The sequence below is a fragment of the Camelus bactrianus genome, chromosome 36 (genome assembly GCF_048773025.1).
Source record: "Camelus bactrianus isolate YW-2024 breed Bactrian camel chromosome 36, ASM4877302v1, whole genome shotgun sequence".
Taxonomy (NCBI): Eukaryota; Metazoa; Chordata; class Mammalia; order Artiodactyla; family Camelidae; genus Camelus; species Camelus bactrianus.
The window spans coordinates 5,401,029-5,473,117 of record NC_133574.1 but is presented as its reverse complement, the minus strand read 5'-3'; positions in this window follow the sequence as shown (position 1 = coordinate 5,473,117).

Sequence of the window (72,089 nt, the reverse complement as noted above, 5' to 3'; positions counted from 1 at the left end):
CCCGTTCCCTTGGTGCTAGATGAACGAACGACTCTCCACATGCTCAGTTCTGAGAGAAAAGTGTGTGTGAAAGCCGTCCTTCACCTAGCTTGTTGGGAACACAAAGTTTCTTTTCAGTTGCAAACTCCACTCCATACGTATATATGTGGAGGTCCTAGCTCCAACTCGGTTTTACAGTGAAAACTGCAGGAACTTCAAACCGGCAGTAGGAAACAGACTGAGAAACCAGAGTAAAAGTTTCCCCTGCAACCCGTTCCCTTGGTGCTAGATGACGAACGTCTCTCCACATGCTAAGTTCTGAGAGATAAGTGTGTGTGAAAGCCATCCTTCACCAAGCTTCTTGGGACACAAAGTTTCTTTTAGTTGTAAACTCCACTCCATACATATATATGGGGAGGTACTAGCTCCAACTCTGTTTTACAGTGAAAACTGCTGGTACTTCAAACCGGCACTAGGAAACAGACTGAGAATCCAGAGTAAAATTCTCTCCTGCAACCCGTTCCCTTGGTGCTAGATGAACGAACGTCTCTCCAATTGCTCAGTTCTGAGTGATAAGTGTGTGTGAAAGCCGTCCTTCACCTAGCTTGTTGGGAACACAAAGTTTTTTTCCAGTTGCAAACTCCACTCCATACATATATATGGGGAGGTACTAGCTCCAACTCGGTTTTACAGTGAAAACTGCAGGAACTTAAAACAGGCATTAGGAAACAGACTGAGAAACCAGCGTAAAAGTTTCTCCTGCAACCCGTTTTCTTGGTGCTAGATGAACGAACGTCTCTCCACATGCTAGGTTCTGAGAGTTATGTGTGTGTTAAAGCCGTCCTTCACCTAGCTTATTGGGAACACAAAGTTTTTTCTCAGTTGCAAACTCCACTCCATAAATATATATGGGGAGGTACTAGCTCCAACTCGGTTTTAACTTAGCTTCTTGGGGACACAAAGTTTCTTTTCAGTTGCAAACTCCACTCCATACATATATATGGGGTGGTACTAGCTCCAACTCTGTTTTACAGTGAAAACTGCAGGAACTTAAAACCGGAACTAGGAAACAGACTGAGAAACCAGAGTAAAATTTCCCCTGCAACCCGTTCCCTTGTTGCTAGATGAACGAACGTCTCTCCACATGCTCACATCTGAGAGATAAGTGTGTTTTAAAGCCGTCCTTCACCTAGCTTGTTGAGAACACAAGGTTTTTTTCAGTTGCATACTCCACTCCATAGATATATATGGGGAGGTACTAGCTCCAACTCGTTTTTACAGTGAAAATTGCAGGAATTTAAAACCGGCACTAGGAAACAAACTGAGAGACCAGAGTAAAAGTTTCTCCTGCAACCCGTTCCCTTGGTTCTAGATGAACGAACGTCTCTCCACATGCTCAGTTCTGAGAGAAAAGTGTGTGTGAAAACCGTCCTTCACCTAGCTTGTTGGGAACACAAAGTTTCTTTTCAGTTGCAAACTCAACTCCATACATATATATGGGGAGGTACTAGCTCCAACTCGGTTTTACAGACAAAACTGCAGGAACTTCAAACCGGCACTAGGAAACCGACTGAGAATCCAGAGTAAAAGTTTCTCCTGCAACCCGTTCCCTTGTTGCTAGATGAACGAACGTCTCTCCACATGCTCAGTTCTGAGAGAAAAGTGTGTGTGAAAGCCGTCCTTCACCAAGCTTCTTGGGACACAAAGTTTCTTTTAGTTGTAAACTCCACTCCATACATATATATGGGGAGGTACTAGCTCCAACTCGGTTTTACAGTGAAAACTGCAGGAACTTCAAACCGGCACTAGGAAACAGACTGAGAATCCAGAGTAAAAGTTTCTCCTGCAACCCGTTCCCTTGGTGCTAGATGAACGAACGTCTCCCCACATGCTCAGTTCTGAGAGATATGTGTGTGTGAAAGCCGTCATTCAACTAGCTTGTTGGGAACACAAAGTTTCTTTTCTGTTGCAAACTCCACTCCATACATATATATGGGGAGGTACTAGCTCCAACTCGGTTTTACAGAGAAAACTGCAGGAACTTCAAACCGGCACTAGGAAACCGACTGACAATCCAGAGTAAAAGTTTCTCCTGCAACCCGTTCCCTTGTTGCTAGATGAACGAACGTCTCTCCACATGCTCAGTTCTGAGAGAAAAGTGTGTGTGAAAGCCGTCCTTCACCTAGCTTGTTGGGAACACAAAGTTTCTTTTCAGTTGCAAACTCCACTCCATACGTATATATGGGGAGGTCCTAGCTCCAACTCGGTTTTACAGTGAAAACTGCAGGAACTTCAAACCGGCACTAGGAAACAGACTGAGAAACCAGAGTAAAAGTTTCCCCTGCAACCCGTTCCCTTGGTGCTAGATGACGAACGTCTCTCCACATGCTAAGTTCTGAGAGATAAGTGTGTGTGAAAGCCGTCCTTCACCAAGCTTCTTGGGACACAAAGTTTCTTTTAGTTGTAAACTCCACTCCATACATATATATGGGGAGGTACTAGCTCCAACCCGGTTTTACAGTGAAAACTGCAGGAACTTCAAATCGGCACTAGGAAACAGACTGAGAAACCAGAGTAAAAGTTTCTCCTGCAACCTGTTCCCTTGGTGCTACAGAACGAACGTCTCTCCACATGCTCAGTTCTAAGAGATAAGTTTGTGGGAAAGCCGTCCTTCAACTAGCTTGTTGGGAACACAAAGATTGTTTTCAGTTGCAAACTACACTCCATACATATATATGGGGAGGTACTAGCTCCAACTCTGTTTTACAGTGAAAACTGCTGGTACTTCAAACCGGCACTAGGAAACAGACTGAGAATCCAGAGTAAAAGTTTCTCCTGCAACCCGTTCCCTTGTTGCTAGATGAACGAACGTCTCTCCACATGCTCAGTTCTGAGAGAAAAGTGTGTGTGAAAACCGTCCTTCACCTAGCTTGTTGGGAACACAAAGTTTCTTTTCAGTTGCAAACTCAACTCCATACATATATATGGGGAGGTACTAGCTCCAACTCGGTTTTACAGACAAAACTGCAGGAACTTCAAACCGGCACTAGGAATCCGACTGAGAATCCAGAGTAAAAGTTTCTCCTGCAACCCGTTCCCTTGTTGCTAGATGAACGAACGTCTCTCCACATGCTCAGTTCTGAGAGAAAAGTGTGTGTGAAAGCCGTCCTTCACCAAGCTTCTTGGGACACAAAGTTTCTTTTAGTTGTAAACTCCACTCCATACATATATATGGGGAGGTACTAGCTCCAACTCGGTTTTACAGTGAAAACTGCAGGAACTTCAAACCGGCACTAGGAAACAGACTGAGAATCCAGAGTAAAAGTTTCTCCTGCAACCCGTTCCCTTGGTGCTAGATGAACGAACGTCTCCCGACATGCTCAGTTCTGAGAGATATGTGTGTGTGAAAGCCGTCATTCAACTAGCTTGTTGGGAACACAAAGTTTCTTTTCTGTTGCAAACTCCACTCCATACATATATATGGGGAGGTACTAGCTCCAACTCGGTTTTACAGAGAAAACTGCAGGAACTTCAAACCGGCACTAGGAAACCGACTGAGAATCCAGAGTAAAATTCTCTCCTGCAACCCGTTCCCTTGGTGCTAGATGAACGAACGTCTCTCCACTTGCTCAGTTCTGAGTGAAAAGTGTGTGTGAAAGCCGTCCTTCACCTAGCTTGTTGGGAACACAAAGTTTTTTTCCAGTTGCAAACTCCACTCCATACATATATATGGGGAGGTACTAGCTCCAACTCGGTTTTACAGTGAAAACTGCAGGAACTTAAAACAGGCATTAGGAAACAGACTGAGAAACCAGCGTAAAAGTTTCTCCTGCAACCCGTTTTCTTGGTGCTAGATGAACGAACGTCTCTCCACATGCTAGGTTCTGAGAGTTATGTGTGTGTTAAAGCCGTCCTTCACCTAGCTTATTGGGAACACAAAGTTTTTTCTCAGTTGCAAACTCCACTCCATAAATATATATGGGGAGGTACTAGCTCCAACTCGGTTTTAACTTAGCTTCTTGGGGACACAAAGTTTCTTTTCAGTTGCAAACTCCACTCCATACATATATATGGGGTGGTACTAGCTCCAACTCTGTTTTACAGTGAAAACTGCAGGAACTTAAAACCGGAACTAGGAAACAGACTGAGAAACCAGAGTAAAATTTCCCCTGCAACCCGTTCCCTTGTTGCTAGATGAACGAACGTCTCTCCACATGCTCACATCTGAGAGATAAGTGTGTTTTAAAGCCGTCCTTCACCTAGCTTGTTGAGAACACAAGGTTTTTTTCAGTTGCATACTCCACTCCATAGATATATATGGGGAGGTACTAGCTCCAACTCGTTTTTACAGTGAAAATTGCAGGAATTTAAAACCGGCACTAGGAAACAAACTGAGAGACCAGAGTAAAAGTTTCTCCTGCAACCCGTTCCCTTGGTTCTAGATGAACGAACGTCTCTCCACATGCTCAGTTCTGAGAGAAAAGTGTGTGTGAAAACCGTCCTTCACCTAGCTTGTTGGGAACACAAAGTTTCTTTTCAGTTGCAAACTCAACTCCATACATATATATGGGGAGGTACTAGCTCCAACTCGGTTTTACAGACAAAACTGCAGGAACTTCAAACCGGCACTAGGAAACCGACTGAGAATCCAGAGTAAAAGTTTCTCCTGCAACCCGTTCCCTTGTTGCTAGATGAACGAACGTCTCTCCACATGCTCAGTTCTGAGAGAAAAGTGTGTGTGAAAGCCGTCCTTCACCAAGCTTCTTGGGACACAAAGTTTCTTTTAGTTGTAAACTCCACTCCATACATATATATGGGGAGGTACTAGCTCCAACTCGGTTTTACAGTGAAAACTGCAGGAACTTCAAACCGGCACTAGGAAACAGACTGAGAATCCAGAGTAAAAGTTTCTCCTGCAACCCGTTCCCTTGGTGCTAGATGAACGAACGTCTCCCCACATGCTCAGTTCTGAGAGATATGTGTGTGTGAAAGCCGTCATTCAACTAGCTTGTTGGGAACACAAAGTTTCTTTTCTGTTGCAAACTCCACTCCATACATATATATGGGGAGGTACTAGCTCCAACTCGGTTTTACAGAGAAAACTGCAGGAACTTCAAACCGGCACTAGGAAACCGACTGAGAATCCAGAGTAAAAGTTTCTCCTGCAACCCGTTCCCTTGTTGCTAGATGAACGAACGTCTCTCCACATGCTCAGTTCTGAGAGAAAAGTGTGTGTGAAAGCCGTCCTTCACCTAGCTTGTTGGGAACACAAAGTTTCTTTTCAGTTGCAAACTCCACTCCATACGTATATATGGGGAGGTCCTAGCTCCAACTCGGTTTTACAGTGAAAACTGCAGGAACTTCAAACCGGCACTAGGAAACAGACTGAGAAACCAGAGTAAAAGTTTCCCCTGCAACCCGTTCCCTTGGTGCTAGATGACGAACGTCTCTCCACATGCTAAGTTCTGAGAGATAAGTGTGTGTGAAAGCCGTCCTTCACCAAGCTTCTTGGGACACAAAGTTTCTTTTAGTTGTAAACTCCACTCCATACATATATATGGGGAGGTACTAGCTCCAACCCGGTTTTACAGTGAAAACTGCAGGAACTTCAAATCGGCACTAGGAAACAGACTGAGAAACCAGAGTAAAAGTTTCTCCTGCAACCTGTTCCCTTGGTGCTACAGAACGAACGTCTCTCCACATGCTCAGTTCTAAGAGATAAGTTTGTGGGAAAGCCGTCCTTCAACTAGCTTGTTGGGAACACAAAGATTGTTTTCAGTTGCAAACTACACTCCATACATATATATGGGGAGGTACTAGCTCCAACTCTGTTTTACAGTGAAAACTGCTGGTACTTCAAACCGGCACTAGGAAACAGACTGAGAATCCAGAGTAAAAGTTTCTCCTGCAACCCGTTCCCTTGTTGCTAGATGAACGAACGTCTCTCCACATGCTCAGTTCTGAGAGAAAAGTGTGTGTGAAAACCGTCCTTCACCTAGCTTGTTGGGAACACAAAGTTTCTTTTCAGTTGCAAACTCAACTCCATACATATATATGGGGAGGTACTAGCTCCAACTCGGTTTTACAGACAAAACTGCAGGAACTTCAAACCGGCACTAGGAATCCGACTGAGAATCCAGAGTAAAAGTTTCTCCTGCAACCCGTTCCCTTGTTGCTAGATGAACGAACGTCTCTCCACATGCTCAGTTCTGAGAGAAAAGTGTGTGTGAAAGCCGTCCTTCACCAAGCTTCTTGGGACACAAAGTTTCTTTTAGTTGTAAACTCCACTCCATACATATATATGGGGAGGTACTAGCTCCAACTCGGTTTTACAGTGAAAACTGCAGGAACTTCAAACCGGCACTAGGAAACAGACTGAGAATCCAGAGTAAAAGTTTCTCCTGCAACCCGTTCCCTTGGTGCTAGATGAACGAACGTCTCCCGACATGCTCAGTTCTGAGAGATATGTGTGTGTGAAAGCCGTCATTCAACTAGCTTGTTGGGAACACAAAGTTTCTTTTCTGTTGCAAACTCCACTCCATACATATATATGGGGAGGTACTAGCTCCAACTCGGTTTTACAGAGAAAACTGCAGGAACTTCAAACCGGCACTAGGAAACCGACTGAGAATCCAGAGTAAAATTCTCTCCTGCAACCCGTTCCCTTGGTGCTAGATGAACGAACGTCTCTCCACTTGCTCAGTTCTGAGTGAAAAGTGTGTGTGAAAGCCGTCCTTCACCTAGCTTGTTGGGAACACAAAGTTTTTTTCCAGTTGCAAACTCCACTCCATACATATATATGGGGAGGTACTAGCTCCAACTCGGTTTTACAGTGAAAACTGCAGGAACTTAAAACAGGCATTAGGAAACAGACTGAGAAACCAGCGTAAAAGTTTCTCCTGCAACCCGTTTTCTTGGTGCTAGATGAACGAACGTCTCTCCACATGCTAGGTTCTGAGAGTTATGTGTGTGTTAAAGCCGTCCTTCACCTAGCTTATTGGGAACACAAAGTTTTTTTTCAGTTGCAAACTCCACTCCATATATATATATGGGGAGGTACTAGCTCCAACTCGGTTTTAACTTAGCTTCTTGGGGACACAAAGTTTCTTTTCAGTTGCAAACTCCACTCCATACATATATATGGGGTGGTACTAGCTCCAACTCTGTTTTACAGTGAAAACTGCAGGAACTTAAAACCGGAACTAGGAAACAGACTGAGAAACCAGAGTAAAATTTCCCCTGCAACCCGTTCCCTTGGTGCTAGATGAACGAACGTCTCTCCACATGCTCACTTCTGAGAGATAAGTGGGTTTTAAAGCCGTCCTTCACCTAGCTTGTTGAGAACACAAGGTTTTTTTCAGTTGCATACTCCACTCCATACATATATATGGGGAGGTACTAGCTCCAACTCGTTTTTACAGTGAAAATGGCAGGAATTTCAAACCGGCACTAGGAAACAAACTGAGAGACCAGAGTAAAAGTTTCTCCTGCAACCCGTTCCCTTGTTTCTAGATGAACGAACGTCTCTCCACATGCTTAGTTCTGAGAGATAAGTGTGTGTTAAAGCCGTCCTTTACCTAGCTTGTTGGGAACACAAAGTTTCTTTTCAGTTGCAAACTCCTCTCCATACATATATATGGGGAGGTACTAGCTCCAACTCGGTTTACAGTGAAAACTGCAGGAATTTCAAAGCGGCACTAGGAAACAAACTGAGAAACCAGAGTAAAATTTCACCTGCAATCCGTTCCCTTGGTGCTAGATGAACGAACGTCTCTCCACATGCTCAGTTCTGAGGGATAAGTGTGTGTGAAAGCCGTCCTTCACATAGCTTGTTGGGAACACAAAGTTTCTTTTCAGTTGCAAACTCCACTCCATACATATATATGGGGAGGTACTAGCTCCAACTCGGTTTTACAGTGAAAACTGCAGGAACTTCAAACCATCACTAGGAAAGAGACTGAGAATCCAGAGTAAAAGTTTCTCCTACAACCCGTTCCCTTGGTGCTAGATGAACGAACGTCTCTCCACATGATCAGTTCTGAGAGATATGTGTGTGTGAAAGCCGTCCTTCAACTAGCTTGTTGGGAACACAAAGTTTCTTTTCAGTAGCAAACTCCACTCCATACATATATATGGGGAGGTACTAGCTCCAACTCGGTTTTGCAGACAAAACTGCAGGAACTTCAAACCGGCACTAGGAAACCGACTGAGAATCCAGAGTAAAAGTTTCTCCTGCAACCCGTTCCCTTGTTGCTAGATGAACGAACGTCTCTCCACATGCTCAGTTCTGAGAGAAAAGTGTGTGTGAAAACCGTCCTTCACCTAGCTTGTTGGGAACACAAAGTTTCTTTTCAGTTGCAAACTCAACTCCATACATATATATGGGGAGGTACTAGCTCCAACTCGGTTTTACAGACAAAACTGCAGGAACTTCAAACCGGCACTAGGAAACCGACTGAGAATCCAGAGTAAAAGTTTCTCCTGCAACCCGTTCCCTTGTTGCTAGATGAACGAACGTCTCTCCACATGCTCAGTTCTGAGAGAAAAGTGTGTGTGAAAGCCGTCCTTCACCTAGCTTGTTGGGAACACAAAGTTTCTTTTCAGTTGCAAACTCCACTCCATACGTATATATGGGGAGGTACTAGCTCCAACTCGGTTTTACAGTGAAAACTGCAGGAACTTCAAACCGGCACTAGGAAACAGAGAAACCAGAGTAAAAGTTTCCCCTGCAACCCGTTCCCTTGGTGCTAGATGACGAACGTCTCTCCACATGCTAAGTTCTGAGAGATAAGTGTGTGTGAAAGCCATCCTTCACCAAGCTTCTTGGGACACAAAGTTTCTTTTAGTTGTAAACTCCACTCCATACATATATATGGGGAGGTACTAGCTCCAACTCGGTTTTACAGTGAAAACTGCAGGAACTTCAAACAGGCACTAGGAAACAGAATGAGAATCCAGAGTAAAAGTTTCTCCTGCAACCCGTTCCCTTGGTGCTAGATGAACGAACGTCTCCCCACATGCTCAGTTCTGAGAGATATGTGTGTGTGAAAGCCGTCATTCAACTAGCTTGTTGGGAACACAAAGATTGTTTTCAGTTGCAAACTACACTCCATACATATATATGGGGAGGTACTAGCTCCAACTCTGTTTTACAGTGAAAACTGCTGGTACTTCAAACCGGCACTAGGAAACAGACTGAGAATCCAGAGTAAAAGTCTCTCCTGCAACCCGTTCCCTTGGTGCTAGATGAACGAACGTCTCTCCACATGCTCGGTTCTGAGAGATATGTGTGTGTGAAAGCAGTCCTTCACCTAGCTTGTTGGGAACACAAAGATTTTTTCAGTTGCAAATTCCACTCCATACATATATATGGGGAGGTACTAGCTCCAACTCTGTTTTACAGTGAAAACTGCAGGAACTTCAAACAGGCACTAGGAAACAAACTGAGAAACCAGAGTAAAATTTCTCCTGCAACCCGTTCCCTTGGTGCTAGATGAACAAACGTCTCTCCACTTGCTCAGTTCTGAGTGATAAGTGTGTGTGAAAGCCGTTCTTCACCTAGCTTGTTGGGAACACAAAGTTTCTTTTCAGTTGCAAACTCCACTCCATATATATATATGGGGAGGTACTAGCTCCAACTCGGTTTTACAGTGAAAACTGCAGGAACTTAAAACAGGCACTAGGAAACAGACTGAGAAACCAGAGTAAAAGTTTCTCCTGCAACCCGTTTTCTTGGTGCTAGATGAACGAACGTCTCTCCACATGCTAGGTTCTGAGAGTTATGTGTGTGTTAAAGCCGTCCTTCACCTAGCTTATTGGGAACACAAAGTTTTTTTTCAGTTCCAAACTCCACTCCATAAATATATATGGGGAGGTACTAGCTCCAACTCGGTTTTAACTTAGCTTGTTGGGGACACAAAGTTTCTTTTCAGTTGCAAACTCCACTCCATACATATATATGGGGTGGTACTAGCTCCAACTCTGTTTTACAGTGAAAACTGCAGGAACTTCAAACCGGAACTAGGAAACAGACTGAGAAACCAGAGTAAAATTTACCCTGCAACCCGTTCCCTTGGTGCTAGATGAACGAACGTCTCTCCACATGCTCACTTCTGAGAGATAAGTGTGTGTGAAAGCAGTCCTTCACCTAGCTTTTTGGGAACACAAAGTTTTTTCAGTTGCAAACTCCACTCCATACATATATGTGGGGAGGTAATAGCTCCAACTCGGTTTTTCAGTGAAAATTGCAGGAATTTCAAACCGGCACTAGGAAACAAACTGAGAGACCAGACTAAAAGTTTCTCCTGCAAACCGTTCCCTTGGTTCTCGATGAACGAACGTCTCTCCACATGCTCAGTTCTGATAGATAAGTTTGTGTTAAAGCCGTACTTCACCTAGCTTGTTGGGAACACAAAGTTTCTTTTCAGTTGCAAACTCCTCTCCATACATATATATGGGGAGGTACTAGCTCCAACTCGGTTTTACAGTTAAAACTGCAGGAACTTCAAACCGGCACTAGGAAACAGACTGAGAAACCAGAGTAAAAGTTTCTCCTGCAACCCGTTCCGTTGGTGCTAGATGAACGAACGTCTCTCCACATGCTCAGTTCTGAGAGATAAGTGTGTGTGAAAGCCGTCCTTCACCTAGCTTGTAGGGAACACAAAGTTTCTTTTCAGTTGCAAACTCCACTCCATACGTATATATGGGGAAGTCCTAGCTGCAACTAGGTTTTACAGTGAAAACTGCAGGAACTTCAAACCGGCACTAGGAAACAGACTGAGAAACCAGAGTAAAAATTTCCCCTGCAACCCGTTCCTTTGGTGCTAGATGACGAACGTCTCTCCACATGCTCAGGTCTGAGAGATAAGTGTGTGTGAAAGCCATACTTCACCTAGCTTATTGGGAACACAAAGTTTTTTTTCAGTTGCAAACTCCACTCCATAAATATATATGGGGAGGTACTAGCTCCAAATCGGTTTTAATTTAGCTTGTTGGGAACACAAATTTTCTTTTCAGTTGCAAACTCAACTCCATATATATATATGGGGTGGTACTAGCTCCAACTCTGTTTTACACTGAAAACTGCAGGAACTTCAAACCGGCACTAGGAAACAGACTGAGAAACCAGAGTAAAATTTCTCCTGCAACCCATTCCCAGAGTGCTAGATGAACGAACGTCTCTCCACATGCTAAGTTCTGAGAGATAAGTGTGTGTGAAAGCCATCCTTCACCAAGCTTCTTGGGACACAAAGTTTCTTTTAGTTGTAAACTCCACTCCATACATATATATGGGGAGGTACTAGCTCCAACTCGGTTTTACAGTGAAAACTGCAGGAACTTCAAACCGGCACTAGGAAACAGACTGAGAATCCAGAGTAAAAGTTTCTCCTGCAAACCGTTCCCTTGGTGCTAGATGAACGAACGTCTCCCCACATGCTCAGTTCTGAGAGATATGTGTGTGTGAAAGCCGTCCTTCAACTAGCTTGTTGGGAACACAAAGTTTCTTTTCAGTTGCAAACTCCACTCCATACATATATATGGGGAGGTACTAGCTCCAACTCGGTTTTACAGAGAAAACTGCAGGAACTTCAAACCGGCACTAGGAAACCGACTGAGAATCCAGAGTAAAAGTTTCTCCTGCAACCCGTTCCCTTGTTGCTAGATGAACGAACGTCTCTCCACATGCTCAGTTCTGAGAGAAAAGTGTGTGTGAAAGCCGTCCTTCACCTAGCTTGTTGGGAACACAAAGTTTCTTTTCAGTTGCAAACTCCACTCCATACGTATATATGGGGAGGTCCTAGCTCCAACTCGGTTTTACAGTGAAAACTGCAGGAACTTCAAACCGGCACTAGGAAACAGACTGAGAAACCAGAGTAAAAGTTTCCCCTGCAACCCGTTCCCTTGGTGCTAGATGACGAACGTCTCTCCACATGCTAAGTTCTGAGAGATAAGTGTGTGTGAAAGCCATACTTCACCTAGCTTATTGGGAACACAAAGTTTCTTTTAGTTGTAAACTCCACTCCATACATATATATGGGGAGGTACTAGCTCCAACGCGGTTTTACAGTGAAAACTGCAGGAACTTCAAACCGGCACTAGGAAACAGACTGAGAAACCAGAGTAAAAGTTTCTCCTGCAACCTGTTCCCTTGGTGCTACATGAACGAACGTCTCTCCACATGCTCAGTTCTAAGAGATAAGTGTGTGGGAAAGCCGTACTTCAACTAGCTTGTTGGGAACACAAAGATTTTTTCAGTTGCAAATTCCACTCCATACATATATATGGGGAGGTACTAGCTCCAACTCTGTTTTACAGTGAAAACTGCAGGAACTTAAAACAGGCACTAGGAAACAGACTGTGAAACCAGAGTAAAAGTTTCTCCTGGAACCCGTTTTCTTGGTGCCAGATGAACGAACGTCTCTCCACATGCTAGGTTCTGAGAGTTATGTGTGTGTTAAAGCCGTCCTTCACCTAGCTTATTGGGAACACAAAGTTTTTTTTCAGTTGCAAACTCCACTCCATAAATATATATGGGGAGGTACTAGCTCCAACTCGGTTTTAACTTAGCTTGTTGGGGACACAAATTTCTTTTCTGTTGCAAACTCCACTCCATACATATATATGGGGTGGTACTTGCTCCAACTCTGTTTTACAGTGAAAACTGCAGGAACTTAAAACCGGAACTAGGAAACAGACTGAGAAACCAGAGTAAAATTTCCCCTGCAACCCGTTCCCTTGGTGCTAGATGAACGAACGTCTCTCCACATGCTCACTTCTGAGAGATAAGTGTGTGTGAAAGCAGTCCTTCACCTAGCTTTTTGGGAACACAAAGTTTTTTCAGTTGCAAACTCCACTCCTTACATATATGTGGGGAGGTAATAGCTCCAACTCGGTTTTTTCAGTGAAAATTGCAGGAATTTCAAACCGGCACCAGGAAACAAACTGAGAGACCAGACTAAAAGTTTCTCCTGCAACCCGTTCCCTTGGTTCTCGATGAACGAACGTCTCTCCACATGCTCAGTTCTGATAGATAAGTGTGTGTGAAAGCCGTCCTTCACCTAGCTTGTTGGGAACACAAAGTTTCTTTTCAGTTGCAAACTCCACTCCATACGTATATATGGGGAGGTCCTAGCTGCAACTCGGTTTTACAGTGAAAACTGCAGGAACTTAAAACAGGCACTAGGAAACAGACTGAGAAACCAGAGTAAAAGTTTCTCATGCAACCCGTTCCTTTGGTGCTAGATGACGAACGTCTCTCCACATGCTCAGTTCTGAGAGATAAGTGTGTGTGAAAGCCATACTTCACCTAGCTTATTGGGAACACAAAGATTTTTTTTCAGTTGCAAACTCCACTCCATAAATATATATGGGGAGGTACTAGCTCCAAATCGGTTTTAATTTAGCTTGTTCGGAACACAAATTTTCTTTTCAGTTGCAAACTCAACTCCATATATATATATGGGGTGGTACTAGCTCCAACTCTGTTTTACACTGAAAACTGCAGGAACTTCAAACCGGCACTAGGAAACAGACTGAGAAACCAGAGTAAAATTTCTCCTGCAACCCATTCCCTTGGTGCTAGATGAACGAACGTCTCTCCACCTGCTCACTTCTGAGAGATAAGTGTGTGTTAAAGCCGTCCTTCACCTAGCTTGTTGGGAACACAAGGTTTTTTTCAGTTGCATACTCCACTCCATACATATATATGGGGAGGTACTAGCTCCAACTCGGTTTTACAGTGAAAACTGCAGGAACTTCAAACCGGCACTAGGGAACAGACTGAGAAACCAGAGTAAAATTTCTCCTGCAACCCGTTCCCTTGGTGCTAGATGAACGAACGTCTCTCCACTTGCTCAGTTCTGAGAGATAAGTGTGTGTGAAAGCCGTCCTTCAGCTAGCTTGTTGGGAACACAAAGTTTTTTTCAGTTGCAAACTCCACTCCTTACATATATATGGGGAGGTACTAGCTCCAACTCGGTTTTACAGTGAAAACTGCAGGAACTTCAAACCGGCACTAGGAAACAGACTGAGAATCCAGAGTAAAATTTCTCCTGCAACCCGTTCCCTTGGTGCTAGATGAACGAACATCTCTCCACATGCTCAGTTCTGAGAGAAAAGTGTGTGTGAAATCCGTCCTTCATCTAGCTTATTGGGAACACAAAGTTTTTTTTCAGTTGCAAACTCCACTCCGTAAATATATATAGGGAGGTACTAGCTCCAACTCGGTTTTAACTTAGCTTGTTGGGACAACAAAGTTTCTTTTCAGTTGCAAACTCCACTCCATACATATGTATGGGGTGGTACTAGCTCCAACTCTGTTTTACAGTGAAAACTGTAGGAACTTCAAACCGGCACTAGGAAACAGACTGAGAAACCAGAGTAAAAGTTTCTCCTTCAACCCGTTCCCTTGGTGCTAGATGAATGAACGTCTCTCCACATGCTCAGTTCTGAGAGATAAGTGTGTGTGAAAGCCGTCCTTCACCTAGCTTGTTGGGAACACAAAGTTTCTTTTCAGGTGCAAACTCCACTCCATACTTATATATGGGGAGGTACTAGCCCGAAATCTGTTTTACAGTGAAAACTGCAGGAACATCAACCCGGCACTAGGAGACACACTGAGAAACCAGACAAAAAGTTTCTCCTGCAACCCGTTCCATTGGTGCTTGATGAACGAACGTCTCTCCACATGCTCAGTTCTGAGAGATATGTGTGTTTGAAAGCCGTACTTCTCCTAGCTTGTTGGTAACACAAAGTTTTTTCAGTTGCAAACTCCACTACATACATATATATGGGTAGGTACTAGCTACAACTCGGTTTTACAGTGAAAACTGCAGGAATTTCAAACCGGCACTAGGAAACAAACTGAGAAACCTGAGTAAAAGTTTCACCTGCAACCCGTTCCCTTGGTGCTAGATGAACGAACGTCGCTCCACATGCTCAGGTCTGAGAGATAAGTGTGAGTGGAAGCCGTCCTTCACCTAGCTTGTTGAGAACACAAAGTTTCTTTTCAGTTGCAAACTCCACTCCATACATATATATGGGGAGGTACCAGCACCAACTCGGTTTTACAGTGAAAACTGCAGGAACTTCCAACCGGCACTAGGAAACAGACTGAGAAACCAGAGTAGAAGTTTCCAATGCAACCCGTTCCCTTGGTGCTAGATGAACGAACGTCTCTCCACATGCTCAGTTCTGAGAGATAAGTGTGTGTGAAAGCCATTCTTCACCTAGCTTATTGGGAACACAAAGTATTTTTTTAGTTGCAAACTCCACTCCATAAATATATATAGGGAGGTACTAGTTCCAACTCGGTTTTAACTTAGCTTGTTGGGAAAACAAAGTTTCTTTTCAGTTGCAAACTCCACTCCATACATATATATGGGGAGGTACTAGCTCCAACTCGGTTTTACAGAGAAAACTGCAGGAACTTCAAACCGGCACTAGGAAACCGACTGAGAATCCAGAGTAAAAGTTTCTCCTGCAACCCGTTCCCTTGGTGCTAGATGAACGATCGTCTCTACACATGCTCAGTTCTGAGAGAAATGTGTGTGTGAAAGCAGTCCTTCACCAAGCTTTTTGGGAACACAAAGTTTTTTCAGTTGCAAAGTCCACTCCTTACATATATGTGGGGAGGTAATAGCTCCAAATCGGTTTTTTCAGTGAAAATTGCAGGAATTTCAAACCGGCACCAGGAAACAAACTGAGAGACCAGACTAAAAGTTTCTCCTGCAACCCGTTCCCTTGGTTCTCGATGAACGAACGTCTCTCCACATGCTCAGTTCTGATAGATAAGTGTGTGTTAAAGCCGTCCTTCACCTAGCTTGTTGGGAACACAAAGTTTCTTTTCATTTGCAATCTCCTCTCCATACATATATATGGGGAGGTACTAGCTCCAACTCGGTTTTACAGTGAAAACTGCAGGAACTTCAAACCGGCACTAGGAAACAGACTGAGAAACCGGAGTAAAAGTTTCCCCTGCAACCCGTTCCTTTGGTGCTAGATGAACGAACGTCTCTCCACATGCTCAGTTCAGAGAGATAAGTGTGTGTGAAAGCCGTCCTTCTCCTAGCTTGTTGGGAACACAAAGTTTCTTTTCAGTTGCAAACTCCATTCCATACGTATATATGGGGAGGTCCTAGCTGCAACTCGGTTTTACAGTGAAAACTGCAGGAACTTAAAACAGGCACTAGGAAACAGACTGAGAAACCAGAGTAAAATTTCTCCTGCAACCCGTTCCTTTGGTGCTAGATGACGAACGTCTCTCCACATGCTCATTTCTTAGAGATAAGTGTGTGTGAAAGCCATACTTCACCTAGCTTATTGGGAACACAAAGATTTTTTTTCAGTTGCAAACTCCACTCCATAAATATATATGGGGAGGTACTAGCTCCAAATCGGTTTTAATTTAGCTTGTTGGGAACACAAATTTTCTTTTCAGTTGCAAACTCAACTCCATATATATATATGGGGTGGTACTAGCTCCAACTCTGTTTTACACTGAAAACTGCAGGAACTTCAAACCGGCACTAGGAAACAGACTGAGAAACCAGAGTAAAATTTCTCCTGCAACCCATTCCCTTGGTGCTAGATGAACGAACGTCTCTCCACCTGCTCACTTCTGAGAGATAAGTGTGTGTTAAAGCCGTCCTTCACCTAGCTTGTTGGGAACACAAGATTTTTTTCAGTTGCATACCCCACTCCATACATATATATGGGGAGGTACTAGCTCCAACTCGGTTTTACAGTGAAAACTGCAGGAACTTCAAACCGGCACTAGGGAACAGACTGAGAAACCAGAGTAAAATTTCTCCTGCAACCCGTTCCCTTGGTGCTAGATGAACGAACGTCTCTCCACTTGCTCAGTTCTGAGAGATAAGTGTGTGTGAAAGCCGTCCTTCACCTAGCTTGTTGGGAACACAAAGTTTTTTTCAGTGGCAAACTCCACTCCATACATATATATGGGGAGGTACTAGCTCCAACTCGGTTTTACAGTGAAAACTGCAGGAACTTCAAACCGGCACTAGGAAACAGACTGAGAATCCAGAGTAAAATTTCTCCTGCATCCCGTTCCCTTGGTGCTAGATGAACGAACATCTCTCCACATGCTCAGTTCTGAGAGAAAAGTGTGTGTGAAATCCGTCCTTCATCTAGCTTGTTGGGAACACATAGTTTCTTTTCAGTTGCAAACGTCATTCCAAACATACATATGGGGAGGTACTAGCTCCAACACGGTTTTACAGTTAAAACTGCAGGAACTTCAAACCGGCACTAGGAAACAGACTGAGAAACCAGAGTAAAAGTTTCTCCTACAACCCGTTCCGTTGGTGCTAGATGAAGGAACGTCTCTCCACATGCTCAGTTCTGAGAGATAAGTGTGTGTGAATGCAGTCCTTCACCTAGCTTGTTGGGAACACAAAGTTACTTTTCAGTTGCAAACTCAACTCCATACATATATATGGGGAGGTACTAGCTCCAACTCGGTTTTACAGTGAAAACTGCAGGAACTTAAAACCGGCACTAGGAAACAGTCTGAGAAACCAGAGTAAAAGTTTCTCCTGCAACCCGTTCTCTTGGTGCTAGATGAACGAACGTCTCTCCACATGCTAGGTTCTGAGAGTTATGTGTGTGTTAAAGCCGTCCTTCACCTAGTTTGTTGGGACACAAAGTTTCTTTTAGTTGTAAACTCCACTCCATACATATATATGGGGAGGTCCTAGCTCCAACTCGGTTTTACAGTGAAAACTGCAGGAACTTCCAACCGGCACTAGGAAACAGACTGAGAAACCAGAGTAGAAGTTTCCAATGCAACCGTTTCCCTTGGTGCTAGATGAACGAACGTCTCTCCACATGCTCAGTTCTGAGAGATAAGTGTGTGTGAAAGCCATTCTTCACCTAGCTTATTGGGAACACAAAGTTTTTTTTCAGTTGCAAACTCCACTCCGTAAATATATATAGGGAGGTACTAGCTCCAACTCGGTTTTAACTTAGCTTGTTGGGACAACAAAGTTTCTTTTCAGTTGCAAACTCCACTCCATACATATATATGGGGTGGTACTAGCTCCAACTCTGTTTTACAGTGAAAACTGTAGGAACTTCAAACCGGCACTAGGAAACAGACTGAGAAACCAGAGTAAAAGTTTCTCCTGCAACCCGTTCCCTTGGTGCTAGATGAATGAACGTCTCTCCACATGCTCAGTTCTGAGAGATAAGTGTGTGTGAAAGCCGTCCTTCACCTAGCTTGTTGGGAACACAAAGTTTCTTTTCAGGTGCAAACTCACTCCATACTTATATATGGGGAGGTACTAGCCCCAAATCTGTTTTACAGTGAAAACTGGAGGAACTTCAACCCGGCACTAGGAGACACACTGAGAAACCAGACAAATAGTTTCTCCTGCAACCCGTTCCATTGGTGCTTGATGAACGAACGTCTCTCCACATGCTCAGTTCTGAGAGATATGTGTGTTTGAAAGCCGTACTTCTCCTAGCTTGTTGGTAACACAAAGTTTTTTCAGTTGCAAACTCCACTACATACATATATATGGGTAGGTACTAGCTACAACTCGGTTTTACAGTGAAAACTGCAGGAATTTCAAACCGGCACTAGGAAACAAACTGAGAAACCTGAGTAAAAGTTTCACCTGCAACCCGTTCCCTTGGTGCTAGATGAACGAACGTCGCTCCACATGCTCAGGTCTGAGAGATAAGTGTGAGTGGAAGCCGTCCTTCACCTAGCTTGTTGAGAACACAAAGTTTCTTTTCAGTTGCAAACTCCACTCCATACATATATATGGGGAGGTACCAGCACCAACTCGGTTTTACAGTGAAAACTGCAGGAACTTCCAACCGGCACTAGGAAACAGACTGAGAAACCAGAGTAGAAGTTTCCAATGCAACCCGTTCCCTTGGTGCTAGATGAACGAACGTCTCTCCACATGCTCAGTTCTGAGAGATAAGTGTGTGTGAAAGCCATTCTTCACCTAGCTTATTGGGAACACAAAGTATTTTTTTAGTTGCAAACTCCACTCCATAAATATATATAGGGAGGTACTAGTTCCAACTCGGTTTTAACTTAGCTTGTTGGGAAAACAAAGTTTCTTTTCAGTTGCAAACTCCACTCCATACATATATATGGGGAGGTACTAGCTCAAACTCGGTTTTACAGAGAAAACTGCAGGAACTTCAAACCGGCACTAGGAAACCGACTGAGAATCCAGAGTAAAAGTTTCTCCTGCAACCCGTTCCCTTGGTGCTAGATGAACGATCGTCTCTCCACATGCTCAGTTCTGAGAGAAATGTGTGTGTGAAAGCCGTCCTTCATCTAGCATGTTGGGAACACATAGTTTCTTTTCAGTTGCAAACGCCTTTCCAAACATATATGTGGGGAGGTAATAGCTCCAACTCGGTTTTTCAGTGAAAATTGCAGGAATTTCAAAACGGCACTAGGAAACAAACTGAGAGACCAGAATAAAAGTTTCCCCTGCAACCCGTTCCCTTGGTTCTCGATGAACGAACGTCTCTCCACATGCTCAGTTCTGATAGATAAGTGTGTGTTAAAGCCGTCCTTCACCTATCTTGTTGGGAACACAAAGTTTCTTTTCAGTTGCAAACTCCTCTCTATACATATATATGGGGAGGTACTAGCTCCAACTCGGTTTTACAGTTAAAACTGCAGGAACTTCAAACCGGCACTAGGAAACAGACTGAGAAACCAGAGTAAAAGTTTCTCCTGGAACCCGTTTTCTTGGTGCTAGATGAACGAACGTCTCTCCACATGCTAGGTTCTGAGAGATATGTGTGTGTTAAAGCCGTCCTTCACCTAGCTTATTGGGAACACAAAGTTTTTTTTCAGTTGCAAACTCCACTCCATAAATATATATGGGGAGGTACTAGCTCCAACTCGGTTTTAACTTAGCTTGTTGGGGACACAAAGTTTCTTTTCTGTTGCAAACTCCACTCCATATATATATATGGGGTGGTACTTGCTCCAACTCTGTTTTACAGTGAAAACTGCAGGAACTTAAAACCGGAACTAGGAAACAGACTGAGAAACCAGAGTAAAATTTCCCCTGCAACCCGTTCCCTTGGTGCTAGATGAACGAACGTCTCTCCACATGCTCACTTCTGAGAGATAAGTGTGTGTGAAAGCAGTCCTTCACCAAGCTTTTTGGGAACACAAAGTTTTTTCAGTTGCAAACTCCACTCCATACATATACGTGGGGAGGTAATAGCTCCAACTCGGTTTTTTCAGTGAAAATTGCAGGAATTTCAAACCGGCACTAGGAAACAAACTGAGAGACCAGACTAAAAGTTTCTCCTGCAACCCGTTCCCTTGGTTCTCGATGAACGAACGTCTCTCCACATGCTCAGTTCTGATAGATAAGTGTGTGTTAAAGCCGTCCTTCACCTAGCTTGTTGGGAACACAAAGTTTCTTTTCAGTTACAAACTCCTCTCCATACATATATATGGGGAGGTACTAGCTCCAACTCTGTTTTACAGTTAAAACTGCAGGAACTTCAAACCGGCACTAGGAAACAGACTGAGAAACCAGAGTAAAAGTTTCTCCTACAACCCGTTCCGTTGGTGCTAGATGAAGGAACGTCTCTCCACATGCTCAGTTCTGAGAGATAAGTGTGTGTGAAAGCAGTCCTTCACCTAACTTGTTGGGAACACATAGTTACTTTTCAGATGCAAACTCAACTCCATACATATATATGGGGAGGTACTAGCTCCAACTCGGTTTTACAGTGAAAACTGCAGGAACTTAAAACCGGCACTAGGAAACAGTCTGAGAAACCAGAGTAAAAGTTTCTCCTGCAACCCGTTCTCTTGGTGCTAGATGAACGAACGTCTCTCCACATGCTAGGTTCTGAGAGTTATGTGTGTGTTAAAGCCGTCCTTCACCTAGTTTGTTGGGACACAAAGTTTCTTTTAGTTGTAAACTCCACTCCATACATATATATGGGGAGGTCCTAGCTCCAACTCGGTTTTACAGTGAAAACTGCAGGAACTTCCAACCGGCACTAGGAAACAGACTGAGAAACCAGAGTAGAAGTTTCCAATGCAACCGGTTCCCTTGGTGCTAGATGAACGAACGTCTCTCCACATGCTCAGTTCTGAGAGATAAGTGTGTGTGAAAGCCATTCTTCACCTAGCTTATTGGGAACACAAAGTTTTTTTTCAGTTGCAAACTCCACTCCGTAAATATATATAGGGAGGTACTAGCTCCAACTCGGTTTTAACTTAGCTTGTTGGGAAAACAAAGTTTCTTTTCAGTTGCAAACTCCACTCCATACATATATATGGGGTGGTATTAGCTCCAACTCTGTTTTACAGTGAAAACTGTAGGAACTTCAAACCGGCACTAGGAAACAGACTGAGAAACCAGAGTAAAAGTTTCTCCTGCAACCCGTTCCCTTGGTGCTAGATGAATGAACGTCTCTCCACATGCTCAGTTCTGAGAGATAAGTGTGTGTGAAAGCCGTCCTTCACCTAGCTTGTTGGGAACACAAAGTTTTTTTCAGGTGCAAACTCCACTCCATACTTATATATGGGGAGGTACTAGCCCCAAATCTGTTTTACAGTGAAAACTGCAGGAACTTCAACCCGGCACTAGGAGACACACTGAGAAACCAGACAAAAAGTTTCTCCTGCAACCCGTTCCATTGGTGCTTGATGAACGAACGTCTCTCCACATGCTCAGTTCTGAGAGATATGTGTGTTTGAAAGCCGTACTTCTCCTAGCTTGTTGGTAACACAAAGTTTTTTCAGTTGCAAACTCCACTACATACATATATATGGGTAGGTACTAGCTACAACTCGGTTTTACAGTGAAAACTGCAGGAATTTCAAACCGGCACTAGGAAACAAACTGAGAAACCTGAGTAAAAGTTTCACCTGCAACCCGTTCCCTTGGTGCTAGATGAACGAACGTCGCTCCACATGCTCAGGTCTGAGAGATAAGTGTAAGTGGAAGCCGTCCTTCACCTAGCTTGTTGGGAACACAAAGTTTCTTTTCAGTTGCAAACTCCACTCCATACATATATATGGGGAGGTACCAGCACCAACTCGGTTTTACAGTGAAAACTGCAGGAACTTCCAACCGGCACTAGGAAACAGACTGAGAAACCAGAGTAGAAGTTTCCAATGCAACCCGTTCCCTTGGTGCTAGATGAACGAACGTCTCTCCACATGCTCAGTTCTGAGAGATAAGTGTGTGTGAAAACCATTCTTCACCTAGCTTATTGGGAACCCAAAGTTTTTTTTCAGTTGCAAACTCCACTCCATAAATATATATAGGGAGGTACTAGTTCCAACTCGGTTTTAACTTAGCTTGTTGGGAAAACAAAGTTTCTTTTCAGTTGCAAACTCCACTCCATACATATATATGGGGAGGTACTAGCTCCAACTCGGTTTTACAGAGAAAACTGCAGGAACTTCAAACCGGCACTAGGAAACCGACTGAGAATCCAGAGTAAAAGTTTCTCCTGCAAACCGTTCCCTTGGTGCTAGATGAACGATCGTCTCTCCACATGCTCAGTTCTGAGAGAAATGTGTGTGTGAAAGCCGTCCTTCATCTAGCATGTTGGGAACACATAGTTTCTTTTCAGTTGCAAACGCCTTTCCAAACATATATGTGGGGAGGTAATAGCTCCAACTCGGTTTTTCAGTGAAAATTGCAGGAATTTCAAAACGGCACTAGGAAACAAACTGAGAGACCAGACTAAAAGTTTCTCCTGCAACCCGTTCCCTTGGTTCTCGATGAACGAACGTCTCTCCACATGCTCAGTTCTGAGAGATAAGTGTGTGTGAAAGCCGTCCTTCACCTAGCTTGTTGGGAACACAAAGTTTCTTTTCAGTTGCAAACTCCACTCCATACGTATATATGGGGAGGTCCTAGCTGCAACTCGGTTTTACAGTGAAAACTGCAGGAACTTCCAACCGGCACTAGGAAACAGACTGAGGAACCGGAGTAAAAGTTTCCCCTGCAACCCGTTCCTTTGGTGCTAGATGACGAACGTCTCTCCACATGCTCAGTTCTGAGAGATAAGTGTGTGTGAAAGCCATACTTCACCTAGCTTATTGGGAACACAAAGTTTTTTTTCAGTTGCAAACTCCACTCCATAAATATATATGGGGAGGTACTAGCTCCAAATCGGTTTTAATTTAGCTTGTTGGGAACACAAATTTTCTTTTCAGTTGCAAACTCAACTCCATATATATATATGGGGTGGTACTAGCTCCAACACTGTTTTACACTGAAAACTGCAGGAACTTCAAACCGGCACTAGGAAACAGACTGAGAAACCAGAGTAAAATTTCTCCTGCAACCCATTCCCTTGGTGCTAGATGAACGAACGTCTCTCCACATGCTCACTTCTGAGAGATAAGTGTGTGTTAAAGCCGTCCTTCACCTAGCTTGTTGGGAACACAAGGTTTTTTTCAGTTGCAAACTCCACTCCATACATATATATGGGGAGGTACTAGCTCCAACTCGGTTTTACAGTGAAAACTGCAGGAACTTCAAACCGGCACTAGGGAACAGACTGAGAAACCAGAGTAAAATTTCTCCTGCAACCCGTTCCCTTGGTGCTAGATGAACGAACGCCTCTCCACTTGCTCAGTTCTGAGAGATAAGTGTGTGTGAAAGCCGTCCTTCACCTAGCTTATTGGGAACACAAAGTTTTTTTCAGTTGCAAACTCCACTCCATACATATATATGGGGAGTTCCTAGCTCCAACTCGGTTTTACAGTGAAAACTGCAGGAACTTCAAACCGGCACTAGGAAACAGACTGAGAATACAGAGTAAAAGTTTCTCCTGCAACCCGTTCCCTTGGTGATAGATGAACGAACATCTCTCCACATGCTCAGTTCTGAGAGAAAAGTGTGTGTGAAATCCGTCCTTCATCTAGCTTGTTGGGAACACATAGTTTCTTTTCAGTTGCAAACGTCATTCCAAACATATATATGGGGAGCTACTAGCTCCAACACGGTTTTACAGTTAAAACTGCAGGAACTTCAAACCGGCACTAGGAAACAGACTGAGAAACCTGAGTAAAAGTTTCTCCTACAACCCGTTCCATTGGTGCTAGATGAAGGAACGTCTCTCCAAATGCTCAGTTCTGAGAGATAAGTGTGTGTGAAAGCAGTCCTTCACCTAGCTTGTTGGGAACACAAAGTTTCTTTTCAGTTGCATACTCCACTCCATACATATATATGGGGAGGTACTAGCTCCAACTCGGTTTTACAGTGAAAACTGCAGGAACTTCAAACCGGCACTAGGGAACAGACTGAGAAACCAGAGTAAAATTTCTCCTGCAACCCGTTCCCTTGGTGCTAGATGAACGAACGTCTCTCCACTTGCTCAGTTCTGAGAGATAAGTGTGTGTGAAAGCCGTCCTTCAGCTAGCTTGTTGGGAACACAAAGTTTTTTTCAGTTGCAAACTCCACTCCTTACATATATATGGGGAGTTACTAGCTCCAACTCGGTTTTACAGTGAAAACTGCAGGAACTTCAAACCGGCACTAGGAAACAGACTGAGAATCCAGAGTAAAATTTCTCCTGCAACCCGTTCCCTTGGTGCTAGATGAACGAACATCTCTCCACATGCTCAGTTCTGAGAGAAAAGTGTGTGTGAAATCCGTCCTTCATCTAGCTTATTGGGAACACAAAGTTTTTTTTCAGTTGCAAACTCCACTCCGTAAATATATATAGGGAGGTACTAGCTCCAACTCGGTTTTAACTTAGCTTGTTGGGACAACAAAGTTTCTTTTCAGTTGCAAACTCCACTCCATACATATATATGGGGAGGTACTAGCCCCAAATCTGTTTTACAGTGAAAACTGCAGGAACATCAACCCGGCACTAGGAGACACACTGAGAAACCAGACAAAAAGTTTCTCCTGCAACCCGTTCCATTGGTGCTTGATGAACGAACGTCTCTCCACATGCTCAGTTCTGAGAGATATGTGTGTTTGAAAGCCGTACTTCTCCTAGCTTGTTGGTAACACAAAGTTTTTTCAGTTGCAAACTCCACTACATACATATATATGGGTAGGTACTAGCTACAACTCGGTTTTACAGTGAAAACTGCAGGAATTTCAAACCGGCACTAGGAAACAAACTGAGAAACCTGAGTAAAAGTTTCACCTGCAACCCGTTCCCTTGGTGCTAGATGAACGAACGTCGCTCCACATGCTCAGGTCTGAGAGATAAGTGTGAGTGGAAGCCGTCCTTCACCTAGCTTGTTGAGAACACAAAGTTTCTTTTCAGTTGCAAACTCCACTCCATACATATATATGGGGAGGTACCAGCACCAACTCGGTTTTACAGTGAAAACTGCAGGAACTTCCAACCGGCACTAGGAAACAGACTGAGAAACCAGAGTAGAAGTTTCCAATGCAACCCGTTCCCTTGGTGCTAGATGAACGAACGTCTCTCCACATGCTCAGTTCTGAGAGATAAGTGTGTGTGAAAGCCATTCTTCACCTAGCTTATTGGGAACACAAAGTATTTTTTTAGTTGCAAACTCCACTCCATAAATATATATAGGGAGGTACTAGTTCCAACTCGGTTTTAACTTAGCTTGTTGGGAAAACAAAGTTTCTTTTCAGTTGCAAACTCCACTCCATACATATATATGGGGAGGTACTAGCTCCAACTCGGTTTTACAGAGAAAACTGCAGGAACTTCAAACCGGCACTAGGAAACCGACTGAGAATCCAGAGTAAAAGTTTCTCCTGCAACCCGTTCCCTTGGTGCTAGATGAACGATCGTCTCTACACATGCTCAGTTCTGAGAGAAATGTGTGTGTGAAAGCAGTCCTTCACCTAGCTTTTTGGGAACACAAAGTTTTTTCAGTTGCAAACTCCACTCCTTACATATATGTGGGGAGGTAATAGCTCCAACTCGGTTTTTTCAGTGAAAATTGCAGGAATTTCAAACCGGCACCAGGAAACAAACTGAGAGACCAGACTAAAAGTTTCTCCTGAAACCCGTTCCCTTGGTTCTCGATGAACGAACGTCTCTCCACATGCTCAGTTCTGATAGATAAGTGTGTGTAAAAGCCGTCCTTCACCTATCTTGTTGGGAACACAAAGTTTCTTGTCAGTTGCAAACTCCTCTCCATACATATATATGGGGAGGTACTAGCTCCAACTCGGTTTTACAGTTAAAACTGCAGGAACTTCAAACCGGCACTAGGAAACAGACTGAGAAAGCAGAGTAAAAGTTTCTCCTGCAACCCGTTCCGTTGGTGCTAGATGAACGAACGTCTCTCCACATGCTCAGTTCAGAGAGATAAGTGTGTGTGAAAGCCGTCCTTCTCCTAGCTTGTTGGGAACACAAAGTTTCTTTTCAGTTGCAAACTCCATTCCATACGTATATATGGGGAGGTCCAAGCTGCAACTCGGTTTTACAGTGAAAACTGCAGGAACTTAAAACAGGCACTAGGAAACAGACTGAGAAACCAGAGTAAAATTTCTCCTGCAACCCGTTCCTTTGGTGCTAGATGACGAACGTCTCTCCACATGCTCAGTTCTGAGAGATAAGTGTGTGTGAAAGCCATACTTCACCTAGCTTATTGGGAACACAAAGATTTTTTTTCAGTTGCAAACTCCACTCCATAAATATATATGGGGAGGTACTAGCTCCAAATCGGTTTTAATTTAGCTTGTTGGGAACACAAATTTTCTTTTCAGTTGCAAACTCAACTCCATATATATATATGGGGTGGCACTAGCTCCAACTCTGTTTTACACTGAAAACTGCAGGAACTTCAAACCGGCACTAGGAAACAGACTGAGAAACCAGAGTAAAATTTCTCCTGCAACCCATTCCCTTGGTGCTAGATGAACGAACGTCTCTCCACCTGCTCACTTCTGAGAGATAAGTGTGTGTTAAAGCCGTCCTTCACCTAGCTTGTTGGGAACACAAGATTTTTTTCAGTTGCATACCCCACTCCATACATATATATGGGGAGGTACTAGCTCTAACTCGGTTTTACAGTGAAAACTGCAGGAACTTCAAACCGGCACTAGGGAACAGACTGAGAAACCAGAGTAAAATTTCTCCTGCAACCCGTTCCCTTGGTGCTAGATGAACGAACGTCTCTCCACTTGCTCAGTTCTGAGAGATAAGTGTGTGTGAAAGCCGTCCTTCACCTAGCTTGTTGGGAACACAAAGTTTTTTTCAGTTGCAAACTCCACTCCATACATATATATGGGGAGGTACTAGCTCCAACTCGGTTTTACAGTGAAAACTGCAGGAACTTCAAACCGGCACTAGGAAACAGACTGAGAATCCAGAGTAAAATTTCTCCTGCATCCCGTTCCCTTGGTGCTAGATGAACGAACATCTCTCCACATGCTCAGTTCTGAGAGAAAAGTGTGTGTGAAATCCGTCCTTCATCTAGCTTGTTGGGAACACATAGTTTCTTTTCAGTTGCAAACGTCATTCCAAACATACATATGGGGAGGTACTAGCTCCAACACGGTTTTACAGTTAAAACTGCAGGAACTTCAAACCGGCACTAGGAAACAGACTGAGAAACCAGAGTAAAAGTTTCTCCTACAACCCGTTCCGTTGGTGCTAGACGAAGGAACGTCTCTCCACATGCTCAGTTCTGAGAGATAAGTGTGTGTGAAAGCAGTCCTTCACCTAGCTTGTTGGGAACACAAAGTTACTTTTCAGTTGCAAACTCAACTCCATACATATATATGGGGAGGTACTAGCTCCAACTCGGTTTTACAGTGAAAACTGCAGGAACTTAAAACCGGCACTAGGAAACAGTCTGAGAAACCAGAGTAAAAGTTTCTCCTGCAACCCGTTCTCTTGGTGCTAGATGAACGAACGTCTCTCCACATGCTAGGTTCTGAGAGTTATGTGTGTGTTAAAGCCGTCCTTCACCTAGTTTGTTGGGACACAAAGTTTCTTTTAGTTGTAAACTCCACTCCATACATATATATGGGGAGGTCCTAGCTCCAACTCGGTTTTACAGTGAAAACTGCAGGAACTTCCAACCGGCACTAGGAAACAGACTGAGAAACCAGAGTAGAAGTTTCCAATGCAACCGGTTCCCTTGGTGCTAGATGAATGAACGTCTCTCCACATGCTCAGTTCAGAGAGATAAGTGTGTGTGAAAGCCGTCCTTCTCCTAGCTTGTTGGGAACACAAAGTTTCTTTTCAGTTGCAAACTCCATTCCATTCTTATATATGGGGAGGTCCAAGCTGCAACTCGGTTTTACAGTGAAAACTGCAGGAACTTAAAACAGGCACTAGGAAACAGACTGAGAAACCAGAGTAAAATTTCTCCTGCAACCCGTTCCTTTGGTGCTAGATGACGAACGTCTCTCCACATGCTCAGTTCTGAGAGATAAGTGTGTGTGAAAGCCATACTTCACCTAGCTTATTGGGAACACAAAGATTTTTTTTCAGTTGCAAACTCCACTCCATAAATATATATGGGGAGGTACTAGCTCCAAATCGGTTTTAATTTAGCTTGTTGGGAACACAAATTTTCTTTTCAGTTGCAAACTCAACTCCATATATATATATGGGGTGGCACTAGCTCCAACTCTGTTTTACACTGAAAACTGCAGGAACTTCAAACCGGCACTAGGAAACAGACTGAGAAACCAGAGTAAAATTTCTCCTGCAACCCATTCCCTTGGTGCTAGATGAACGAACGTCTCTCCACCTGCTCACTTCTGAGAGATAAGTGTGTGTTAAAGCCGTCCTTCACCTAGCTTGTTGGGAACACAAGATTTTTTTCAGTTGCATACCCCACTCCATACATATATATGGGGAGGTACTAGCTCCAACTCGGTTTTACAGTGAAAACTGCAGGAACTTCAAACCGGCACTAGGGAACAGACTGAGAAACCAGAGTAAAATTTCTCCTGCAACCCGTTCCCTTGGTGCTAGATGAACGAACGTCTCTCCACTTGCTCAGTTCTGAGAGATAAGTGTGTGTGAAAGCCGTCCTTCACCTAGCTTGTTGGGAACACAAAGTTTTTTTCAGTTGCAAACTCCACTCCATACATATATATGGGGAGGTACTAGCTCCAACTCGGTTTTACAGTGAAAACTGCAGGAACTTCAAACCGGCACTAGGAAACAGACTGAGAATCCAGAGTAAAATTTCTCCTGCATCCCGTTCCCTTGGTGCTAGATGAACGAACATCTCTCCACATGCTCAGTTCTGAGAGAAAAGTGTGTGTGAAATCCGTCCTTCATCTAGCTTGTTGGGAACACATAGTTTCTTTTCAGTTGCAAACGTCATTCCAAACATACATATGGGGAGGTACTAGCTCCAACACGGTTTTACAGTTAAAACTGCAGGAACTTCAAACCGGCACTAGGAAACAGACTGAGAAACCAGAGTAAAAGTTTCTCCTACAACCCGTTCCGTTGGTGCTAGACGAAGGAACGTCTCTCCACATGCTCAGTTCTGAGAGATAAGTGTGTGTGAAAGCAGTCCTTCACCTAGCTTGTTGGGAACACAAAGTTACTTTTCAGTTGCAAACTCAACTCCATACATATATATGGGGAGGTACTAGCTCCAACTCGGTTTTACAGTGAAAACTGCAGGAACTTAAAACCGGCACTAGGAAACAGTCTGAGAAACCAGAGTAAAAGTTTCTCCTGCAACCCGTTCTCTTGGTGCTAGATGAACGAACGTCTCTCCACATGCTAGGTTCTGAGAGTTATGTGTGTGTTAAAGCCGTCCTTCACCTAGTTTGTTGGGACACAAAGTTTCTTTTAGTTGTAAACTCCACTCCATACATATATATGGGGAGGTCCTAGCTCCAACTCGGTTTTACAGTGAAAACTGCAGGAACTTCCAACCGGCACTAGGAAACAGACTGAGAAACCAGAGTAGAAGTTTCCAATGCAACCGGTTCCCTTGGTGCTAGATGAATGAACGTCTCTCCACATGCTCAGTTCTGAGAGATAAGTGTGTGTGAAAGCCATTCTTCACCTAGCTTATTGGGAACACAAAGTTTTTTTCAGGTGCAAACTCCACTCCATACTTATATATGGGGAGGTACTAGCCCCAAATCAGTTTTACAGTGAAAACTGCAGGAACTTCAACCCGGCACTAGGAGACACACTGAGAAACCAGACAAATAGTTTCTCCTGCAACCCGTTCCATTGGTGCTTGATGAACGAACGTCTCTCCACATGCTCAGTTCTGAGAGATATGTGTGTTTGAAAGCCGTACTTCTCCTAGCTTGTTGGTAACACAAAGTTTTTTCAGTTGCAAACTCCACTACATACATATATATGGGTAGGTACTAGCTACAACTCGGTTTTACAGTGAAAACTGCAGGAATTTCAAACCGGCACTAGGAAACAAACTGAGAAACCTGAGTAAAAGTTTCACCTGCAACCCGTTCCCTTGGTGCTAGATGAACGAACGTCGCTCCACATGCTCAGGTCTGAGAGATAAGTGTGAGTGGAAGCCGTCCTTCACCTAGCTTGTTGAGAACACAAAGTTTCTTTTCAGTTGCAAACTCCACTCCATACATATATATGGGGAGGTACCAGCACCAACTCGGTTTTACAGTGAAAACTGCAGGAACTTCCAACCGGCACTAGGAAACAGACTGAGAAACCAGAGTAGAAGTTTCCAATGCAACCCGTTCCCTTGGTGCTAGATGAACGAACGTCTCTCCACATGCTCAGTTCTGAGAGATAAGTGTGTGTGAAAGCCATTCTTCACCTAGCTTATTGGGAACACAAAGTATTTTTTTAGTTGCAAACTCCACTCCATAAATATATATAGGGAGGTACTAGTTCCAACTCGGTTTTAACTTAGCTTGTTGGGAAAACAAAGTTTCTTTTCAGTTGCAAACTCCACTCCATACATATATATGGGGAGGTACTAGCTCCAACTCGGTTTTACAGAGAAAACTGCAGGAACTTCAAACCGGCACTAGGAAACCGACTGAGAATCCAGAGTAAAAGGTTCTCCTGCAACCCGTTCCCTTGGTGCTAGATGAACGATCGTCTCTCCACATGCTCAGTTCTGAGAGAAATGTGTGTGTGAAAGCCGTCCTTCATCTAGCATGTTGGGAACACATAGTTTCTTTTCAGTTGCAAACGCCTTTCCAAACATATATGTGGGGAGGTAATAGCTCCAACTCGGTTTTTCAGTGAAAATTGCAGGAATTTCAAAACGGCACTAGGAAACAAACTGAGAGACCAGAATAAAAGTTTCTCCTGCAACCCGTTCCCTTGGTTCTCGATGAACGAACGTCTCTCCACATGCTCAGTTCTGATAGATAAGTGTGTGTTAAAGCCGTCCTTCACCTATCTTGTTGGGAACACAAAGTTTCTTTTCAGTTGCAAACTCCTCTCCATACATATATATGGGGAGGTACTAGCTCCAACTCGGTTTTACAGTTAAAACTGCAGGAACTTCAAACCGGCACTAGGAAACAGACTGAGAAACCAGAGTAAAAGTTTCTCTTGGAACCCGTTTTCTTGGTGCTAGATGAACGAACGTCTCTCCACATGCTAGGTTCTGAGAGTTATGTGTGTGTTAAAGCCGTCCTTCACCTAGCTTATTGGGAACACAAAGTTTTTTTTCAGTGGCAAACTCCACTCCATAAATATATATGGGGAGGTACTAGCTCCAACTCGGTTTTAACTTAGCTTGTTGGGGACACAAAGTTTCTTTTCTGTTGCAAACTCCACTCCATATATATATATGGGGTGGTACTTGCTCCAACTCTGTTTTACAGTGAAAACTGCAGGAACTTAAAACCGGAACTAGGAAACAGACTGAGAAACCAGAGTAAAATTTCCCCTGCAACCCGTTCCCTTGGTGCTAGATGAACGAACGTCTCTCCACATGCTCTCTTCTGAGAGATAAGTGTGTGTGAAAGCAGTCCTTCACCAAGCTTTTTGGGAACACAAAGTTTTTTCAGTTGCAAACTCCACTCCATACATATACGTGGGGAGGTAATAGCTCCAACTCGGTTTTTTCAGTGAAAATTGCAGGAATTTCAAACCGGCACTAGGAAACAAACTGAGAGACCAGACTAAAAGTTTCTCCTGCAACCCGTTCCCTTGGTTCTCGATGAACGAACGTCTCTCCACATGCTCAGTTCTGATAGATAAGTGTGTGTTAAAGCCGTCCTTCACCTAGCTTGTTGGGAACACAAAGTTTCTTTTCAGTTACAAACTCCTCTCCATACATATATATGGGGAGGTACTAGCTCCAACTCTGTTTTACAGTTAAAACTGCAGGAACTTCAAACCGGCACTAGGAAACAGACTGAGAAACCAGAGTAAAAGTTTCTCCTGCAACCCGTTCCGTTGGTGCTAGATGAACGAACGTCTCTCCACATGCTCAGTTCTGAGAGATAAGTGTGTGTGAAAGCCGTCCTTCACCTAGCTTGTTTGGAACACAAAGTTTCTTTTCAGTTGCTAACTCCACTCCATACGTATATATGGGGAGGTCCTAGCTGCAACTCGGTTTTACAGTGAAAACTGCAGGAACTTAAAACAGGCACTAGGAAACAGACTGAGAAACCAGAGTAAAAGTTTCTCCTGCAACCCGTTCCTTTGGTGCTAGATGACGAACGTCTCTCCACATGCTCAGTTCTGAGAGATAAGTGTGTGTGAAAGCCATACTTCACCTAGCTTATTGGGAACACAAAGATTTTTTTTCAGTTGCAAACTCCACTCCATAAATATATATGGGGAGGTACTAGCTCCAACTCGGTTTTAATTTAGCTTGTTGGGAACACAAATTTTCTTTTCAGTTGCAAACTTAACTCCATATATATATATGGGGTGGTACTAGCTCCAACTCTGTTTTACACTGAAAACTGCAGGAATTTCAAACCGGCACTAGGAAACAGACTGAGAAACCAGAGTAAAATTTCTCCTGCAACCCGTTCCCTTGGTGCTAGATGAACGAACATCTCTCCACATGCTCAGTTCTGAGAGAAAAGTGTGTGTGAAATCCGTCCTTCATCTAGCTTGTTGGGAACACATTGTTTCTTTTCAGTTGCAAACGTCATTCCAAACATATATATGGGGAGGTACTAGCTCCAACACGGTTTTACAGTTAAAACTGCAGGAACTTCAAACCGGCACTAGGAAACAGACTGAGAAACCAGAGTAAAAGTTTCTCCTACAACCCGTTCCGTTGGTGCTAGATGAAGGAACGTCTCTCCACATGCTCAGTTCTGAGAGATAAGTGTGTGTGAAAGCAGTCCTTCACCTAGCTTGTTGGGAACACATAGTTACTTTTCAGTTGCAAACTCAACTCCATACATATATATGGGGAGGTACTAGCTCCAACTCGGTTTTACAGTGAAAACTGCAGGAACTTAAAACCGGCACTAGGAAACAGTCTGAGAAACCAGAGTAAAAGTTTCTCCTGCAACCCGTTCTCTTGGTGCTAGATGAACGAACGTCTCTCCACATGCTAGGTTCTGAGAGTTATGTGTGTGTTAAAGCCGTCCTTCACCTAGTTTGTTGGGACACAAAGTTTCTTTTAGTTGTAAACTCCACTCCATACATATATATGGGGAGGTCCTAGCTCCAACTCGGTTTTACAGTGAAAACTGCAGGAACTTCCAACCGGCACTAGGAAACAGACTGAGAAACCAGAGTAGAAGTTTCCAATGCAACCCGTTCCCTTGGTGCTAGATGAACGAACGTCTCTCCACATGCTCAGTTCTGAGAGATAAGTGTGTGTGAAAACCATTCTTCACCTAGCTTATTGGGAACACAAAGTTTTTTTTCAGTTGCAAACTCCACTCCATAAATATATATAGGGAGGTACTAGTTCCAACTCGGTTTTAACTTAGCTTGTTGGGAAAACAAAGTTTCTTTTCAGTTGCAAACTCCACTCCATACATATATATGGGGAGGTACTAGCTCCAACTCGGTTTTACAGAGAAAACTGCAGGAACTTCAAACCGGCACTAGGAAACCGACTGAGAATCCAGAGTAAAAGTTTCTCCTGCAAACCGTTCCCTTGGTGCTAGATGAACGATCGTCTCTCCACATGCTCAGTTCTGAGAGAAATGTGTGTGTGAAAGCCGTCCTTCATCTAGCATGTTGGGAACACATAGTTTCTTTTCAGTTGCAAACGCCTTTCCAAACATATATGTGGGGAGGTAATAGCTCCAACTCGGTTTTTCAGTGAAAATTGCAGGAATTTCAAAACGGCACTAGGAAACAAACTGAGAGACCAGACTAAAAGTTTCTCCTGCAACCCGTTCCCTTGGTTCTCGATGAACGAACGTCTCTCCACATGCTCAGTTCTGAGAGATAAGTGTGTGTGAAAGCCGTCCTTCACCTAGCTTGTTGGGAACACAAAGTTTCTTTTCAGTTGCAAACTCCACTCCATACGTATATATGGGGAGGTCCTAGCTGCAACTCGGTTTTACAGTGAAAACTGCAGGAACTTCCAACCGGCACTAGGAAACAGACTGAGAAACCAGAGTAAAAGTTTCCCCTGCAACCCGTTCCTTTGGTGCTAGATGACGAACGTCTCTCCACATGCTCAGTTCTGAGAGATAAGTGTGTGTGAAAGCCATACTTCACCTAGCTTATTGGGAACACAAAGTTTTTTTTCAGTTGCAAACTCCACTCCATAAATATATATGGGGAGGTACTAGCTCCAAATCGGTTTTAATTTAGCTTGTTGGGAACACAAATTTTCTTTTCAGTTGCAAACTCAACTCCATATATATATATATGGGGTGGTACTAGCTCCAACACTGTTTTACACTGAAAACTGCAGGAACTTCAAACCGGCACTAGGAAACAGACTGAGAAACCAGAGTAAAATTTCTCCTGCAACCCATTCCCTTGGTGCTAGATGAACGAACGTCTCTCCACATGCTCACTTCTGAGAGATAAGTGTGTGTTAAAGCCGTCCTTTACCTAGCTTGTTGGGAACACAAGGTTTTTTTCAGTTGCATACTCCACTCCATACATATATATGGGGAGGTACTAGCTCCAACTCGGTTTTACAGTGAAAACTGCAGGAACTTCAAACCGGCACTAGGGAACAGACTGAGAAACCAGAGTAAAATTTCTCCTGCAACCCGTTCCCTTGGTGCTAGATGAACGAACGTCTCTCCACTTGCTCAGTTCTGAGAGATAAGTGTGTGTGAAAGCCGTCCTTCACCTAGCTTATTGGGAACACAAAGTTTTTTTCAGTTGCAAACTCCACTCCATACATATATATGCGGAGTTCCTAGCTCCAACTCGGTTTTACAGTGAAAACTGCAGGAACTTCAAACCGGCACTAGGAAACAGACTGAGAATACAGAGTAAAAGTTTCTCCTGCAACCCGTTCCCTTGGTGCTAGATGAACGAACATCTCTCCACATGCTCAGTTCTGAGAGAAAAGTGTGTGTGAAATCCGTCCTTCATCTAGCTTGTTGGGAACACATAGTTTCTTTTCAGTTGCAAACGTCATTCCAAACATATATATGGGGAGCTACTAGCTCCAACACGGTTTTACAGTTAAAACTGCAGGAACTTCAAACCGGCACTAGGAAACAGACTGAGAAACCTGAGTAAAAGTTTCTCCTACAACCCGTTCCGTTGGTGCTAGATGAAGGAACGTCTCTCCACATGCTCAGTTCTGAGAGATAAGTGTGTGTGAAAGCAGTCCTTCACCTAGCTTGTTGGGAACACAAAGTTTCTTTTCAGTTGCAAACTCCACTCCATACGTATATATGGGGAGGTCCTAGCTCCAACTCGGTTTTACAGTGAAAACTGCAGGAACTTCAAATCGGCACTAGGAAACAGACTGAGAATCCAGAGTAAAAGTTTCTCCTGCAACCCGTTCCCTTGGTGCTAGATGAACGAACATCTCTCCACATGCTCAGTTCTGAGAGAAAAGTGTGTGTGAAAGCCGTCCTTCATCTAGCTTGTTGGGAACACATAGTTTCTTTTCAGTTGCAAACGCCATTCCAAACATATATATGGGGAGGTACTAGCTCCAACACGGTTTTACAGTTAAAACTGCAGGAACTTCAAACCAGCACTAGGAAACAGACTGAGAAACCAGTGTAAAAGTTTCTCCTGCAACCCGTTCCCTTGGTGCAAGATGAACGAACGTCTCTCCACATGTTCAGTTCTGAGAGATAAGTGTGTGTGAAAGCAGTCCTTCACCTAGCTTGTTGGGAACACAAAGTTTCTTTTCAGTTGAAAACTCCACTCCATACGTATATATTGGGAGGTCCGAGCTCCAACTCTGTTTTACACTGAAAACTGCAGGAACTTCAAATCGGCACTAGGAAACACACTGAGAAACCAGAGTAAAAGTTTCCCCTGCAACCCGTTCCTTTGGTGCTAGATGACGAACGTCTCTCCACATGCTAAGTTCTGAGAGATAAGTGTGTGTGAAAGCCATCCTTAACCAAGCTTCTTGGGACACAAAGTTTCTTTTAGTTCTAAACTCCACTCCATACATATATATGGGGAGGTACTAGCTCCAACTCGGTTTTACAGTGAAAACTGCAGGAACTTCAAACCGGCACTAGGAAACAGACTGAGAATCCAGAGTAAAAGTTTCTCCTGCAAACCGTTCCCTTGGTGCTAGATGAACGAACGTCTCCCCACATGCTCAGTTCTGAGAGATATGTGTGTGTGAAAGCCGTCCTTCAACTAGCTTGTTGGGAACACAAAGATTGTTTTCAGTTGCAAACTACACTCCATATATATATATGGGGAGGTACTAGCTCCAACTCTGTTTTACAGTGAAAACTGCTGGTACTTCAAACCGGCACTAGGAAACAGACTGAGAAACCAGAGTAAAAGTTTCTCCTGGAACCCGTTTTCTTGGTGCTAGATGAACGAACGTCTCTCCACATGCTAGGTTCTGAGAGTTATGTGTGTGTTAAAGCCGTCCTTCACCTAGCTTATTGGGAACACAAAGTTTTTTTTCAGTTGCAAACTCCACTCCATAAATATATATGGGGAGGTACTAGCTCCAACTCGGTTTTAACTTAGCTTGTTGGGGACACAAAGTTTCTTTTCTGTTGCAAACTCCACTCCATACATATATATGGGGTGGTACTTGCTCCAACTCTGTTTTACAGTGAAAACTGCAGAAACTTAAAACCGGAACTAGGAAACAGACTGAGAAACCAGAGTAAAATTTCCCCTGCAACCTGTTCCCTTGGTGCTAGATGAACGAACGTCTCTCCACATGCTCAGTTCTGAGAGATAAGTGTGTGTGAAAGCCGTCCTTCACCTAGCTTGTTGGGAACACAAAGTTTCTTTTCAGTTGCAAACACCACTCCATACGTATATATGGGGAGGTCCTAGCTGCAACTCGGTTTTACAGTGAAAACTGCAGGAACTTAAAACAGGCACTAGGAAACAGACTGAGAAACCAGAGTAAAAGTTTCTCCTGCAACCCGTTCCTTTGGTGCTAGATGACGAACGTCTCTCCACATGCTCAGTTCTGAGAGATAAGTGTGTGTGAAAGCCATACTTCACCTAGCTTATTGGGAACACAAAGATTTTTTTTCAGTTGCAAACTCCACTCCATAAATATATATGGGGAGGTACTAGCTCCAAATCGGTTTTAACTTAGCTTGTTGGGAACACAAATTTTCTTTTCAGTTGCAAACTTAACTCCATATATATATATGGGGTGGTACTAGCTCCAACTATGTTTTACACTGAAAACTGCAGGAACTTCAAACCGGCACTAGGAAACAGACTGAGAAACCAGAGTAAAATTTCTCCTGCAACCCATTCCCTTGGTGCTAGATGAACGAACGTCTCTCCACCTGCTCACTTCTGAGAGATAAGTGTGTGTTAAAGCCGTCCTTCACCTAGCTTGTTGGGAACACAAGGTTTTTTTCAGTTGCATACTCCACTCCATACATATATATAGGGAGGTACTAGTTCCAACTCGGTTTTAACTTAGCTTGTTGGGAAAACAAAGTTTCTTTTCAGTTGCAAACTCCACTCCATACATATATATGGGGAGGTACTAGCTCCAACTCGGTTTTACAGAGAAAACTGCAGGAACTTCAAACCGGCACTAGGAAACCGACTGAGAATCCAGAGTAAAAGTTTCTCCTGCAACCCGTTCCCTTGGTGCTAGATGAACGATCGTCTCTACACATGCTCAGTTCTGAGAGAAATGTGTGTGTGAAAGCAGTCCTTCACCTAGCTTTTTGGGAACACAAAGTTTTTTCAGTTGCAAACTCCACTCCTTACATATATGTGGGGAGGTAATAGCTCCAACTCGGTTTTTTCAGTGAAAATTGCAGGAATTTCAAACCGGCACCAGGAAACAAACTGAGAGACCAGACTAAAAGTTTCTCCTGAAACCCGTTCCCTTGGTTCTCGATGAACGAACGTCTCTCCACATGCTCAGTTCTGATAGATAAGTGTGTGTTAAAGCCGTCCTTCACCTATCTTGTTGGGAACACAAAGTTTCTTTTCAGTTGCAAACTCCTCTCCATACATATATATGGGGAGGTACTAGCTCCAACTCGGTTTTACAGTTAAAACTGCAGGAACTTCAAACCGGCACTAGGAAACAGACTGAGAAACCAGAGTAAAAGTTTCTCCTGCAACCCGTTCCGTTGGTGCTAGATGAACGAACGTCTCTCCACATGCTCAGTTCAGAGAGATAAGTGTGTGTGAAAGCCGTCCTTCTCCTAGCTTGTTGGGAACACAAAGTTTCTTTTCAGTTGCAAACTCCATTCCATACGTATATATGGGGAGGTCCTAGCTGCAACTCGGTTTTACAGTGAAAACTGCAGGAACTTAAAACAGGCACTAGGAAACAGACTGAGAAACCAGAGTAAAATTTCTCCTGCAACCCGTTCCTTTGGTGCTAGATGACGAACGTCTCTCCACATGCTCAGTTCTGAGAGATAAGTGTGTGTGAAAGCCATACTTCACCTAGCTTATTGGGAACACAAAGATTTTTTTTCAGTTGCAAACTCCACTCCATAAATATATATGGGGAGGTACTAGCTCCAAATCGGTTTTAATTTAGCTTGTTGGGAACACAAATTTTCTTTTCAGTTGCAAACTCAACTCCATATATATATATGGGGTGGCACTAGCTCCAACTCTGTTTTACACTGAAAACTGCAGGAACTTCAAACCGGCACTAGGAAACAGACTGAGAAACCAGAGTAAAATTTCTCCTGCAACCCATTCCCTTGGTGCTAGATGAACGAACGTCTCTCCACCTGCTCACTTCTGAGAGATAAGTGTGTGTTAAAGCCGTCCTTCACCTAGCTTGTTGGGAACACAAGATTTTTTTCAGTTGCATACCCCACTCCATACATATATATGGGGAGGTACTAGCTCCAACTCGGTTTTACAGTGAAAACTGCAGGAACTTCAAACCGGCACTAGGGAACAGACTGAGAAACCAGAGTAAAATTTCTCCTGCAACCCGTTCCCTTGGTGCTAGATGAACGAACGTCTCTCCACTTGCTCAGTTCTGAGAGATAAGTGTGTGTGAAAGCCGTCCTTCACCTAGCTTGTTGGGAACACAAAGTTTTTTTCAGTTGCAAACTCCACTCCATACATATATATGGGGAGGTACTAGCTCCAACTCGGTTTTACAGTGAAAACTGCAGGAACTTCAAACCGGCACTAGGAAACAGACTGAGAATCCAGAGTAAAATTTCTCCTGCATCCCGTTCCCTTGGTGCTAGATGAACGAACATCTCTCCACATGCTCAGTTCTGAGAGAAAAGTGTGTGTGAAATCCGTCCTTCATCTAGCTTGTTGGGAACACATAGTTTCTTTTCAGTTGCAAACGTCATTCCAAACATACATATGGGGAGGTACTAGCTCCAACACGGTTTTACAGTTAAAACTGCAGGAACTTCAAACCGGCACTAGGAAACAGACTGAGAAACCAGAGTAAAAGTTTCTCCTACAACCCGTTCCGTTGGTGCTAGATGAAGGAACGTCTCTCCACATGCTCAGTTCTGAGAGATAAGTGTGTGTGAAAGCAGTCCTTCACCTAGCTTGTTGGGAACACAAAGTTACTTTTCAGTTGCAAACTCAACTCCATACATATATATGGGGAGGTACTAGCTCCAACTCGGTTTTACAGTGAAAACTGCAGGAACTTAAAACCGGCACTAGGAAACAGTCTGAGAAACCAGAGTAAAAGTTTCTCCTGCAACCCGTTCTCTTGGTGCTAGATGAACGAACGTCTCTCCACATGCTAGGTTCTGAGAGTTATGTGTGTGTTAAAGCCGTCCTTCACCTAGTTTGTTGGGACACAAAGTTTCTTTTAGTTGTAAACTCCACTCCATACATATATATGGGGAGGTCCTAGCTCCAACTCGGTTTTACAGTGAAAACTGCAGGAACTTCCAACCGGCACTAGGAAAAAGACTGAGAAACCAGAGTAGAAGTTTCCAATGCAACCGGTTCCCTTGGTGCTAGATGAATGAACGTCTCTCCACATGCTCAGTTCTGAGAGATAAGTGTGTGTGAAAGCCATTCTTCACCTAGCTTATTGGGAACACAAAGTTTTTTTTCAGTTGCAAACTCCACTCCGTAAATATATATAGGGAGGTACTAGCTCCAACTCGGTTTTAACTTAGCTTGTTGGGACAACAAAGTTTCTTTTCAGTTGCAAACTCCACTCCATACATATATATGGGGTGGTACTAGCTCCAACTCTGTTTTACAGTGAAAACTGTAGGAACTTCAAACCGGCACTAGGAAACAGACTGAGAAACCAGAGTAAAAGTTTCTCCTGCAACCCGTTCCCTTGGTGCTAGATGAATGAACGTCTCTCCACATGCTCAGTTCTGAGGGATAAGTGTGTGTGAAAGCCGTCCTTCACCTAGCTTGTTGGGAACACAAAGTTTTTTTCAGGTGCAAACTCCACTCCATACTTATATATGGGGAGGTACTAGCCCCAAATCAGTTTTACAGTGAAAACTGCAGGAACTTCAACCCGGCACTAGGAGACACACTGAGAAACCAGACAAATAGTTTCTCCTGCAACCCGTTCCATTGGTGCTTGATGAACGAACGTCTCTCCACATGCTCAGTTCTGAGAGATATGTGTGTTTGAAAGCCGTACTTCTCCTAGCTTGTTGGTAACACAAAGTTTTTTCAGTTGCAAACTCCACTACATACATATATATGGGTAGGTACTAGCTACAACTCGGTTTTACAGTGAAAACTGCAGGAATTTCAAACCGGCACTAGGAAACAAACTGAGAAACCTGAGTAAAAGTTTCACCTGCAACCCGTTCCCTTGGTGCTAGATGAACGAACGTCGCTCCACATGCTCAGGTCTGAGAGATAAGTGTGAGTGGAAGCCGTCCTTCACCTAGCTTGTTGAGAACACAAAGTTTCTTTTCAGTTGCAAACTCCACTCCATACATATATATGGGGAGGTACCAGCACCAACTCGGTTTTACAGTGAAAACTGCAGGAACTTCCAACCGGCACTAGGAAACAGACTGAGAAACCAGAGTAGAAGTTTCCAATGCAACCCGTTCCCTTGGTGCTAGATGAACGAACGTCTCTCCACATGCTCAGTTCTGAGAGATAAGTGTGTGTGAAAGCCATTCTTCACCAAGCTTATTGGGAACACAAAGTATTTTTTTAGTTGCAAACTCCACTCCATAAATATATATAGGGAGGTACTAGTTCCAACTCGGTTTTAACTTAGCTTGTTGGGAAAACAAAGTTTCTTTTCAGTTGCAAACTCCACTCCATACATATATATGGGGAGGTACTAGCTCCAACTCGGTTTTACAGAGAAAACTGCAGGAACTTCAAACCGGCACTAGGAAACCGACTGAGAATCCAGAGTAAAAGTTTCTCCTGCAACCCGTTCCCTTGGTGCTAGATGAACGATCGTCTCTCCACATGCTCAGTTCTGAGAGAAATGTGTGTGTGAAAGCCGTCCTTCATCTAGCATGTTGGGAACACATAGTTTCTTTTCAGTTGCAAACGCCTTTCCAAACATATATGTGGGGAGGTAATAGCTCCAACTCGGTTTTTCAGTGAAAATTGCAGGAATTTCAAAACGGCACTAGGAAACAAACTGAGAGACCAGAATAAAAGTTTCTCCTGCAACCCGTTCCCTTGGTTCTCGATGAACGAACGTCTCTCCACATGCTCAGTTCTGATAGATAAGTGTGTGTTAAAGCCGTCCTTCACCTATCTTGTTGGGAACACAAAGTTTCTTTTCAGTTGCAAACTCCTCTCCATACATATATATGGGGAGGTACTAGCTCCAACTCGGTTTTACAGTTAAAACTGCAGGAACTTCAAACCGGCACTAGGAAACAGACTGAGAAACCAGAGTAAAAGTTTCTCCTGGAACCCGTTTTCTTGGTGCTAGATGAACGAACGTCTCTCCACATGCTAGGTTCTGAGAGTTATGTGTGTGTTAAAGCCGTCCTTCACCTAGCTTATTGGGAACACAAAGTTTTTTTTCAGTTGCAAACTCCACTCCATAAATATATATGGGGAGGTACTAGCTCCAACTCGGTTTTAACTTAGCTTGTTGGGGACACAAAGTTTCTTTTCTGTTGCAAACTCCACTCCATATATATATATGGGGTGGTACTTGCTCCAACTCTGTTTTACAGTGAAAACTGCAGGAACTTAAAACCGGAACTAGGAAACAGACTGAGAAACCAGAGTAAAATTTCCCCTGCAACCCGTTCCCTTGGTGCTAGATGAACGAACGTCTCTCCACATGCTCTCTTCTGAGAGATAAGTGTGTGTGAAAGCAGTCCTTCACCAAGCTTTTTGGGAACACAAAGTTTTTTCAGTTGCAAACTCCACTCCATACATATAAGTGGGGAGGTAATAGCTCCAACTCGGTTTTTTCAGTGAAAATTGCAGGAATTTCAAACCGGCACTAGGAAACAAACTGAGAGACCAGACTAAAAGTTTCTCCTGCAACCCGTTCCCTTGGTTCTCGATGAACGAACGTCTCTCCACATGCTCAGTTCTGATAGATAATTGTGTGTTAAAGCCGTCCTTCACCTAGCTTGTTGGGAACACAAAGTTTCTTTTCAGTTACAAACTCCTCTCCATACATATATATGGGGAGGTACTAGCTCCAACTCTGTTTTACAGTTAAAACTGCAGGAACTTCAAACCGGCACTAGGAAACAGACTGAGAAACCAGAGTAAAAGTTTCTCCTGCAACCCGTTCCGTTGGTGCTAGATGAACGAACGTCTCTCCACATGCTCAGTTCTGAGAGATAAGTGTGTGTGAAAGCCGTCCTTCACCTAGCTTGTTTGGAACACAAAGTTTCTTTTCAGTTGCAAACTCCACTCCATACGTATATATGGGGAGGTCCTAGCTGCAACTCGGTTTTACAGTGAAAACTGCAGGAACTTAAAACAGGCACTAGGAAACAGACTGAGAAACCAGAGTAAAAGTTTCTCCTGCAACCCGTTCCTTTGGTGCTAGATGACGAAAGTCTCTCCACATGCTCAGTTCTGAGAGATAAGTGTGTGTGAAAGCCATACTTCACCTAGCTTATTGGGAACACAAAGATTTTTTTTCAGTTGCAAACTCCACTCCATAAATATATATGGGGAGGTACTAGCTCCAAATCGGTTTTAATTTAGCTTGTTGGGAACACAAATTTTCTTTTCAGTTGCAAACTTAACTCCATATATATATATGGGGTGGTACTAGCTCCAACTCTGTTTTACACTGAAAACTGCAGGAATTTCAAACCGGCACTAGGAAACAGACTGAGAAACCAGAGTAAAATTTCTCCTGCAACCCGTTCCCTTGGTGCTAGATGAACGAACATCTCTCCACATGCTCAGTTCTGAGAGAAAAGTGTGTGTGAAATCCGTCCTTCATCTAGCTTGTTGGGAACACATTGTTTCTTTTCAGTTGCAAACGTCATTCCAAACATATATATGGGGAGGTACTAGCTCCAACACGGTTTTACAGTTAAAACTGCAGGAACTTCAAACCGGCACTAGGAAACAAACTGAGAAACCAGAGTAAAAGTTTCTCCTACAACCCGTTCCGTTGGTGCTAGATGAAGGAACGTCTCTCCACATGCTCAGTTCTGAGAGATAAGTGTGTGAGAAAGCAGTCCTTCACCTAGCTTGTTGGGAACACATAGTTACTTTTCAGTTGCAAACTCAACTCCATAAATATATATGGGGAGGTACTAGCTCCAACTCGGTTTTAACTTAGCTTGTTGGGGACACAAAGTTTCTTTTCTGTTGCAAACTCCACTCCATATATATATATGGGGTGGTACTTGCTCCAACTCTGTTTTACAGTGAAAACTGCAGGAACTTAAAACCGGAACTAGGAAACAGACTGAGAAACCAGAGTAAAATTTCCCCTGCAACCCGTTCCCTTGGTGCTAGATGAACGAACGTCTCTCCACATGCTCTCTTCTGAGAGATAAGTGTGTGTGAAAGCAGTCCTTCACCAAGCTTTTTGGGAACACAAAGTTTTTTCAGTTGCAAACTCCACTCCATACATATACGTGGGGAGGTAATAGCTCCAACTCGGTTTTTTCAGTGAAAATTGCAGGAATTTCAAACCGGCACTAGGAAACAAACTGAGAGACCAGACTAAAAGTTTCTCCTGCAACCCGTTCCCTTGGTTCTCGATGAACGAACGTCTCTCCACATGCTCAGTTCTGATAGATAAGTGTGTGTTAAAGCCGTCCTTCACCTAGCTTGTTGGGAACACAAAGTTTCTTTTCAGTTACAAACTCCTCTCCATACATATATATGGGGAGGTACTAGCTCCAACTCTGTTTTACAGTTAAAACTGCAGGAACTTCAAACCGGCACTAGGAAACAGACTGAGAAACCAGAGTAAAAGTTTCTCCTGCAACCCGTTCCGTTGGTGCTAGATGAACGAACGTCTCTCCACATGCTCAGTTCTGAGAGATAAGTGTGTGTGAAAGCCGTCCTTCACCTAGCTTGTTTGGAACACAAAGTTTCTTTTCAGTTGCAAACTCCACTCCATACTTATATATGGGGAGGTCCTAGCTGCAACTCGGTTTTACAGTGAAAACTGCAGGAACTTAAAACAGGCACTAGGAAACAGACTGAGAAACCAGAGTAAAAGTTTCCCCTGCAACCCGTTCCCTTGCTGCTAGATGACGAACGTCTCTCCACATGCTCAGTTCTGAGAGATAAGTGTGTGTGAAAGCCATACTTCACCTAGCTTATTGGGAACACAAAGATTTTTTTTCAGTTGCAAACTCCACTCCATAAATATATATGGGGAGGTACTAGCTCCAAATCGGTTTTAATTTAGCTTGTTGGGAACACAAATTTTCTTTTCAGTTGCAAACTTAACTCCATATATATATATGGGGTGGTACTAGCTCCAACTCTGTTTTACACTGAAAACTGCAGGAATTTCAAACCGGCACTAGGAAACAGACTGAGAAACCAGAGTAAAATTTCTCCTGCAACCCGTTCCCTTGGTGCTAGATGAACGAACATCTCTCCACATGCTCAGTTCTGAGAGAAAAGTGTGTGTGAAATCCGTCCTTCATCTAGCTTGTTGGGAACACATTGTTTCTTTTCAGTTGCAAACGTCATTCCAAACATATATATGGGGAGGTACTAGCTCCAACACGGTTTTACAGTTAAAACTGCAGGAACTTCAAACCGGCACTAGGAAACAGACTGAGAAACCAGAGTAAAAGTTTCTCCTACAACCCGTTCCGTTGGTGCTAGATGAAGGAACGTCTCTCCACATGCTCAGTTCTGAGAGATAAGTGTGTGTGAAAGCAGTCCTTCACCTAGCTTGTTGGGAACACATAGTTACTTTTCAGTTGCAAACTCAACTCCATACATATATATGGGGAGGTACTAGCTCCAACTCGGTTTTACAGTGAAAACTGCAGGAACTTAAAACCGGCACTAGGAAACAGTCTGAGAAACCAGAGTAAAAGTTTCTCCTGCAACCCGTTCTCTTGGTGCTAGATGAACGAACGTCTCTCCACATGCTAGGTTCTGAGAGTTATGTGTGTGTTAAAGCCGTCCTTCACCTAGTTTGTTGGGACACAAAGTTTCTTTTAGTTGTAAACTCCACTCCATACATTTATATGGGGAGGTCCTAGCTCCAACTCGGTTTTACAGTGAAAACTGCAGGAACTTCCAACCGGCACTAGGAAACAGACTGAGAAACCAGAGTAGAAGTTTCCAATGCAACCGGTTCCCTTGGTGCTAGATGAACGAACGTCTCTCCACATGCTCAGTTCTGAGAGATAAGTGTGTGTGAAAGCCATTCTTCACCTAGCTTATTGGGAACACAAAGTTTTTTTTCAGTTGCAAACTCCAATCCGTAAATATATATAGGGAGGTACTAGCTCCAACTCGGTTTTAACTTAGCTTGTTGGGAAAACAAAGTTTCTTTTCAGTTGCAAACTCCACTCCATACATATATATGGGGTGGTATTAGCTCCAACTCTGTTTTACAGTGAAAACTGTAGGAACTTCAAACCGGCACTAGGAAACAGACTGAGAAACCAGAGTAAAAGTTTCTCCTGCAACCCGTTCCCTTGGTGCTAGATGAATGAACGTCTCTCCACATGCTCAGTTCTGAGAGATAAGTGTGTGTGAAAGCCGTCCTTCACCTAGCTTGTTGGGAACACAAAGTTTTTTTCAGGTGCAAACTCCACTCCATACTTATATATGGGGAGGTACTAGCCCCAAATCTGTTTTACAGTGAAAACTGCAGGAACTTCAACCCGGCACTAGGAGACACACTGAGAAACCAGACAAAAAGTTTCTCCTGCAACCCGTTCCATTGGTGCTTGATGAACGAACGTCTCTCCACATGCTCAGTTCTGAGAGATATGTGTGTTTGAAAGCCGTACTTCTCCTAGCTTGTTGGTAACACAAAGTTTTTTCAGTTGCAAACCCCACTACATACATATATATGGGTAGGTACTAGCTACAACTCGGTTTTACAGTGAAAACTGCAGGAATTTCAAACCGGCACTAGGAAACAAACTGAGAAACCTGAGTAAAAGTTTCACCTGCAACCCGTTCCCTTGGTGCTAGATGAACGAACGTCGCTCCACATGCTCAGGTCTGAGAGATAAGTGTGAGTGGAAGCCGTCCTTCACCTAGCTTGTTGGGAACACAAAGTTTCTTTTCAGTTGCAAACTCCACTCCATACATATATATGGGGAGGTACCAGCACCAACTCGGTTTTACAGTGAAAACTGCAGGAACTTCCAACCGGCACTAGGAAACAGACTGAGAAACCAGAGTAGAAGTTTCCAATGCAACCCGTTCCCTTGGTGCTAGATGAACGAACGTCTCTCCACATGCTCAGTTCTGAGAGATAAGTGTGTGTGAAAACCATTCTTCACCTAGCTTATTGGGAACACAAAGTTTTTTTTCAGTTGCAAACTCCACTCCATAAATATATATAGGGAGGTACTAGTTCCAACTCGGTTTTAACTTAGCTTGTTGGGAAAACAAAATTTCTTTTCAGTTGCAAACTCCACTCCATACATATATATGGGGAGGTACTAGCTCCAACTCGGTTTTACAGAGAAAACTGCAGGAACTTCAAACCGGCACTAGGAAACCGACTGAGAATCCAGAGTAAAAGTTTCTCCTGCAAACCGTTCCCTTGGTGCTAGATGAACGATCGTCTCTCCACATGCTCAGTTCTGAGAGAAATGTGTGTGTGAAAGCCGTCCTTCATCTAGCATGTTGGGAACACATAGTTTCTTTTCAGTTGCAAACGCCTTTCCAAACATATATGTGGGGAGGTAATAGCTCCAACTCGGTTTTTCAGTGAAAATTGCAGGAATTTCAAAACGGCACTAGGAAACAAACTGAGAGACCAGACTAAAAGTTTCTCCTGCAACCCGTTCCCTTGGTTCTCGATGAACGAACGTCTCTCCACATGCTCAGTTCTGAGAGATAAGTGTGTGTGAAAGCCGTCCTTCACCTAGCTTGTTGGGAACACAAAGTTTCTTTTCAGTTGCAAACTCCACTCCATACGTATATATGGGGAGGTCCTAGCTGCAACTCGGTTTTACAGTGAAAACTGCAGGAACTTCCAACCGGCACTAGGAAACAGACTGAGAAACCAGAGTAAAAGTTTCCCCTGCAACCCGTTCCTTTGGTGCTAGATGACGAACGTCTCTCCACATGCTCAGTTCTGAGAGATAAGTGTGTGTGAAAGCCATACTTCACCTAGCTTATTGGGAACACAAAGTTTTTTTTCAGTTGCAAACTCCACTCCATAAATATATATGGGGAGGTACTAGCTCCAAATCGGTTTTAATTTAGCTTGTTGGGAACACAAATTTTCTTTTCAGTTGCAAACTCAACTCCATATATATATATGGGGTGGTACTAGCTCCAACACTGTTTTACACTGAAAACTGCAGGAACTTCAAACCGGCACTAGGAAACAGACTGAGAAACCAGAGTAAAATTTCTCCTGCAACCCATTCCCTTGGTGCTAGATGAACGAACGTCTCTCCACATGCTCACTTCTGAGAGATAAGTGTGTGTTAAAGCCGTCCTTCACCTAGCTTGTTGGGAACACAAGGTTTTTTTCAGTTGCATACTCCACTCCATACATATATATGGGGAGGTACTAGCTCCAACTCGGTTTTACAGTGAAAACTGCAGGAACTTCAAACCGGCACTAGGGAACAGACTGAGAAACCAGAGTAAAATTTCTCCTGCAACCCGTTCCCTTGGTGCTAGATGAACGAACGTCTCTCCACTTGCTCAGTTCTGAGAGATAAGTGTGTGTGAAAGCCGTCCTTCACCTAGCTTATTGGGAACACAAAGTTTTTTTCAGTTGCAAACTCCACTCCATACATATATATGGGGAGTTCCTAGCTCCAACTCGGTTTTACAGTGAAAACTGCAGGAACTTCAAACCGGCACTAGGAAACAGACTGAGAATACAGAGTAAAAGTTTCTCCTGCAACCCGTTCCCTTGGTGCTAGATGAACGAACATCTCTCCACATGCTCAGTTCTGAGAGAAAAGTGTGTGTGAAATCCGTCCTTCATCTAGCTTGTTGGGAACACATAGTTTCTTTTCAGTTGCAAACGTCATTCCAAACATATATATGGGGAGCTACTAGCTCCAACACGGTTTTACAGTTAAAACTGCAGGAACTTCAAACCGGCACTAGGAAACAGACTGAGAAACCTGAGTAAAAGTTTCTCCTACAACCCGTTCCGTTGGTGCTAGATGAAGGAACGTCTCTCCACATGCTCAGTTCTGAGAGATAAGTGTGTGTGAAAGCAGTCCTTCACCTAGCTTGTTGGGAACACAAAGTTTCTTTTCAGTTGCAAACTCCACTCCATACGTATATATGGGGAGGTCCTAGCTCCAACTCCGTTTTACAGTGAAAACTGCAGGAACTTCAAATCGGCACTAGGAAACAGACTGAGAATCCAGAGTAAAAGTTTCTCCTGCAACCCGTTCCCTTGGTGCTAGATGAACGAACATCTCTCCACATGCTCAGTTCTGAGAGAAAAGTGTGTGTGAAAGCCGTCCTTCATCTAGCTTGTTGGGAACACATAGTTTCTTTTCAGTTGCAAACGCCATTCCAAACATATATAAGGGGAGGTACTAGCTCCAACACGGTTTTACAGTTAAAACTGCAGGAACTTCAAACCAGCACTAGGAAACAGACTGAGAAACCAGAGTAAAAGTTTCTCCTGCAACCCGTTCCCTTGGTGCAAGATGAACGAACGTCTCTCCACATGTTCAGTTCTGAGAGATAAGTGTGTGTGAAAGCAGTCCTTCACCTAGCTTGTTGGGAACACAAAGTTTCTTTTCAGTTGAAAACTCCACTCCATACGTATATATTGGGAGGTCCTAGCTCCAACTCTGTTTTACACTGAAAACTGCAGGAACTTCAAATCGGCACTAGGAAACACACTGAGAAACCAGAGTAAAAGTTTCCCCTGCAACCCGTTCCTTTGGTGCTAGATGACGAACGTCTCTCCACATGCTAAGTTCTGAGAGATAAGTGTGTGTGAAAGCCATCCTTAACCAAGCTTCTTGGGACACAAAGTTTCTTTTAGTTCTAAACTCCACTCCATACATATATATGGGGAGGTACTAGCTCCAACTCGGTTTTACAGTGAAAACTGCAGGAACTTCAAACCGGCACTAGGAAACAGACTGAGAATCCAGAGTAAAAGTTTCTCCTGCAACCCGTTCCCTTGGTGCTAGATGAACGAACGTCTCCCCACATGCTCAGTTCTGAGAGATATGTGTGTGTGAAAGCCGTCCTTCAACTAGCTTGTTGGGAACACAAAGATTGTTTTCAGTTGCAAACTACACTCCATATATATATATGGGGAGGTACTAGCTCCAACTCTGTTTTACAGTGAAAACTGCTGGTACTTCAAACCGGCACTAGGAAACAGACTGAGAAACCAGAGTAAAAGTTTCTCCTGGAACCCGTTTTCTTGGTGCTAGATGAACGAACGTCTCTCCACATGCTAGGTTCTGAGAGTTATGTGTGTGTTAAAGCCGTCCTTCACCTAGCTTATTGGGAACACAAAGTTTTTTTTCAGTTGCAAACTCCACTCCATAAATATATATGGGGAGGTACTAGCTCCAACTCGGTTTTAACTTAGCTTGTTGGGGACACAAAGTTTCTTTTCTGTTGCAAACTCCACTCCATACATATATATGGGGTGGTACTTGCTCCAACTCTGTTTTACAGTGAAAACTGCAGGAACTTAAAACCGGAACTAGGAAACAGACTGAGAAACCAGAGTAAAATTTCCCCTGCAACCCGTTCCCTTGGTGCTAGATGAACGAACGTCTCTCCACATGCTCAGTTCTGAGAGATAAGTGTGTGTGAAAGCCGTCCTTCACCTAGCTTGTTGGGAACACAAAGTTTCTTTTCAGTTGCAAACTCCACTCCATACGTATATATGGGGAAGTCCTAGCTGCAACTCGGTTTTACAGTGAAAACTGCAGGAACTTAAAACAGGCACTAGGAAACAGACTGAGAAACCAGAGTAAAAGTTTCTCCTGCAACCCGTTCCTTTGGTGCTAGATGACGAACGTCTCTCCACATGCTCAGTTCTGAGAGATAAGTGTGTGTGAAAGCCATACTTCACCTAGCTTATTGGGAACACAAAGATTTTTTTTCAGTTGCAAACTCCACTCCATAAATATATATGGGGAGGTACTAGCTCCAAATCGGTTTTAATTTAGCTTGTTGGGAACACAAATTTTCTTTTCAGTTGCAAACTTAACTCCATATATATATATGGGGTGGTACTAGCTCCAACTCTGTTTTACACTGAAAACTGCAGGAACTTCAAACCGGCACTAGGAAACAGACTGAGAAACCAGAGTAAAATTTCTCCTGCAACCCATTCCCTTGGTGCTAGATGAACGAACGTCTCTCCACCTGCTCATTTCTGAGAGATAAGTGTGTGTTAAAGCCGTCCTTCACCTAGCTTTTTGGGAACACAAGGTTTTTTTCAGTTGCATACTCCACTCCATACATATATATGGGGAGGTACTAGCTCCAACTCGGTTTTACAGTGAAAACTGCAGGAACTTCAAACCGGCACTAGGGAACAGACTGAGAAACCAGAGTAAAATTTCTCCTGCAACCCGTTCCCTTGGTGCTAGATGAACGAACGTCTCTCCACTTGCTCAGTTCTGAGAGATAAGTGTGTGTGAAAGCCGTCCTTCACCTAGCTTATTGGGAACACAAAGTTTTTTTCAGTTGCAAACTCCACTCCATACATATATATGGGGAGGTACTAGCTCCAACTCGGTTTTACAGTGAAAACTGCAGGAACTTCAAACCGGCACTAGGAAACAGACTGAGAATCCAGAGTAAAAGTTTCTCCTGCAACCCGTTCCCTTGGTGCTAGATGAACGAACATCTCTCCACATGCTCAGTTCTGAGAGAAAAGTGTGTGTGAAATCCGTCCTTCATCTAGCTTGTTGGGAACACATTGTTTCTTTTCAGTTGCAAACGTCATTCCAAACATATATATGGGGAGGTACTAGCTCCAACACGGTTTTACAGTTAAAACTGCAGGAACTTCAAACCGGCACTAGGAAACAGACTGAGAAACCAGAGTAAAAGTTTCTCCTACAACCCGTTCCGTTGGTGCTAGATGAAGGAACGTCTCTCCACATGCTCAGTTCTGAGAGATAAGTGTGTGTGAAAGCAGTCCTTCACCTAGCTTGTTGGGAACACATAGTTACTTTTCAGTTGCAAACTCAACTCCATACATATATATGGGGAGGTACTAGCTCCAACTCGGTTTTACAGTGAAAACTGCAGGAACTTAAAACCGGCACTAGGAAACAGTCTGAGAAACCAGAGTAAAAGTTTCTCCTGCAACCCGTTCTCTTGGTGCTAGATGAACGAACGTCTCTCCACATGCTAGGTTCTGAGAGTTATGTGTGTGTTAAAGCCGTCCTTCACCTAGTTTGTTGGGACACAAAGTTTCTTTTAGTTGTAAACTCCACTCCATACATATATATGGGGAGGTCCTAGCTCGAACTCGGTTTTACAGTGAAAACTGCAGGAACTTCCAACCAGCACTAGGAAACAGACTGAGAAACCAGAGTAGAAGTTTCCAATGCAACCGGTTCCCTTGGTGCTAGATGAACGAACGTCTCTCCACATGCTCAGTTCTGAGAGATAAGTGTGTGTGAAAGCCATTCTTCACCTAGCTTATTGGGAACACAAAGTTTTTTTTCAGTTGCAAACTCCACTCCGTAAATATATATAGGGAGGTACTAGCTCCAACTCGGATTTAACTTAGCTTGTTGGGAAAACAAAGTTTCTTTTCAGTTGCAAACTCCCCTCCATACATATATATGGGGTGGTATTAGCTCCAACTCTGTTTTACACTGAAAACTGTAGGAACTTCAAACCGGCACTAGGAAACAGACTGAGAAACCAGAGTAAAAGTTTCTCCTGCAACCCGTTCCCTTGGTGCTAGATGAATGAACGTCTCTCCACATGCTCAGTTCTGAGAGATAAGTGTGTGTGAAAGCCGTCCTTCACCTAGCTTGTTGGGAACACAAAGTTTTTTTCAGGTGCAAACTCCACTCCATACTTATATATGGGGAGGTACTAGCCCCAAATCTGTTTTACAGTGAAAACTGCAGGAACTTCAACCCGGCACTAGGAGACACACTGAGAAACCAGACAAAAAGTTTCTCCTGCAACCCGTTCCATTGGTGCTTGATGAACGAACGTCTCTCCACATGCTCAGTTCTGAGAGATATGTGTGTTTGAAAGCCGTACTTCTCCTAGCTTGTTGGTAACACAAAGTTTTTTCAGTTGCAAACTCCACTACATACATATATATGGGTAGGTACTAGCTACAACTCGGTTTTACAGTGAAAACTGCAGGAATTTCAAACCGGCACTAGGAAACAAACTGAGAAACCTGAGTAAAAGTTTCACCTGCAACCCGTTCCCTTGGTGCTAGATGAACGAACGTCGCTCCACATGCTCAGGTCTGAGAGATAAGTGTGAGTGGAAGCCGTCCTTCACCTAGCTTGTTGGGAACACAAAGTTTCTTTTCAGTTGCAAACTCCACTCCATACATATATATGGGGAGGTACCAGCACCAACTCGGTTTTACAGTGAAAACTGCAGGAACTTCCAACCGGCACTAGGAAACAGACTGAGAAACCAGAGTAGAAGTTTCCAATGCAACCCGTTCCCTTGGTGCTAGATGAACGAACGTCTCTCCACATGCTCAGTTCTGAGAGATAAGTGTGTGTGAAAACCATTCTTCACCTAGCTTATTGGGAACACAAAGTTTTTTTTCAGTTGCAAACTCCACTCCATAAATATATATAGGGAGGTACTAGTTCCAACTCGGTTTTAACTTAGCTTGTTGGGAAAACAAAGTTTCTTTTCAGTTGCAAACTCCACTCCATACATATATATGGGGAGGTACTAGCTCCAACTCGGTTTTACAGAGAAAACTGCAGGAACTTCAAACCGGCACTAGGAAACCGACTGAGAATCCAGAGTAAAAGTTTCTCCTGCAAACCGTTCCCTTGGTGCTAGATGAACGATCGTCTCTCCACATGCTCAGTTCTGAGAGAAATGTGTGTGTGAAAGCCGTCCTTCATCTAGCATGTTGGGAACACATAGTTTCTTTTCAGTTGCAAACGCCTTTCCAAACATATATGTGGGGAGGTAATAGCTCCAACTCGGTTTTTCAGTGAAAATTGCAGGAATTTCAAAACGGCACTAGGAAACAAACTGAGAGACCAGACTAAAAGTTTCTCCTGCAACCCGTTCCCTTGGTTCTCGATGAACGAACGTCTCTCCACATGCTCAGTTCTGAGAGATAAGTGTGTGTGAAAGCCGTCCTTCAACTAGCTTGTTGGGAACACAAAGTTTCTTTTCAGTTGCAAACTCCACTCCATACGTATATATGGGGAGGTCCTAGCTGCAACTCGGTTTTACAGTGAAAACTGCAGGAACTTCCAACCGGCACTAGGAAACAGACTGAGAAACCAGAGTAAAAGTTTCCCCTGCAACCCGTTCCTTTGGTGCTAGATGACGAACGTCTCTCCACATGCTCAGTTCTGAGAGATAAGTGTGTGTGAAAGCCATACTTCACCTAGCTTATTGGGAACACAAAGTTTTTTTTCAGTTGCAAATTCCACTCCATAAATATATATGGGGAGGTACTAGCTCCAAATCGGTTTTAATTTAGCTTGTTGGGAACACAAATTTTCTTTTCAGTTGCAAACTCAACTCCATATATATATATGGGGTGGTACTAGCTCCAACACTGTTTTACACTGAAAACTGCAGGAACTTCAAACCGGCACTAGGAAACAGACTGAGAAACCAGAGTAAAATTTCTCCTGCAACCCATTCCCTTGGTGCTAGATGAACGAACGTCTCTCCACATGCTCACTTCTGAGAGATAAGTGTGTGTTAAAGCCGTCCTTCACCTAGCTTGTTGGGAACACAAGGTTTTTTTCAGTTGCATACTCCACTCCATACATATATATGGGGAGGTACTAGCTCCAACTCGGTTTTACAGTGAAAACTGCAGGAACTTCAAACCGGCACTAGGAAACAGACTGAGAATCCAGAGTAAAAGTTTCTCCTGCAACCCGTTCCCTTGGTGCTAGATGAACGAAAGTCTCTCCACATGCTCGGTTCTGAGAGATATGTGTGTGTGAAAGCAGTCCTTCACCTAGCTTGTTGGGAACACAAAGATTTTTTCAGTTGCAAATTCCACTGCATACATATATATGGGGAGGTACTAGCTCCAACTCGGTTTTACAGTGAAAACTGCAGGAACTTAAAACAGGCACTAGGAAACAGACTGAGAAACCAGAGTAAAAGTTTCTCCTGGAACCCGTTTTCTTGGTGCTAGATGAACGAACGTCTCTCCACATGCTAGGTTCTGAGAGTTATGTGTGTGTTAAAGCCGTCCTTCACCTAGCTTATTGGGAACACAAAGTTTTTTTTCAGTTGCAAACTCCACTCCATAAATATATATGGGGAGGTACTAGCTCCAACTCGGTTTTAACTTAGCTTGTTGGGGACACAAAATTTCTTTTCTGTTGCAAACTCCACTCCATACATATATATGGGGTGGTACTTGCTCCAACTCTGTTTTACAGTGAAAACTGCAGGAACTTAAAACCGGAACTAGGAAACAGACTGAGAAACCAGAGTAAAATTTCCCCTGCAACCCGTTCCCTTGGTGCTAGATGAACGAACGTCTCTCCACATGCTCACTTCTGAGAGATAAGTGTGTGTGAAAGCAGTCCTTCAACTAGCTTTTTGGGAACACAAAGTTTTTTCAGTTGCAAACTCCACTCCTTACATATATGTGGGGAGGTACTAGCTCCAACTCGGTTTTACAGTTAAAACTGCAGGAACTTCAAACCGGCACTAGGAAACAGACTGAGAAACCAGAGTATAAGTTTCTCCTGCAACCCGTTTTCTTGGTGCTAGATGAACGAACGTCTCTCCACATGCTCAGTTCTGAGAGATAAGTGTGTGTGAAAGCCGTCCTTCACCTAGCTTGTTGGGAACACAAAGTTTCTTTTCAGTTGCAAACTCCACTCCATAAATATATATGGGGAGGTACTAGCTCCAAATCGGTTTTAATTTAGCTTGTTGGGAACACAAATTTTCTTTTCAGTTGCAAACTCAACTCCATATATATATATGGGGTGGTACTAGCTCCAACTCTGTTTTACACTGAAAACTGCAGGAACTTCAAACCGGCACTAGGAAACAGACTGAGAAACCAGAGTAAAATTTCTCCTGCAACCCATTCCCTTGGTGCTAGATGAACGAACGTCTCTCCACCTGCTCACTTCTGAGAGATAAGTGTGTGTTAAAGCCGTCCTTCACCTAGCTTGTTGGGAACACAAGGTTTTTTTCAGTTGCATACTCCACTCCATACATATATATGCGGAGTTACTAGCTCCAACTCGGTTTTACAGTGAAAACTGCAGGAACTTCAAACCGGCACTAGGGAACAGACTGAGAAACCAGAGTAAAATTTCTCCTGCAACCCGTTCCCTTGGTGCTAGATGAACGAACGTCTCTCCACTTGCTCAGTTCTGAGAGATAAGTGTGTGTGAAAGCCGTCCTTCACCTAGCTTGTTGGGAACACAAAGTTTTTTTCAGTTGCAAACTCCACTCCATACATATATATGGGGAGGTACTAGCTCCAACTCGGTTTTACAGTGAAAACTGCAGGAACTTCAAACCGGCACTAGGAAACAGACTGAGAATCCAGAGTAAAAGTTTCTCCTGCAACCCGTTCCCTTGGTGCTAGATGAACGAACATCTCTCCACATGCTCAGTTCTGAGAGAAAAGTGTGTGTGAAATCCGTCCTTCATCTAGCTTGTTGGGAACACATAGTTTCTTTTCAGTTGCAAACGTCATTCCAAACATATATATGGGGAGGTACTAGCTCCAACACGGTTTTACAGTTAAAACTGCAGGAACTTCAAACCGGCACTAGGAAACAGACTGAGAAACCAGAGTAAAAGTTTCTCCTACAACCCGTTCCGTTGGTGCTAGATGAAGGAACGTCTCTCCACATGCTCAGTTCTGAGAGATAAGTGTGTGTGAAAGCAGTCCTTCACCTAGCTTGTTGGGAACACAAAGTTACTTTTCAGTTGCAAACTCAACTCCATACATATATATGGGGAGGTACTAGCTCCAACTCGGTTTTACAGTGAAAACTGCAGGAACTTAAAACCGGCACTAGGAAACAGTCTGAGAAACCAGAGTAAAAGTTTCTCCTGCAACCCGTTCTCTTGGTGCTAGATTAACGAACGTCTCACCACATGCTAGTTTCTGAGAGTTATGTGTGTGTGAGTTATGTGTGTGTTAAAGCCGTCCTTCACCTAGTTTGTTGGGACACAAAGTTTCTTTTAGTTGTAAACTCCACTCCATACATATATATGGGGAGGTCCTAGCTCCAACTCGGTTTTACAGTGAAAACTGCAGGAACTTCCAACCGGCACTAGGAAACAGACTGAGAAACCAGAGTAGAAGTTTCCAATGCAACCGGTTCCCTTGGTGCTAGATGAACGAACGTCTCTCCACATGCTCAGTTCTGAGAGATAAGTTTGTGTGAAAGCCATTCTTCACCTAGCTTATTGGGAACACAAAGTTTTTTTTCAGTTGCAAACTCCACTCCGTAAATATATATAGGGAGGTACTAGCTCCAACTCGGTTTTAACTTAGCTTGTTGGGAAAACAAAGTTTCTTTTCAGTTGCAAACTCCACTCCATACATATATATGGGGTGGTACTAGCTCCAACTCTGTTTTACAGTGAAAACTGTAGGAACTTCAAACCGGCACTAGGAAACAGACTGAGAAACCAGAGTAAAAGTTTCTCCTGCAACCCGTTCCCTTGGTGCTAGATGAATGAACGTCTCTCCACATGCTCAGTTCTGAGAGATAAGTGTGTGTGAAAGCCGTCCTTCACCTAGCTTGTTGGGAACACAAAGTTTTTTTCAGGTGCAAACTCCACTCCATACTTATATATGGGGAAGTACTAGCCCCAAATTTGTTTTACAGTGAAAACTGCAGGAACTTCAACCCGGCACTAGGAGACACACTGAGAAACCAGACAAAAAGTTTCTCCTGCAACCCGTTCCATTGGTGCTTCATGAACGAACGTCTCTCCACATGCTCAGTTCTGAGAGATATGTGTGTTTCAAAGCCGTACTTCTCCTACCTTGTTGGTAACACAAAGTTTTTTCAGTTGCAAACTCCACTACATACATATATATGGGTAGGTACTAGCTACAACTCGGTTTTACAGTGAAAACTGCAGGAATTTCAAACCGGCACTAGGAAACAAACTGAGAAACCTGAGTAAAAGTTTCACCTGCAACCCGTTCCCTTGGTGCTAGATGAACGAACGTCGCTCCACATGCTCAGGTCTGAGAGATAAGTGTGAGTGGAAGCCGTCCTTCACCTAGCTTGTTGAGAACACAAAGTTTCTTTTCAGTTGCAAACTCCACTCCATACATATATATGGGGAGGTACCAGCACCAACTCGGTTTTACAGTGAAAACTGCAGGAACTTCCAACCGGCACTAGGAAACAGACTGAGAAACCAGAGTAGAAGTTTCCAATGCAACCCGTTCCCTTGGTGCTAGATGAACGAACGTCTCTCCACATGCTCAGTTCTGAGAGATAAGTGTGTGTGAAAGCCATTCTTCACCTAGCTTATTGGGAACACAAAGTATTTTTTTAGTTGCAAACTCCACTCCATAAATATATATAGGGAGGTACTAGTTCCAACTCGGTTTTAACTTAGCTTGTTGGGAAAACAAAGTTTCTTTTCAGTTGCAAACTCCACTCCATACATATATATGGGGAGGTACTAGCTCCAACTCGGTTTTACAGAGAAAACTGCAGGAACTTCAAACCGGCACTAGGAAACCGACTGAGAATCCAGAGTAAAAGTTTCTCCTGCAACCCGTTCCCTTGGTGCTAGATGAACGATCGTCTCTCCACATGCTCAGTTCTGAGAGAAATGTGTGTGTGAAAGCCGTCCTTCATCTAGCATGTTGGGAACACATAGTTTCTTTTCAGTTGCAAACGCCTTTCCAAACATATATGTGGGGAGGTAATAGCTCCAACTCGGTTTTTCAGTGAAAATTGCAGGAATTTCAAAACGGCACTAGGAAACAAACTGAGAGACCAGAATAAAAGTTTCTCCTGCAACCCGTTCCCTTGGTTCTCGATGAACGAACGTCTCTCCACATGCTCAGTTCTGATAGATAAGTGTGTGTTAAAGCCGTCCTTCACCTATCTTGTTGGGAACACAAAGTTTCTTTTCAGTTGCAAACTCCACCCCATACATATATATGGGGAGGTACTAGCTCCAACTCGGTTTTACAGTTAAAACTGCAGGAACTTCAAACAGGCACTAGGAAACAGACTGAGAAACCAGAGTAAAAGTTTCTCCTGGAACCCGTTTTCTTGGTGCTAGATGAACGAACGTCTCTCCACATGCTAGGTTCTGAGAGTTATGTGTGTGTTAAAGCCGTCCTTCACCTAGCTTATTGGGAACACAAAGTTTTTTTTCAGTTGCAAACTCCACTCCATAAATATATATGGGGAGGTACTAGCTCCAACTCGGTTTTAACTTAGCTTGTTGGGGACACAAAGTTTCTTTTCTGTTGCAAACTCCACTCCATATATATATATGTGGTGGTACTTGCTCCAACTCTGTTTTACAGTGAAAACTGCAGGAACTTAAAACCGGAACTAGGAAACAGACTGAGAAACCAGAGTAAAATTTCCCCTGCAACCCGTTCCCTTGGTGCTAGATGAACGAACGTCTCTCCACATGCTCACTTCTGAGAGATAAGTGTGTGTGAAAGCAGTCCTTCACCTAGCTTTTTGGGAACACAAAGTTTTTTCAGTTGCAAACTCCACTCCATACATATACGTGGGGAGGTAATAGCTCCAACTCGGTTTTTTCAGTGAAAATTGCAGGAATTTCAAACCGGCACTAGGAAACAAACTGAGAGACCAGACTAAAAGTTTCTCCTGCAACCCGTTCCCTTGGTTCTCGATGAACGAACGTCTCTCCACATGCTCAGTTCTGATAGATAAGTGTGTGTTAAAGCCGTCCTTCACCTAGCTTGTTGGGAACACAAAGTTTCTTTTCAGTTGCAAACTCCTCTCCATACATATATATGGGGAGGTACTAGCTCCAACTCGGTTTTACAGTTAAAACTGCAGGAACTTCAAACCGGCACTAGGAAACAGACTGAGAAACCAGAGTAAAAGTTTCTCCTGCAACCCGTTCCGTTGGTGCTAGATGAACGAACGTCTCTCCACATGCTCAGTTCGGAGAGATAATTGTGTGTGAAAGCCGTCCTTCACCTAGCTTGTTGGGAACACAAAGTTTCTTTTCAGTTGCAAACTCCACTCCATACGTATATATGGGGAGGTCCTAGCTGCAACTCGGTTTTACAGTGAAAACTGCAGGAACTTAAAACAGGCACTAGGAAACAGACTGAGAAACCAGAGTATAAGTTTCTCCTGCAACCCGTTCCTTTGGTGCTAGATGACGAACGTCTCTCCACTTGCTCAGTTCTGAGAGATAAGTGTGTGTGAAAGCCATACTTCACCTAGCTTATTGGGAACGCAAAGATTTTTTTTCAGTTGCAAACTCCACTCCATAAATATATATGGGGAGGTACTAGCTCCAAATCGGTTTTAATTTAGCTTGTTGGGAACACAAATTTTCTTTTCAGTTGCAAACTCAACTCCATATATATATATGGGGTGGTACTAGCTCCAACTCTGTTTTACACTGAAAACTGCAGGAACTTCAAACCGGCACTAGGAAACAGACTGAGAAACCAGAGTAAAATTTCTCCTGCAACCCATTCCCTTGGTGCTAGATGAACGAACGTCTCTCCACCTGCTCACTTCTGAGAGATAAGTGTGTGTTAAAGCCGTCCTTCACCTAGCTTGTTGGGAACACAAGGTTTTTTTCAGTTGCATACTCCACTCCATACATATATATGGGGAGGTACTAGCTCCTACTCGGTTTTACAGTGAAAACTGCAGGAACTTCAAACCGGCACTAGGGAACAGACTGAGAAACCAGAGTAAAATTTCTCCTGCAACCCGTTCCCTTGGTGCTAGATCAACGAACGTCTCTCCACTTGCTCAGTTCTGAGAGATAAGTGTGTGTGAAAGCCGTCCTTCACCTAGCTTGTTGGGAACACAAAGTTTTTTTCAGTTGCAAACTCCACTCCATACATATATATGGGGAGGTACTAGCTCCAACTCGGTTTTACAGTGAAAACTGCAGGAACTTCAAACCGGCCCTAGGAAACAGACTGAGAATCCAGATTAAAATTTTCCCCTGCAACCCGTTCCCTTGGTGCTAGATGAACGAACATCTCTCCACATGCTCAGTTCTGAGAGAAAAGTGTGTGTGAAATCCGTCCTTCATCTAGCTTGTTGGGAACACATTGTTTCTTTTCAGTTGCAAACGTCAATCCAAACATATATATGGGGAGGTACTAGCTCCAACACGGTTTTACAGTTAAAACTGCAGGAACTTCAAACCGGCACTAGGAAACAGACTGAGAAACCAGAGTAAAAGTTTCTCCTACAACCCGTTCCGTTGGTGCTAGATGAAGGAACGTCTCTCCACATGCTCAGTTCTGAGAGATAAGTGTGTGTGAAAGCAGTCCTTCACCTAGCTTGTTGGGAACACATAGTTACTTTTCAGTTGCAAACTCAACTCCATACATATATATGGGGAGGTACTAGCTCCAACTCGGTTTTACAGTGAAAACTGCAGGAACTTAAAACCGGCACTAGGAAACAGTCTGAGAAACCAGAGTAAAAGTTTCTCCTGCAACCCGTTCTCTTGGTGCTAGATGAACGAACGTCTCTCCACATGCTAGGTTCTGAGAGTTATGTGTGTGTTAAAGCCGTCCTTCACCTAGTTTGTTGGGACACAAAGTTTCTTTTAGTTGTAAACTCCACTCCATACATATATATGGGGAGGTCCTAGCTCCAACTCGGTTTTACAGTGAAAACTGCAGGAACTTCCAACCGGCACTAGGAAACAGACTGAGAAACCAGAGTAGAAGTTTCCAATGCAACCGGTTCCCTTGGTGCTAGATGAACGAATGTCTCTCCACATGCTCAGTTCTGAGAGATAAGTGTGTGTGAAAGCCATTCTTCACCTAGCTTATTGGGAACACAAAGTTTTTTTTCAGTTGCAAACTCCACTCCGTAAATATATATAGGGAGGTACTAGCTCCAACTCGGTTTTAAATTAGCTTGTTGGGAAAACAAAGTTTCTTTTCAGTTGCAAACCCCACTCCATACATATATATGAGGTGGTACTAGCTCCAACTCTGTTTTACAGTGAAAACTGTAGGAACTTCAAACCGGCACTAGGAAACAGACTGAGAAACCAGAGTAAAAGTTTCTCCTGCAACCCGTTCCCTTGGTGCTAGATGAATGAACGTCTCTCCACATGCTCAGTTCTGAGAGATAAGTGTGTGTGAAAGCCGTCCTTCACCTAGCTTGTTGGGAACACAAAGATTTTTTCAGGTGCAAACTCCACTCCATACTTATATATGGGGAGGTACTACCCCAAATCTGTTTTACAGTGAAAACTGCAGGAACTTCAACCCGGCACTAGGAGACACACTGAGAAACCAGACAAAAAGTTTCTCCTGCAACCCGTTCCATTGGTGCTTGATGAACGAACGTCTCTCCACATGCTCAGTTCTGAGAGATATGTGTGTTTGAAAGCCGTACTTCTCCTAGCTTGTTGGTAACACAAAGTTTTTTCAGTTGCAAACTCCACTACATACATATATATGGGTAGGTACTAGCTACAACTCGGTTTTAGAGTGAAAACTGCAGGAATTTCAAACCGGCACGAGGAAACAAACTGAGAAACCTGAGTAAAAGTTTCACCTGCAACCCGTTCCCTTGGTGCTAGATGAACGAAATTCGCTCCACATGCTCAGGTCTGATAGATAAGTGGAAGAGGAAGCCGTCCTTCACCTAGCTTGTTGGGAACACAAAGTTTCTTTTCAGTTGCAAACTCCACTCCATACATATATATGGGGAGGTACCAGCACCAACTCGGTTTTACAGTGAAAACTGCAGGAACTTCCAACCGGCACTAGGAAACAGACTGAGAAACCAGAGTAGAAGTTTCCAATGCAACCCGTTCCCTTGGTGCTAGATGAACGAACGTCTCTCCACATGCTCAGTTCTGAGAGATAAGTGTGTGTGAAAGCCATTCTTCACCTAGCTTATTGGGAACACAAAGTTTTTTTTCAGTTGCAAACTCCACTCCATAAATATATATAGGGAGGTACTAGTTCCAACTAGGTTTTAACTTAGCTTGTTGGGAAAACAAAGTTTCTTTTCAGTTGCAAACTCCACTCCATACATATATATGGGGAGGTACTAGCTCCAACTCGGTTTTACAGAGAAAACTCCAGGAACTTCAAACCGGCACTAGGAAACCGACTGAGAATCCAGAGTAAAAGTTTCTCCTGCAAACCGTTCCCTTGGTGCTAGATGAACGATCGTCTCTCCACATGCTCAGTTCTGAGAGAAATGTGTGTGTGAAAGCCGTCCTTCATCTAGCATGTTGGGAACACATAGTTTCTTTTCAGTTGCAAACGCCTTTCTAAAAATATATGTGGGGAGGTAATAGCTCCAACTCGGTTTTTCAGTGAAAATTGCAGGAATTTCAAAACGGCACTAGGAAACAAACTGAGAGACCAGACTAAAAGTTTCTCCTGCAACCCGTTCCCTTGGTTCTCGATGAACGAACGTCTCTCCACATGCTCAGTTCTGATAGATAAGTGTGTGTTAAAGCCGTCCTTCACCTAGCTTGTTGGGAACACAAAGTTTCTTTTCAGTTGCAAACTCCTCTCCATACATATATATGGGGAGGTACTAGCTCCAACTCGGTTTTACAGTTAAAACTGCAGGAACTTCAAACCAGCACTAGGAAACAGACTGAGAAACCAGAGTAAAAGTTTCTCCTGCAACCCGTTCCGATGGTGCTAGATGAACGAACGTCTCTCCACATGCTCAGTTCTGAGAGATAAGTGGGTGTGAAAGCCGTCCTTCACCTAGCTTGTTGGGAACACAAAGTTTCTTTTCAGTTGCAAACTCCATTCCATACGTATATATGGGGAGGTCCTAGCTGCAACTCGGTTTTACAGTGAAAACTGCAGGAACTTCCAACCGGCACTAGGAAACAGACTGAGAAACCAGAGTAAAAGAATCCCCTGCAACCCGTTTCTTTGGTGCTAGATGACGAACGTCTCTCCACATGCTCAGTTCTGAGAGATAAGTGTGTGTGAAAGCCATACTTCACCTAGCTTATTGGGAACACAAAGTTTTTTTTCAGTTGCAAACTCCACTCCATAAATATATATGGGGAGGTACTAGCTCCAAATCGGTTTTAATTTAGCTTGTTGGGAACACAAATTTTCTTTTCAGTTGCAAACTCAACTCCATATATATATATGGGGTGGTACTAGCTCCAACACTGTTTTACACTGAAAACTGCAGGAACTTCAAACCGGCACTAGGAAACAGACTGAGAAACCAGAGTAAAATTTCTCCTGCAACCCATTCCCTTGGTGCTAGATGAACGAAAGTCTCTCCACATGCTCACTTCTGAGAGATAAGTGTGTGTTAAAGCCGTCCTTCACCTAGCTTGTTGGGAACACAAGGTTTTTTTCAGTTGCATACTCCACTCCATACATATATATGGGGAGGTACTAGCTCCAACTCGGTTTTACAGTGAAACTGCAGGAACTTCAAACCGGCACTAGGGAACAGACTGAGAAACCAGAGTAAAATTTCTCCTGCAACCCGTTCCCTTGGTGCTAGATGAACGAACGTCTCTCCACTTGCTCAGTTCTGAGAGATAAGTGTGTGTGAAAGCCGTCCTTCACCTAGCTTATTGGGAACACAAAGTTTTTTTCAGTTGCAAACTCCACTCCATACATATATATGGGGAGTTCCTAGCTCCAACACGGTTTTACAGTGAAAACTGCAGGAACTTCAAACCGGCACTAGGAAACAGACTGAGAATCCAGAGTAAAAGTTTCTCCTGCAACCCGTTCCCTTGGTGCTAGATGAACGAACATCTCTCCACATGCTCAGTTCTGAGAGAAAAGTGTGTGTGAAATCCGTCCTTCATCTAGCTTGTTGGGAACACATAGTTTCTTTTCAGTTGCAAACGTCATTCCAAACATATATATGGGGAGGTACTAGCTCCAACACGGTTTTACAGTTAAAACTGCAGGAACTTCAAACCGGCACTAGGAAACAAACTGAGAAACCTGAGTATAATTTCTCCTACAACCCGTTCCGTTGGTGCTAGATGAAGGAACGTCTCTCCACATGCTCAGTTCTGAGAGATAAGTGTGTGTGAAAGCAGTCCTTCACCTAGCTTGTTGGGAACACAAAGTTTCTTTTCAGTTGCAAACTCCACTCCATACGTATATATGGGGAGGTCCTAGCTCCAACTCGGTTTTACAGTGAAAACTGCAGGAACTTCAAATCGGCACTAGGAAACAGACTGAGAATCCAGAGTAAAAGTTTCTCCTGCAACCCGTTCCCTTGGTGCTAGATGAACGAACATCTCTCCACATGCTCAGTTCTGAGAGAAAAGTGTGTGTGAAAGCCGTCCTTCATCTAGCTTGTTGGGAACACATAGTTTCTTTTCAGTTTCAAACGCCATTCCAAACATATATATGGGGAGGTACTAGCTCCAACACGGTTTTACAGTTAAAACTGCAGGAACTTCAAACCGTCACTAGGAAACAGACTGAGAAACCAGAGTAAAAGTTTCTCCTGCAACCCGTTCCCTTGGTGCAAGATGAACGAACGTCTCTCCACATGTTCAGTTCTGAGAGATAAGTGTGTGTGAAAGCAGTCCTTCACCTAGCTTGTTGGGAACACAAAGTTTCTTTTCAGTTGCAAACTCCACTCCATACGTATATATGGGGAGGTCCTAGCTGCAACTCGGTTTTACAGTGAAAACTGCAGGAACTTAAAACAGGCACTAGGAAACAGACTGAGAAACCAGAGTAAAAGTTTCTCCTGCAACCCGTTCCTTTGGTGCTAGATGACGAACGTCTCTCCACTTGCTCAGTTCTGAGAGATAAGTGTGTGTGAAAGCCATACTTCACCTAGCTTATTGGGAACACAAAGATTTTTTTTCAGTTGCAAACTCCACTCCATAAATATATATGGGGAGGTACTAGCTCCAAATCGGTTTTAATTTAGCTTGTTGGGAACACAAATTTTCTTTTCAGTTGCAAACTCAACTCCATATATATATATGGGGTGGTACTAGCTCCAACTCTGTTTTACACTGAAAACTGCAGGAACTTCAAACCGGCACTAGGAAACAGACTGAGAAACCAGAGTAAAATTTCTCCTGCAACCCATTCCCTTGGTGCTAGATGAACGAACGTTTCTCCATCTGCTCACTTCTGAGAGATAAGTGTGTGTTAAAGCCGTCCTTCACCTAGCTTGTTGGGAACACAAGGTTTTTTTCAGTTGCATACTCCACTCCATACATATATATGGGGAGGTACTAGCTCCTACTCGGTTTTACAGTGAAAACTGCAGGAACTTCAAACCGGCACTAGGGAACAGACTGAGAAACCAGAGTAAAATTTCTCCTGCAACCCGTTCCCTTGGTGCTAGATGAACGAACGTCTCTCCACTTGCTCAGTTCTGAGAGATAAGTGTGTGTGAAAGCCGTCCTTCACCTAGCTTGTTGGGAACACAAAGTTTTTTTCAGTTGCAAACTCCACTCCATACATATATATGGGGAGGTACTAGCTCCAACTCGGTTTTACAGTGAAAACTGCAGGAACTTCAAACCGGCACTAGGAAACAGACTGAGAATCCAGAGTAAAAGTTTCTCCTGCAACCCGTTCCCTTGGTGCTAGATGAACGAACATCTCTCCACATGCTCAGTTCTGAGAGAAAAGTGTGTGTGAAATCCGTCCTTCATCTAGCTTGTTGGGAACACATTGTTTCTTTTCAGTTGCAAACGTCATTCCAAACATATATATGGGGAGGTACTAGCTCCAACACGGTTTTACAGTTAAAACTGCAGGAACTTCAAACCGGCACTAGGAAACAGACTGAGAAACCAGAGTAAAAGTTTCTCCTACAACCCGTTCCGTTGGTGCTAGATGAACGAACGTCTCTCCACATGCTAGGTTCTGAGAGTTATGTGTGTGTTAAAGCCGTCCTTCACCTAGTTTGTTGGGACACAAAGTTTCTTTTAGTTGTAAACTCCACTCCATACATATATATGGGGAGGTCCTAGCTCCAACTCGGTTTTACAGTGAAAACTGCAGGAACTTCCAACCGGCACTAGGAAACAAACTGAGAAACCAGAGTAGAAGTTTCCAATGCAACCGGTTCCCTTGGTGCTAGATGAACGAACGTCTCTCCACATGCTCAGTTCTGAGAGATAAGTGTGTGTGAAAGCCATTCTTCACCTAGCTTATTGGGAACACAAAGTTTTTTTTCAGTTGCAAACTCCACTCCGTAAATATATATAGGGAGGTACTAGCTCCAACTCGGATTTAACTTAGCTTGTTGGGAAAACAAAGTTTCTTTTCAGTTGCAAACTCCACTCCATACATATATATGGGGTGGTACTAGCTCCAACTCTGTTTTACAGTGAAAACTGTAGGAACTTCAAAACGGCACTAGGAAACAGACTGAGAAACCAGAGTAAAAGTTTCTCCTGCAACCCGTTCCCTTGGTGCTAGATGAATGAACGTCTCTCCACATGCTCAGTTCTGAGAGATAAGTGTGTGTGAAAGCCGTCCTTCACCTAGCTTGTTGGGAACACAAAGATTTTTTCAGGTGCAAACTCCACTCCATACTTATATATGGGGAGGTACTACCCCAAATCTGTTTTACAGTGAAAACTGCAGGAACTTCAACCCGGCACTAGGAGATACACTGAGAAACCAGACAAAAAGTTTCTCCTGCAACCCGTTCCATTGGTGCTTGATGAACGAACGTCTCTCCACATGCTCAGTTCTGAGAGATATGTGTGTTTGAAAGCCGTACTTCTCCTAGCTTGTTGGTAACACAAAGTTTTTTCAGTTGCAAACTCCACTACATACATATATATGGGTAGGTACTAGCTACAACTCGGTTTTAGAGTGAAAACTGCAGGAATTTCAAACCGGCACGAGGAAACAAACTGAGAAACCTGAGTAAAAATTTCACCTGCAACCCGTTCCCTTGGTGCTAGATGAACGAAATTCGCTCCACATGCTCAGGTCTGAGAGATAAGTGTGAGTGGAAGCCGTCCTTCACCTAGCTTGTTGGGAACACAAAGTTTCTTTTCAGTTGCAAACTCCACTCCATACATATATATGGGGAGGTACCAGCACCAACTCGGTTTTACAGTGAAAACTGCAGGAACTTCCAACCGGCACTAGGAAACAGACTGAGAAACCAGAGTAGAAGTTTCCAATGCAACCCGTTCCCTTGGTGCTAGATGAACGAACGTCTCTCCACATGCTCAGTTCTGAGAGATAAGTGTGTGTGAAAGCCATTCTTCACCTAGCTTATTGGGAACACAAAGTTTTTTTTCAGTTGCAAACTCCACTCCATAAATATATATAGGGAGGTACTAGTTCCAACTCGGTTTTAACTTAGCTTGTTGGGAAAACAAAGTTTCTTTTCAGTTGCAAACTCCACTCCATACATATATATGGGGAGGTACTAGCTCCAACTCGGTTTTACAGAGAAAACTCCAGGAACTTCAAACCGGCACTAGGAAACCGACTGAGAATCCAGAGTAAAAGTTTCTCCTGCAAACCGTTCCCTTGGTGCTAGATGAACGATCGTCTCTCCACATGCTCAGTTCTGAGAGAAATGTGTGTGTGAAAGCCGTCCTTCATCTAGCATGTTGGGAACACATAGTTTCTTTTCAGTTGCAAACGCCTTTCCAAAAATATATGTGGGGAGGTAATAGCTCCAACTCGGTTTTTCAGTGAAAATTGCAGGAATTTCAAAACGGCACTAGGAAACAAACTGAGAGACCAGACTAAAAGTTTTTCCTGCAACCCGTTCCCTTGGTTCTCGATGAACGAACGTCTCTCCACATGCTCAGTTCTGATAGATAAGTGTGTGTTAAAGCCGTCCTTCACCTAGCTTGTTGGGAACACAAAGTTTCTTTTCAGTTGCAAACTCCTCTCCATACATATATATGGGGAGGTACTAGCTCCAACTCGGTTTTACAGTTAAAACTGCAGGAACTTCAAACCAGCACTAGGAAACAGACTGAGAAACCAGAGTAAAAGTTTCTCCTGCAACCCGTTCCGTTGGTGCTAGATGAACGAACGTCTCTCCACATGCTCAGTTCTGAGAGATATGTGTGTGTGAAAGCCGTCCTTCACCTAGCTTGTTGGGAACACAAAGTTTCTTTTCAGTTGCAAACTCCACTCCATACGTATATATGGGGAGGTCCTAGCTGCAACTCGGTTTTACAGTGAAAACTGCAGGAACTTCCAACCGGCACTAGGAAACAGACTGAGAAACCAGAGTAAAAGAATCCCCTGCAACCCGTTCCTTTGGTGCTAGATGACGAACGTCTCTCCACATGCTCAGTTCTGAGAGATAAGTGTGTGTGAAAGCCATACTTCACCTAGCTTATTGGGAACACAAAGTTTTTTTTCAGTTGCAAACTCCACTCCATAAATATATATGGGAAGGTCCTAGCTCCAACTCTGTTTTACAGTGAAAACTGCAGGAACTTCAAATCGGCACTAGGAAACAAACTGAGAAACCACAGTAAAATTTCTCCTGCAACCCGTTTCCTTTTTGCTAGATGAACGAACGTCTCTCGAATTGCTCAGTTTTGAGTGATCAGTGTGGGTGAAAGCCGTCCTTAACCTAGCTTGTTGGGAACACAAAGTTACTTTTCAGTTGCAAACTCCACTCCATACATATATATGGGGAGGTACCAGCTCCAACTCTGTTTTACAGTGAAAACAGCAGGAACTTAAAACCGGCACTAGGAAACAGTCTGAGAAACCAGAGTAAATGTTTCTCCTGCCACCCGTTCTCTTGGTGCTAGTTGAACGAACGTCTCTCCACATGCTAGGTTCTGAGAGTTATGTGTGTGTTAAAGCCGTCCTTCACCTAGTTTGTTGGGACAAAAAGTTTCTTTTAGTTGTAAACTCCACTCCATACATATATATGGGGAGTTCCTAGCTCCAACTCGGTTTTACAGTGAAAACTGCAGGAACTTCCAACCGGCACTAGGAAACAGACTGAGAAACCAGAGTAGAAGTTTCCAATGCAACCCGTTCCCTCGGTTCTAGATGAACGAACGTCTCTCCACGTGCTCAGTTCTGAGAGATAAGTGTGTGTGAAAGCCATTCTTCACCTAGCTTATTGGGAACACAAAGTTTTTTTTCAGTTGCAAACTCCACTCCTTAAATATATATAGGGAGGTACTAGCTCCAACTCGGTTTTAACTTAGCTTGTTGGGAAAACAAAGTTTCTTTTCAGTTGCAAACTCCACTCCATACATATATATGGGGTGGTACTAGCTCCAACTCTGTTTTACAGTGAAAACTGTAGGAACTTCAAACCGGCACTAGGAAACAGACTGAGAAACAAGAGTAAAATTTCTCATGCAACCCGTTCCCTTCGTGCTAGATGAACGAACGTCTGTCCACATGCTCAGTTCTGAGAGAAATGTGTGTGTGAAAGCCGTCCTTCATCTAGCATGTTGGGAACACATAGTTTCTTTTCAGTTGCAAACGCCATTCCAAACATATATATGGGGAGGTACTAGCTCCAACTCGGTTTTACAGTGAAAACTGCAGGAACTTCAAACCGGCACTAGGAAACAGACTGAGAAACCAGAGTAAAAGTTTCCCCTGCAACCCGATCCGTTGGTGCTAGATGAACGAACGTCTCTCCACATGCTCAGTTCTGAGAGATAATTGTGTGTGAAAGCCGTCCTTCACCTAGCTTGTTGGGAACACAAAGTTTCTTTTCAGTTGCAAACTCCACTCCGTACGTATATATGGGGAGGTCCTAGCTCCAACTCGGTTTTACAGTGAAAACTGCAGGAACTTCAAACCGGCACTAGGAAACAGACTGAGAAACCAGAGTAAAAGTTTCTCCTGCAACCCGTTCCGTTGGTGCTAGATGAACGAACTTCTCTCCACATGCTCAGTTCTGAGAGATAAGTGTGTGTGAAAGCCGTCCTTCACCTAGCTTGTTGGGAACACAAAGTTTCTTTTTAGTTGCAAACCCCACTCCATACGTATATATGGGGAGGTCCTAGCTCCAACTCGGTTTTACAGTGAAAACTGCAGGAACTTCTAACCGGCACTAGGAAACAGACTGAAAAACCAGAGTAAAAGTTTCCCCTGCAACCCGTTCCCTTGGTACTAGATGACGAACGTCTCTCCACATGCTAAGTTCTGAGAGATAAGTGTGTGTGAAAGTCATCCTTCACCAAGCTTGTTGGGACACAAAGTTTCTTTTAGTTGTAAACTCCACTCCATACATATATATGGGGAGGTACTAGCTCCAACTCGGTTTTACAGTGAAAACTGCAGGAACTTCAAACCGGAACTAGGAAACAGACTGTGAAACCAGAGTAAAAGTTTCTCCTGCAAGCCGTTCCCTTGGTGCTAGATGAACGAACCTCTCTCCACATGCTCAGTTCTGAGAGATAAGAGTGTGTGAAAGCCGTCCTTCAACTAGCTTGTTGAGAACACAAAGTTTTTTTTTAATTGCAAACCCCACTCCATACATATATATGGGGAAGTACTACCTCCAACTCGGTTTTAAAGTGAAAACTGCAGGAACTTCAAACCGGCACTAGGAAACAGACTGAGAAACCAGAGTAAAAGTTTCCACTGCTTCCAGTTCCCTTGGTGCTAGATCAACCAACTTCTCTCCACATGCTCAATTCTGAGAGATAAGTGTGTGTGAAAGCCATACTTCACCAAGCTTATTGGGAACACAAAGTTTTTTTTCATTTGCAAACTCCACTCCATAAATATATATGGGGAGGTA